Raw genomic sequence first — 72089 nt, forward strand, 5'->3', positions numbered from 1 at the left:
CCTCCTTCTTTCAGTGGAAAACAGCCTCATAACTGTGAAACAATTCTCTTGAACCAACCAGAAGCTGCGGTAAGAATGTTTCTTAACAGTGATTATACCCCTGCTCCATCATCCATGCGTCAGTTAAGGCTCACCCACACCTGCTTACCCCATGAAAACCCACACTTCACTTCTGAATCGGAGCAAACATCTACCAGGTTTTCTCTGGATTGCTGTTTTAAAGAGCAGGTTTTTTGGGGGAAAGTGGTGGAACAAAGGCAAAACTGCTTAGACTCATGCCTAGAAAACGTGGGACAAGCAGAAGGAAGTGTGGAAAAGATCTTACTCATAAATTGTAATCCAATTTGAAATGCTTGGTTGTTAATGTTTGTATTACAGTGTTGGCTTTTATTTTTTTACTGCTTTAATGAAGCATTTGTGTTGGAGGCTGGATAGTTACAATGCGCCTATGTTTCTCAGCAGGAACATTTAGCAAGCTATGATTCACTAACGTCTTTTAACTGAAGTCAGTGGGGCGTTGAGTACCTCCGGAAAAAGAACACACAGTGGATTTCCCCAAGAAATAAGGAAGAAGTAAGCCTAGAATAAACACAAGTCACTTCCACAGTGTTTTAATTTTTCTTTTTTTAGATTTATGGTTTTCAAAGGATGCATTGGGCAACCCTGGGGTTTATTTATTGTTATTGTTTGAGGTTTTTCTTAAATCCCATCCTCTCCAGGACAGTATGTAAAATATATAAATTCAAATCTCTCTCCATTCATCCATCCACAATCACAATAAAACCATCAAACTCAAACAGCCATCACAACATAAAATGGTAAATGGCAGCAACTAGTGGTCAAAGCAGTCCTCAGATTATGGACCAAAGGCTTGAATCTTACTGGCATTTTAAAAGGCAGGGAGACAACCAAATTTCCCCAAAGGTAAATTCCATGCACAAGGTGCCACCATAGAGAAGGCCCAACCACCACTGCCCCTTTCACCAGTGTCATCAGGTATTTGGGGCCCAAGTCATTTACAGTCCCAAACCTTTCTTGAAAACTTACCACATTTTTCAAGGGAAAGATCATTCTCGGTACACAAGCTTGTCTACGGTTCTTGATCTTTTCCTATATTACACAGCTGCAGCAGTGGATGTTCTCCAGGGAGAGTGCTCTTGCTTATGGGATGCGGCCCAAGAAGTCTGGTCAAGGTCTCTGAAAACTGACCAGGAGCCTCAGAATATGGCCTATAATCTCCCACAATGCACAGCAGCAGTAGAGCAGTTAGGGTGTAAGTCCCACAGCAGACGAGTCAAGGCAGAAAGGCTTTGCCCTTCATTAAGAGGGCTTGAAAACAACTTATTTAGAGCAATTCTGCCAACTTATGAAATCAGTAATCTTGTTCTTCTTTCACAAAGGTAGTTTTGACAGATGAGAGAACGTGTATAAAGATAGTAAAGCTCTGTGCACTTTCCCCATATTTTTTTTTAATATTTATGTATTTTTATAGATCCACAAAATACAGAAGTCTCCACTGAGATGCAGTGTAAAAGCAGTTTTTAGAACTTAAAAAAACAACAAGGGTGTCATGTAATACTTTCACTTGCCAGGCTTCCCCCTGACCCACCCACTCCAAACTTCAGTCTAGAGTCACGTAGCAGTGACATTTCAGAAATAGGAATCCCAACTTTTAGGGAAACACTGCAAGGTCTTTATACGGATGTTTATCAATTCAAAGATGTGGACCTGCAGGGAGCAGATATATTTGGATAAGGCTGAAGTCCCAGCTGTTTGTTGTCTTTCAGTTTTTGCACTATGACTCGAGCAACTTCCTCTCCTTGGCTGTCAGTGGTATCGAGCAGCTGCCTGACTTTTGAGGTCCTTGTAGGTTTTGTGCTGATAAGTTCATAATCCTCTTTCATGATTAAATCCCTTGAAAGGAGGGCATCCAAGGACTGGTTAAGGCAAGCCTCCGTCATCTGGTTGACAATGTCTTCTCTTCTGGTTTGGATCCATTGATGAGCCACAGTTTCATCTTGCTGCTCCTGCTGCTGCAGAGTCTGCAGCATAAAATCTAACAAAGGGCAGAGGGGAGAAAGATGTCAAAGGTGTGAACGCATACGAAGAGCATAAAAATGCAGCAGAACTATTTGAGAGAGAATTGCCTGCATTTCAAAATACCAGAATTATTTATCTGTGTCATTTCAACAGTGCCAAATCAACAAAAAACTCTAAGCAGCTTGCATAAAGCAATGCAAAATATTCATAATAAAAAAAACCCCCAATCTGAAAATCAAGTATAGTCGTACCTTGGAAGTCAAACGGAATCTGTTCCAGAAGTCCGTTCGGCTTCCAAAACATTTGGAAACCAAAGCACAGCTTCTGATTGGCTGCAGGAAGCTCCAGCAGCCAATCAGAAGCCGCAGAAGCCCCATCGGACGCTCGGCTTCCAAAAATAGTTCGCAAACTGGAACCGTCACTTCCAGGTTTGCAGCGTTCGGGAGCCAAAATGTTCGAGAACTAAGCTGTTTGAAAACCAAGGTACAACTGTAGACATAAAATTTATCAAAATATGAAAACCAAACCAAATATGATTAATAAAGCTGCATATCTGGGTAGGCCTGCCTAAATCTTAAGCAGGAACTGATAATAAGGAGTCTGCCTAATGTTTATAATTAGTATTATATTAATCAACTGAATCAATTTACAGCTTCATTCAAATAAATCAGATAAGACTCTTTTTGTTTAGATGACTAGGATTCCAATCTTGATAACTAACCATTGCTTATCAGTCAGATTCTCAAAAGAAATACACGCATTTACAAGTGCATTCAAACTCCTTCCTGCACTGCAATTCTTTCCCATCTGTAACAGTGTCTCTTTTTAACCTCTTTTTGTTTTATATTCACTTGAATTTGCAATGTATTTAGTGATGTGAATCAAGTTATCAGAACACTAATAATAATGGTTTAAATAGATGCACAAACCAGTTATTTTGCAGACATATGCTGCCCAGTCCTCCCTGCATTTATTCAGAAAGAGGTCCCATGGTGTTTAATGCAATTTACCCCCCAGTTTGCAGAAACAGCAGCCTCAAAGTAATAAACAGTCCACCCCCAACTTACAGTCTGAAGGACTTTATTTATATCGTTGCTCAGAATGTGGTTAAGTAGAAGTCATTTGTGGTACGTTCACAAGGAAGCTTTGAAAGGGAACAGTTGCAGAGTAACATTTTCTGGTCAGAAAAACTGTATAAACTCATCCTCAGAAACATAATCAAAGCGGCAAAAGAGGGAAATGCGGGTGAATTTGCATAAGCTGCATCAATGCTTCAGTGTTCAGAGACCTGATTTAGCTGTACTACACACTATGCTTCATGGCAATGTCTTGTTACTCAGTACTCCAAGTGATAAAGTGAGATGGAGACAAGGAAAACAAAGGTTCCACTTCTGTACCTGAGTTACTTCTTGGTGGCTGACGTGGGTATGGCGTGGAATTTGAGGAATCAGAACTATTTGTGGTGGACGAGCACGAGTTTTGCTGAGATGCGTAAGATGGAATAGTCGATGGCAGCGAGCGATTTTGATTCAAGCTAATCAACGAGTGAGGTTCATCCAAAGAGTCATATTTACCTGTAATGAAGACAGAGTCGTTTGTATGTTTTTTTAATTTTGAATTCGAATCATATCAAAAACAAAGCCAGAAGTCACTTTGCATGCTTAATCCTGCATCCAGTGTTCTGCAGCCTAGATAGGAGAGCTATTTCACATCCGGCAAGCAATGCAGATGTGTACATGGGTAGACGAGTCTAAAATGCCTGGGACCACACATTTTCATGGCCCTTCTAGCAGCTATGGTGGCTCATTTACCAGAATTTATATTTTGCTCTAGGAGGCTTACTTTGGTCAGAATCGAGTATACACCTCTAGAGTTAAAGCCAAATGTATTACTATCAGCCACCATAGCCACTAGAGGGCCATGAAAATTGGTGTCCTGGGCTTTTTAGACCCGTCTACCCTTGTACTAGGGATGCAGGTGGCACTGTGGGTTAAACCACAGAGCCTAGGGCCTGCCGGTCAGAAGGTTGGCAGTTCGAATCCCCGCAACGGAGTGAGCTCCTGTTGCTCGGTCCCTACTCCTGTCAACCTAGCAGTTCGAAAGCACATCAAAGTGCAAGTAGATAAATAGGTACCACTCTGGCTGGAAGGTAAACGGCGCTTCCGTGCGCTGCTCTGGTTCACCAGAAGTGGCTTAGTCATGCTGGCCACATGACCCAGAAGCTGTACGCTGGCTCCCTCGGCCAATAAAGCAAGATGAGTGCCGCAACCCCAGAGTCGGCCACGACTGGACCTAATGTTCAGGGGTCCCTTTACCTTTACTTTACCCTTGTACTATCTGAGTCATGGAATCACATCAGTGTAGATGCACCCCTTTGCTTTGACCACGGTCCACAAACGTGAGGCCGCAGCCCATAAATGGAGGAGCTTGCCAGGGCTGGCCCAAGGCATGGTGCTGCTCCAAGCTGCAGGGCTGAACAATTAGAGAGATGTGGCTCCGAATTCCTTTTATGTCTCGCAGGAGGCTGATTCTAGGATTGTTTCCTGTAGCTGTGCAAGATCTGGAATCTGCATCCCATGAGCCTTTGCAACACTGAGGGAGTTTGGGGAGGGACACATGCTATATCACTGGTACCTCAATAAATAGTGCAGGCGCGAGCAAGGTTTATCTTGCCTGGGCCTGATTGTTCCCGCAGAGATACCAATTAGTATTCTGCATATCCCTTAACGAAGCAGATGGAGGCTGCATTCAGGAAGCACTTTAGCTTTGCTTTTCTGACATTTCCTTTATCTGATAATCTCTGCATTATATGTAATCTGTCACATGACATTAATGCCACTTCTGGAAATTTTGCAAAAGTTTAGCAATTTGTTTCCATGTTGCTTTGAGAAAAAAATTGTCCGCAACCCTGTTAACATGGAAAATAATGGGATTTGGGGGGTAATGTTAATCCCCACAGTTTCATGCCACTGTTGTGGGTGAATCATGGGAAAGGGATGTTTGTCAAAAGCATGTATGGCCATGAAGGGTGAAAATCCCCATATGGGACAGCTGCATATCCCTGTACTGTTAGGGGTTGGACTAGATGGTCCTCAGGTTCCCTTCCAATTCTGTGACATGTCAAAAGATGTCCACTGTTGTGTCACGCCACACCCACTGGTGTAAATGAAACTCTGTACAGCATCGCAGTATATTGTCCAAAAGGTAACACAATATAAAATGAACATTAGAAACCAGAACAGTATTATAACCCAGAAAACTAACATGATAATCCTCATGTTTGATTGCACCCTTGTTTTCTGTTGTCCCAGAATGTCGGACAAGAAGCAATAGGTGGAAATTTCAGAGAAACATATTTTATATAAAGTTGGGCTAGGTCAAGAGGGCTTACCTTCCGAGAGGAGATTGCACTGTTTCGATGCATCCCGGACAGTGTTTCGTGAAAGGTAGCTATCACATTGCGATGAAGAGTCCTGCAATGATCACAACATATGGAGCAAACATTCGATAATGGTATTTACATTGCATTCCTCCCCTGCAAAATCTCCCACCTGAAGCCCTATGAAGGGATTATTACTATCCCATTTTAATACACAGAACATAAACACAACTTGATGTATACCTAGAGGGTGGTATTCAACTGCATTTTAATCAGAGCAGACCCACTGAAATTAATGAACCTGAGGTAGTCCTGTTCATTAACTTCAGTGGGTCTACCCTGAGTAGGACAATCAATGGATATAAACCATATTATTATTATTAAGTCCTGTCCATTAATTTCAAAGTGTAAAACTTCGTTGAATACTGCTCAGAGTTCCCTATTGTCTCCCAGGTAGATGCAGACCAGAGTTGGGCCTGCTTCGAGTTTAGCCACAATACTGTATGTATAATGTGCCTTCAAACCATGCCCTTGCAGGTGGGGGGGGGACTGGGTCTGGCTGGTTCCTTCCTTATCACCTCCCCCTACCCTGTGAGCTATGTTTCACAGGTAGGTGAATGACATTTTACCCCATGTGGGCAATCAGCTGGTTGTCAGAGCTTTGCATCAGCCAAATGCACAACCATATTTGGGCCAGATGTGTCTTTACATGTCCCACAGCTGATATGTCAGGTGTAGCACAGGTGGGCATGGCTTAGCCAAACAGCCTCACAGGCTAAATGGCTTCCTCATCAGAGACCCACTTGCTATAGATGTTTGCATCACACAGCCAGTCTACTTCAGGGGTCAGCAAGCTTACCAAACAATGGGCCGGTCCATGCTCCGTCCGTCGGAGGATGCACCCGGGTTGGAAGAGCGCCCGTGTGCATGTGCACAGGCGCCATCAACCTGGAAGTTGGTCCCCGCACTGACCTCCGGCGGTGAGCCGGCGGCAGGGGTCACCATGGGGTGGATAGACGAGCCCCATGGGCTACTACCAGCCCATAGGCCTTAGGTTGCAGACCCCTGGTGTACTTAGTGCAGCCATGCCCTTCACTCAACACAGGAGCAAAGAAGGCCCACAAAATAGAGCTAATGCACGAAAGGAAAATGATTTAACACATGCAAAGTGCTTTAGAGTATATTACATGGTCCCTTCCAATGCTACAATTCTCTGCGTTACAGAAATACTAAGGCAATAAGAAAAGAAAAGCTTGCTTTACCTCTTGTGTACTGGAATTTAAAGGTATATTTAGAGATATTGATTCACCATCGGGCTTCTTGCTAGGCATATGAACACATCGCCACTCATATTCAGCCTGAAAGAGACATTAGGAGGCTTGTATCAGTCACCTTTGGAACTGTGAAAAGAGGATACATTCTAGGTATACAATTTCAAGCTTCAGTAACACGGCCATCCTGTTTCTTTGCGTGGACAAATAACTTTCACTTTGTGTATTTTCACTTTGGGTTACAACGTAGACTTACTTTGGCTTTCTTTAACTGTATCACTGCTTGAAGCATAGGTATCTCATCAAAGGTTCTCAGCACGGGTTCAAGCTCTATTAAGCACCCTAAGCAAGAAAAGAGGAAAGAAACCATATTCAGTCCTATACTATTAGCTCTTACAACAGTAAATAACTGAACTTTTGAAATCACATTTATGGGGGTGAAAGCGACTTAAGGGCACACACCATAAAACACACTGTAAGGATGCCAACCCCAACCGCCTGCAGAAGCAAATTGCAGGCTTAAAAATCCCAGCGCACACACAGATCTGGGATATTCAACAGCCATGCATAGAGAAGGGTTACTAACAGATTTATTTATATAGGCAGGTCATCGGCATGTAAAAGTCGCAGCTTTCAGGTCTCCTGCAACTGGGGAGACCAGGATGTCAATGTTACCTTGGCTTTCTGTTTGCACTGCTCTTTGGGTCGGGAAATACCCAGATTTCTATGGATAAATTTATTTTTTCATATGGACTGGAATGAAATACCGTATTTTTCACTCTATAGGACACACCCGACCATAGGACACACCTTGTTTTAGAGGGGGAGAACAAGAAAAAAAAATCTCCCCCTCTCTGCTCAGTGCCCCTTCAGCGAAGCGGCAGGAGAAATGGAGCCCCTTCCATTTCTCCTCCTGCTTCGCTGAAGGGGCGCTGCGCAGCTCTCCCTCTCTGCTGAAGCCAGGAGAGTCTTGCTCTCCCGGCTTCAGCAAAAGGATCCCGAAGCCTTCGGAGCGCAGCGCAAGTTCCCGCTGCGCTCCAAAGGCTTCAGGCGGCTATCATTGAAGCCTGTAGAGCGAGAGGGGTCGGTGCACACCTTCCCCTCTAGCTCTCCAGGCTTCAGCGAAAGCAGCGCAAAGCCTCCGGAGCATGGAGGGAGCGCTCCCTCTGCGCTTCGGAGGCTTCGCGTTGCTATCACTGAAGCCAAGGAGCCTGCACTTGCTCCATAGGACGCACACACATTTCCCCATACTTTTTGGAGGGGAAAAAGTGCATCCTATAGAGCGAAAAATATGGTAAACAACAGACCCGAGAATATAGTCCTTCGAAATATTATTAGTTAACTAGGGGGGGGGGGGAATTCAAAGCAAGCAGGACTCTTTGCATCCAGCGATGCACTGCAAGCTATTTGCTTTCAACGTTGTGTCTACATTCAACACAAAATGCTTTCTGCTCTAACAACCTTTTATGATTTAGCATTAAAGAAGCACAAACTCAGCCATGATGATGTGCTTCCTTCCTCCTCGTGCAGCTAGCCAAGCCCTAGCAAATAGCAGGGAGGCTGGGAAACTAGCAAGCTCAATGCTAAAGTGGCCACACAAAGTTCAACAGGATTTCTGCCACTACAGCTGGAGTAAATCTACCTCACTGATTTCAAGGCACTGATTTCAAGATCCCTGATCTAGAAGGTGGCAGCTAGTAACTGGCCAGCCTCCTGTTATTTTTTACCAGGGCCTCATTCAAACCATACATTTAATGCACTCTTATACCACTTTAACCATCATGACTTCCTCCAAAGAATTATGGGAAGTGCAGTTTGTTAAGGGTGCTGAGAAACCTCCTTTCCCCTCCCACAACTACAGTTCCCAGAGTTCCCTGGGAAGAGGGATTGACCGAAGAGAAAGGTGGGAAAACAGTAGGCTCTCCATAAAGATAACTGGCAAAAAGGCACCCAAAAGGATCAAACAAACTCTGGAATTATGAAGTCAGAGCTTCATTTATGGTACAGCTGCATATCTGGAAAAACAAACTGTCAGAGAACAGTCTGCAAATGACTCAAGGCAAGACCACATTATTCACGAAATTTAACATTCTGACTTTTCCCCTGATTATTGCAAAATGAAGGGAAGTAGGAGAATCTGGTTATTTCAACATCTGACAAAGCTTTTGCTAGCAGCTGCAGATAAGTTTTTTTAAAAAAAAAATGGGGGAAAGCAAAAAAAATTAAAGATGGTTCTTGGCAAGATAAAAAATTGTATAGCCCAGTTAAATCTTACAGGCAGAAAACTAAAAAATAAAACAGAAGGGGCAGTCACCTGAAAGCTCCTACAGTGAGAAATCTGAAAGATTAGCTTATTCACTCTGGGCAGCTTACAACACATATAAAAACATAAGAAAACATCAAATATTAAAAACCTCCTGATACAGGTCTTCCTTCTGATGTCTTCTAAAAGTTGTATCATTATTTATCTCCCTGACATCTGATGGGAGGGCATTCCATAGGGATAAAAACAATTCTATCCTAGGCCTATAGATGTAGGGAATCTTACAGAATTCTTCTTCCTTCACCTTTCCTGTTTTTTATTTAACTGGTGTCTTTTCCACTTCACTTAGCAGTTGGCTAAATTTCCCATCAGAAACATGGGGATAACAGTAATATCTTCATTGAGGTGGTGGTAACAGCAACAACAACTTTATTAATTTAACTAGTGCTTAATGCCAAAATAGTCTTCTAAGTGATATGCAAAGAATCTGCAATAAATTAATCTGCCAAAAATAATAATAAATAAAATAAATTCTGACCTGCAATTCTAAGAAAGTAAATAAAAATAGGTTTACCTGGTAGTCAGGCATTCACATAACTCATGCAAATCATACACCATAATTGTAATACACCAAATTGTAAATTTGGGTGGCGGGGTCATAGACACTTGGCATGCTTCCAGAACTGTTCTTGCTGTATAAACACCATACATTTAGATAACCCAAAGAATCCCAGGAACTGTATATTTACTTTTTCCAGAGCTACAATTCCCAGCACCTTAACAAACTACAGTTCTCAGCAGTGTTAGAAATTCCCTGGGTGTCAGGTTCATTTTGCTTCTGGTGCAGGTCCAAGTGTGGAGATTTCTGGGTACCATGCTGGCATCAGACATCTCCACCCAGCCAGTTTTAAAACCTCTACCTTAGTCCACAGTTAAAACCATTTACATTTCCACTGTGTGTGTTTCTCCTTCTCGCATACTGGGATAAGTGAATGGTAAGAGCAAGCTACAGTCAAGCAAAGTGAGATCATAGAATCATAGAACTGTAAAAAGGTAAAGAACCCTTCGATGGTTAATTCCAGTCAAAGGCAAATATGGGGTTGCGGCGCTCATCTCTCTTTCAGGCCGAGGGAGCCGGTGTTTGTCCACAGACAGCATTCTGGGTCACATGGCCAGCATGACTAAACCACTTCTGGCGCACGGAGGACTGTGACAGAAGCCAGAGCGCACGGAAATGCTGTTTACCTTCCCGCCGCAACAGTACCTATTTATCTACTTGCACTGGTGTGCTTTTGAACTGCTAGGTTGGCATGAACTGGGACTGAGCAGCAGATTCTCACCCCGTCACAGGGATTCGGACCCCAAGTGTCATCTAATCCACCCCCATGGCAAATAGACATTCTGCTGTGCCGACCGTAACCAAGGTTTAAGCATTTGGTGCCAAGCTTATATGTCCAACTTTCTAACCATGGTTCTCTGGATTCTTTGAGGGAAGCCATGTGATTTAAATGCATGCTGAGTACACAGCCTAAATTGAGCAATCTCCTAATCACACAGCCAGCACACAGCTTCCACTCACTGCCAAGAAGGGCTTATGTGGAGGGCAATAGTTATGCTTCAATGAAATTAACAGAGATTATGCAGCAGCAGGAGAGTTTAGTGATGCCTGCCAAGCTCCCTACCCTGCTATGCAAAAGGTGAAGCTCACTTGAGAAAGAAGGCCTTTCGTCTGGATTTTGCCCCCAGCCGGATTCCATTAACGACAGCATCAAGGCCCGGTGAGGAATGTCTAGCGGAAGATACTCGTCCCCAGTGTCCGGACGTTTTCCTTGCGACACGCTATACATAATCTGCAAGGGGTTTATAACATCTGTCAAAAGTAGATATTGCGCACTTATTAGAAATATGTGTACTTCTCACGCCGTGGCAATACAACAACAACAACAACAACAACACACACATCCTGTGAACACAGAGAAAATGTTGACCCTCTTAAATTATAAGATATTGCTACCAATCCTCCCTTCCTTTCCACGTCTTCACAGTGTCATTTATTTAACCAAAGGGGAAAAACAGAGAAAGAATGGCCATTACAAATAGCAGTAATAATTAGGGTTGTATCTAACAGCATTCAGAGAGGACCCATTATATATGGCCCTATTCAGAGCAAACCCATCACAATGAATGAAGATGACTACATTAGGTTCAATGGGTCTCCGCTGAGTAGGGCTAGCACTGCGTTATTTCAAGGGGCAGGTTCCCTCCACCCCCGATTGCTGCATGTTAAACCCAATCTTGCTGATTCTAAACAGAAATTATGCAACAAAACTAAAGAAAGTAGTCTGACCTTCAAACGGCTGCTTTCTTGACAGCACTTCCCACATAATAATGGCATAGCTGTTCAAAGTAAAAAAAGAAAAAAAGTACAACATAAATGTAAATCAGTCCAGGACAAAATATACTCCACCCCCTGGTAGTTTTCCAAATGTAGTAACTGAGGGGAACAGGCTACAAGGGGTACAACCTGAAGGCAGTTGGAGAACACAAACATTATGTTGGAATAAGCACTCAGTGGCTGTTGCCCTTCACAGCTGCAACCTGAGGTGTGCCTTTCTGCATATATGTGCAACTCAAGGGTGAATAATCCTGTGCAAAAGTAAGTTCAAAAGAAAGTGGGAAGAGCTGATTCAGACATGCATGCTTGGTAGCCTCACTCACACAAGCCTACATGACTGGATGCTACAGCCATCTGCGAAGAAACATGCATGTGTGAACTTATCCTTCCAGGGACTCTGCAGCCATTCTAAACATTTGGTGCAGTCCTGCCACAGGAAAGCAATTGGTAACACTGCAGATTGAATGGGTGAGACGCAAAACTATTATTTATTAAATTTGTTGACACCCATTTATCTATAAAAATATTTGTATACCACTGTGTCATGCTGGCTTCAGAAATGAGTCTAATGTAATTTCAGATGCAATTGCAACCCTGAAGTAGTAGGAGGTTTCAAATTTCACCATGTCTTGGCTGTGAATTTTGTCAAATTTCTTCAATGTGAGGGTCATAAAAATATATTTTTTGGGTGTGAGGAATTCAAACCTGCTATTATTTTTGTGACTGGAAAACATTTCGCTTGGTAAATTTACAATTGATGAAGAAGCACATAAACTGCTTTCAGAAAGCCAAAGAATGTTAATTTTACCTTCTAACTAACCCCAAATAATAATAATAATAATAATAATAATAATAATAAATGAATAATAATATTAATATATAGTATAACTGCAAAGTACTTGGCAATCATTTCTATGCAATTTTACACACATTTTATTTACCAACCAAAACTGGATGATATTAATTTAACCAAAATATCTTTTGAATTCCAAAGTCATGTTACAACCTTTTAGCACCCCTCATTTTTTGAATTCAAAAGCTGAAAAATTCAACACACCCTATGATACACCCAATACGCCCAAACATGCAAGGGTTTTTAAAGAACATAAACAACAGTGTGCATCTTTTCTTAACTCTGTAATAAAATATAAATACCTGTATATATCATGCTTTATAGTTGCACGCGTTTTCTGACTGAAATCATAATCTTCAGGTGGCATGTAGATAATAGTCCCTCCCTCAGGCATTGATTTCTCACCGCGTGACAGTGACATAGATACCATGCGCCACTTTGACAAACCAAAATCTGCAATCTGGAAGGAGAGAAACAGGAACTCGGGACAATCCACAAATATAGAACCCAGTGCGCCTCTCAGATACACTGGGATGGATGCCAATCAGGTATGGGGAACCCCTGCCCCCCCAGGTGTTGCTGAACTACAACTGAACTACAACTATGGTGTTCCATTTACCGTAAACATTCTAAAAAACTCTTACTCAGCAAATGGTGCAACACCCTTGCATGACCACCCAAATCCTTACACAGCTTTATTACTTCACTTTTCAAGGATATATTTAGTGCACGAGTCGCAAGACTGAACTCCACCCACTAACGTCCAAACCAACACAATGGAAACTGTTCTTTTTTCCCCTTAATAAAACATAGTTGCATTATAGATTGCCGCTTAATGAATAGCCAGACCAAATAAGCCTCCCAAATTCTTAAGCCATTAAAGGCAAATGTTTCTTGTTCACTGAGGCAATTTTGTGACCACAGTTCATTTTTTTCAGTGACAAAACGCCTCCAAAAACCACGTTTCTAATCACGAGTGGCAAGTATTGGTTCATAAGCATGTAGGCACTGTCTGGTGAAGTCTCAAGCTTTCAGGGTTCAGCAATACCTTATAGTGATGAGAGAGAAAGAGTCATTCTTCATATCTTTGTGCCGCCTTAAATTTGTAATTTTGAGTAATCTCCTTCTCTACAAAATCCCACCCTCACCTGTTCAGCTGCTTTCTATATACTGTAGAGTAGGTGTGGCAAAAAGCAGATTACGATCTACAGGTAGATCTCTAAGTGATTTGTGGTACATCAAGAATTCCTGACGCCCAACCATTTCACAACACCAACAACAGACAACACACAGAGACACTACTGAAATGAAGAAAGCTAGGAGAACCAAGAATGGATTTGTGTGTGGAAGAACTGTGAGCTCAGTTCAGTTCTGGTATTCTTCACAAATCTCTGTGCTCAGCAGCTGTTCAGAGGGATCCTGCTCTTTAATTCTAAGGCTGTGTACCGTACACTGAAAGCACACAACTCCCCCAAAGAATCCTGGGAATTGTAGCTGCTAAGGGTGCTATGAATTGTAGTCCTGGGAGAGGTAAACTACAGCTCCCAGAATTCTCTGGGAGAAGCCATATGCTTTAAGTGTATGGTGTGAATTCAGCCTCAGTGTCTTCTGCACAGGGCTCCATTTGACAGATCTCGTGAAACACAAAATAGAGCCCCAAAATCCAAAATGTGCCCTCCCTTGCACAGGTCCTAGAGAGAGAAACACGCTCATACCTTAACATGAAAGTCACTGTCAAGCAAAATATTATGCGTCTTCAAATCATGATGCAAGAGAGGAGGACTCATGTTGTGAAGATAATTTACTCCCAAGGCAATTTCATAAAGAATGCGAAACCTCAATGACCAAGCAATGTCAGGATATACATTTTTCTATTTGAGAGAGAGAAAGAGAATGATGAAACACAAATTTAGGAGTAAGGCCACAAGGTTAAAATGATTCCGTATCACAAAACTAAAATGACACTGAAAGGGGAAATAACTCATAACTTAAAAAGTGATAAAAGGAACAGAAGAACCAGAAAAATATTATGCAATGTGGTGGCCATTCTTCAATATGCAAATGAACTGGTCGTAAGGAAAAACTTTCTGAAGCATCTTTGCTGATATGGCTATCCTGAACAGTACGGCTTGAGCTATATTCTATCTGTGATGGTTGTCCTGGGACATTAAATACTGGATAATATGTATGCATTAATCAACATTATTCATGTCAATATGCAATCCTGATATCTGGTATAGGAGGATGCTATGTTATGTATCTGTTATTATGAATTTTAATAAACCTCAATAAAAATTATGTAAAAACTTACTTCAAACTACAAAAGGCTCCTTTAAACCACAGATTCAATAGCCCTTTGGAGCAGGGCTGGGGAACCTGTTAACCTTCACATTTAGCTTGGCTCCAGCTCACCCCTGACCAGTGGCCAGGTTGACTGGGACTGATAAGAGTTGGTTTCCTGCAACACCTGGAGGGTGATAGGTTAGCCCACATTTTCAAGGGGGGAATGGGACCTCCTGCCCACAACAAGTTTCATCTGAGAGCAGGCCCTCCTTTCAGACTAATGCTATATGTGTTTGACCAGCAGAAAGGGTCTTATGCCCTACTCAGGTGTTCAGAGAGTTGGGTTCAACTGAAGAGCACTGTCTCTTTAATTCCCCCACTCCCTCAGGGGGAAAAAAAGCCGTGGGCTCAATATACTTACGCTGTGTAAAAGTTGGTTCAGTGACCCACTTGGCATATATTCCGTCACGATGCCCAGAAATTCAGGTTCGTTGCAAATCCCCAGAATTGGCAGAATGTAACTGAACCTCGCCTGGTGTAAAATTTCAGCTTCTTTCAGGAGATTGTCTCTCTCGCTGCAGGGACAGGAAGAGAAGGACAAACCAGTTTTACCGCATTTGAAGCTTCAAATATGCAGCTGTAGGTTAAAGCTCCAGAAGAAGTTCATTCAAGCAGTGTGCTGAAAACCACACACTGTGAGAGGGAAGTAATGGCTAGGGGAAAACAGTAAATTAATACCAATGAAAATGCATTAACGGCCTTTCTGTACGAAATCACATTCAAGGTGGTCTGCAATCAATGAAGTTGAGCAAATATCAAGGGCTCCTCCAGCAACCCAGTTATTGAGTATGTGTCCTAATCTGCTTGCACAAAACTCACACGGGTTAGATTATATACAGACTTAACAGCGCACCAATGGCGTGTGGTGAAATTTTTCATAGGGCTTTGAGAAGGAGGCACCAGGCCTTAGACAAAACGGTCAAGCATTCTAGCAGAGGTTTGGCTTAGTGCTAGATGCAAACCACCTCTCTAGTTGCAGAGACTAGAAGTGGGTTGCACAGAAGTGGGTAGGACTTGTCTTGCTACTGGACTGGCATTTTAGGGATTTGAAATACAGCAAATGAAAGCAATTTATCTTGTTAAATCACTTTTGAGACTTTTTCTTTTGTATAAAGTGTCTGACAAACAGAAGAAGAAGAAGAGGGAAAGGATCGCCCACAGATACAGCGAGATCTAGTCTTCTTCTTCTTCACCTTTTGGCATCCTTGAGAGGTTTGCATTGAGCAGAGTTAAGGGTTAAAGGGAAAAGGGAAAAGAAAACAGAAAACACAGCACTGAGTAATTCTTTCCAGCACTGCCCAGTCCTGCAAGAATGAGGTAGTGAAAATCCCCTAAACCACCCATTAACCAAAAGCCACATTGCAGATTCACATAACTAAAAGCACACTTTTCAATTGCATCTCCCCGGTATCAATGAATGGTAGCTAAAACTACAAATTTATATTTAGCTAAATTAACAAAGCTAGCTAAATTTCAGATTTCCTTCACAGAATTTAAGGCAGAGTAAGTGTGGTGACCCTCAGGAGGGCAGTCTCCTGTCCAGCCACTATCCAGCCCCAGACCTCCTTCAGCAAGACAGTGACCTCATGTGCCTTCAAGAAGTACTATTTTAAAGAAAAGCCAGGCAGAACATTTTCATGAACAAGTTGTGGTACATTCCCCACCACTATTGAATATTTGCTGTTCAAGATCCAGCCAGTCAGCCAAGCTCCCCTTCAGAATACTATAAGGGCCTCAAGCAGGAAATTCCTCTCTTCCACTGCCCACTCCCCAATTTCTGTTTTACTTTCCAATTCAACACTCATTATTTCACAGCTTCTGGAGCCCACAAAATGTGCCTTTTGGGGTGGGACATTGTTCTCTTTTGATTTAAATAATGGGGTTTTTTGGTTTTTGTTTACTTTTCCACACCTGAGGATGCAGCCGGGCATTCAGATGCTTCCCTCTTTATTTATCAGTTGCCCCCTTGGGCTCCAATCCTATTGCCACAGGGGCACTGAACTGGCTATTATTAGAGAGAGATGACCACTTCCTCTTCTGATTTAGGTTGGTCTAAAAAATTAATTACGCTCAGTGCTTCTCATAAGTCAGTGTTTCTTGAGCTTGGGTCCCCAGCTGTCGTTGGACTCATTTTTGAGAAACAATGTCATTAAGTGCATGAAATTATTTCTAGGAATTACCTCATTCTTACAACAATGCTGTAATGCAGGCTATGATTGTCATCATACTGCACATAGTACATTCAGTAGAAATAAATGACTTATTCAAAGCTGCCCATTGTGTTTGTGGGGAGCTGAGCTTTCAAGTGAGCCCTTAGCAACATCTCCCATGTTGGAATGGCTTCTCTATGTGCCGCATTAGTTGCATTGTTTCCAATTAATAGATTTTTTTAAAAAATTCCAGCGGGACTGCAGTGTGTGTGTGTGTGTGTGTGTGGTGGGTAGTTTAACCATTTCCTTACCATTTATAATCCCTCTACAATTGCTAACTGTGTGGGGTGATGGTGGGTGGGGGGAGGGAGGCAATTTCTATTGCTATAATTCCTGGAGGGGAAAGGGTTAAACGTCACACATTGCACTCTTGATAGAAACTGTCCTGCTCCTAAGATGAAAAAAATAAAAATAAATAAACCTTCTGATGTGGTTGCAAGGCACACAATTACTATGATATGTAATTAGACCCATTAGTAATTATAATGTACTTTCTGCTTACTAGGATGCTGCAGATAGACATGTACTGGTAATTGACTTGCACATCCACTGTTCACATTTCAACACCATGTCTGAAGAAGGATTGGTGCTTCTCCCTTGAGGGACAGTCAATTAGCTGTACCCATATCAAGTGGAACTGAAAGACTACTCACACATCACACTGAAATGGCAGTGTGCCTTTATGGCAAAAGAGCCAGTGTGGTGTAGTGGTTAAGAGCGGTAGACTCGTAATCTGGTGAACTGGGTTCACTTCCCCACTCCTCCACATGCAGCTGCCGGGTGACTTTGGGCTAGTCACACTTCTCTGAGGTCTCTCAGCTTCACTCACCTCACAGAGTGTTTGTTGTGGGGGAGGAAGGGAAAGGAAATTGTGAGCCGTTTTGAGACTCCTTAGGGTAGTGATAAAGTGGGATATCAAATCCAAACTCTCTCTCTCTCTCTCTCTCTCACTGAAAGGGAAATGTCCCAAGGTCCCCTCCAACACGTTACAGAAGTTCCCCATACCTTATAGAGCAAATTTATGGGATGTGTAGGCAAAAGAGAGGACACGAAAGTGCCACTGTGCAGCTAAAACCCCTTGCACTTGCAGACTTGTTCAGTAGGATACTGCCGGGGTGGACTTCAGTACTATGAACAAGCCCAAAATTTGGCACCCCCAAATGGATTTTCTCAGTTGTTAAGCTTCTCAATTTTGCGCCCCCCTCGGTTCAGCACCCTATACACTGCCCTAAATCCAGTGCTGGATACTGCCCTTAGTTTTTCAGGAATTTCTTCAGACTTGACCTAACTTTCACAGTTGCCACTTTCACTGTGTTGTTGGTTTTTATATTGTTTTTTCAAAGCATTCATTACTTGAGAAGCTCAACTTACACTGCCTACAGCACCCTCCCCTGCAGCTGTGGTAAAGTGATCCATAAATGCTGAAAATTCAGAAACCAGACGGACCTAATATTCTGATTTGTGCTATACCATTCTTCCTTCACTGAGCTACCTTAAAGCACAAACAGCCACTCCTCCATCACACACACCTGCAAATCTTCCCTGCTTTCCTTCCACTGCTTGGCAACCACTAGGAAGTACATTTTTGTAGAATTTGGCTCGGTTCCCATTCAAAGAAAAAGAAGAATATAACATCCTTGATGGCAAAAGGCCACAACAGAGTAGTCAGGCTAAACAATCAGCCTATCATCCTCTGGGTGAATTATTTACTCAGGGTGAATTTAGATGGAAAAGATTTGATTTAGATCAAGTTTCTCCCTGGTTAGCAGAGGCGGGTCCACTGGGGCAATTAAAAATAAATAATTCCCACCAAAATCTCAAAGCCACACACTCTTTCCTGTCCCACATACATTTTATACTTTTATCTGAACTCAAGACAACCTCTGCAAACATTTCTTGGATAATTATATTTGCTTACTGAGATTTTAAAAAATTGACCTGAAAGAAAACAATATACACAGATGTTTAAATGCAATAGGTACAAAAAACCCCCAAAATGGGCATACAATATCCAAAATCTATACAGGTTGAATCTTGCCCCTTTTAAATACCTGAAGCACCTTTTGGCAAACAAATCCCCTCCGTATAATTGGATCTGATTGGATGGAGGAGGTTATGCATTTCCATCTTTATTCACATAGATTAAAAAAGGAGTCCAAATATGTCTATTTTTTCCTTGTTAGAAATTCTTCCAATCCTCCAGTTTTGATAAGCTAAATGTTCCACAGACCTACAGCCCAAATTTTGGCCAACCAACCTTTCATAGAGAATCCTGTGGTTTCCCAATGACCTGCTAATACAAGACGCATGGCTGCTGATAAGAAAGCTACCCATTTTAAGTGAGATCCAGCAGAATTTCGCACTGTCAATAGTGCTAAGGACAGGTCAGGAGGGAGAATTTGGCCTGTGGTGTTATCTCATATATACTAAAGAACAATGCATATATTCCATTAAGATCAATGAGTTCTACCTAGTTTGTCTAACTACACAGAACATTCATGCTGTATGGGAGTGGATAATTCTTTCTAAAGTTCCTGCCTGGTAAATTTCTGCTCCTCTTCCTTTATGGAAGGGCTGGAGATGCTGGACTCCAGCGCCCACTATTCCCAGCCAGTATGGCTAATGTGAAGGATCACAGTTTCCTCATCCCTACTCAGTGGCGTAGCGTGGGTTGTCAGCACCCGGGGCAAGGCAAGTAATTTGCGCCCCCTAACCCGTGGATTTTAACAGGGGGCAGAGAGTTGCGAGTGCGAGCGCCCCTCCCCAGATGTTGCGCCCGGTGCGGCCAGCCCCCCCTGCACCCCCACGCTACGCCACTGTCCCTACTGTATTGCGGACCTGTCCCAACTTCTCCAGTTTTGCATGCTGCAACCCAGAAACACAGGCTCACTAGCAATCCAAAACCTTAGCTCACTCTCTTGGCTGGCCTAGAGACAGATGTCTTTACCTGCTGGATTGCCAGACTGTGGCCATGTTCTCAAGTCTGTAACAAGAACCATAAAGCACATTGTGCAGATAAAATACAATGGAGAGAATTCTACAGGATGTGTTGCTAGTGTGTGCAAGGTCCAAGGATCCCCAGGCATGCACCTTCAGATGGTTGAGACGTCAGGAGACATCCTGGTGCCCAGGCATCTTCACTTGGTCACAAGTGGCCAATATACACCTGGCGCCCAGTAAATTTTGAACGCTGCACAGTCACACTATACTTTAACATCAATTTTATATCACTTCAACAGAACAATGGTTTCGCACCAAGGATCCCGGGAACGATAACTTGCTAAGAGTTCTGGGAATTCTTGGGAGACTTTTATCCCCCTTGTAGAAATACAATTCCCAGAATTTCTTGGGAAGAGGGATTGATTTTTAAACCAGTTTAAATCTGCAGTGTGGGTGTGTTCTTGGTTATATACAATATAGACCCATCCATGCAATGGGCTGAACTCCTGTTGCTCTGTCCCAGTTTCTGACAACCCAGCAGTTCGAAAGCACACCAGTGCAAGTAAATAAATAGGTACCACTGCAGTTGGGAGGTAAATGGCATTTCCCTGTGCTCTGGCACTCGTCATGGTGTTCCGATGCGCCAGAAGTGGTTTAGTCATGCTGGCCACATGACCTGGAAAGCTGTCTGTGGACAAACGCCAGCTCCCTCGGCCTGAAAGCGAGATGAGCGCCGCAACCCCATAGGCGCCTTTGACTGGACTTAACCGTCCAGGGGTCCTTTCCCTTTCCCTTTTTTTAGACCCAGTGAAATGAGTGGTCCTTAGTTAGTCATGCCCCTTAATTTCAATGGACCTACTCTGTGTAGGAGTCACTTTGGATGCAACCTTTTGCATCAGTTTCAGTGTTGAGGTAAACAGCGCCTAATGCCAGTCATTCCCCATTATCCATGCTGCCACCTCAGCGAAAGTGCAGTCTTGAAAGGCATGTGCACATTTGCCACACCCAGTTGTGCTATAAGTTATGTTGCCAGTTCACACTTCAGGACAGTCCCCTGCCACTCATAGGACCTAACTAGGCCCCTGAGATGGTACAAGGGATCTATACATTTGTTAAATCTATATACCGCCCTTCAACCAAAGATCACAAGGTGGGTTACAACATTTGCTATCTCCTCAAGAGCTTAATAGCAACTCTCAAGCAAATACCAATAAGCCATGCTCAACAGAGTTGTATCACAGCAAGGAGTGGCAGCCAACTGACTAGAAAGAGTTACCAAACGCTGTTCTTTGCCAGTGGCTAGAGGGGACCAGGCCCCACTACTGGCATTTGTGAATCACTAGTGCTGGAACCATATTGCCCAACATAATTTGTGTTCTTTATATTGGGCCACCTATGTACACCAGGGTTCAAATCTCTGCTCAGCTGTGAGGATAAAATGGGGAGGAGCAGAACCAGGCATGCCACTACGAGCTCCTAGGGGGAAAGGGTGGGAGATAAATGTAATGAACAAATAAAATAAAACTTGCAGACCCCTGCATGGAGGTCATTTGAGAGGCAGTTCTGGACATCAGGAGAAAAGGTGATGTCTTTAATGGAGCAGGAGAGATTTGGATGGCATATTCTGACAGTCATACAGAAATCTGGGCCATAACTATGGTGTCCGAGAGAAGGACAGGGCAACCTCTTCTCATTATTGCATAAGAAGAATTCCTTCCTCCTTGCAGTTAAGGAAGGTGCAGGAGTTCCGCCTCAGCATCTGGTCATACAAGCCAGAAGTGAATTTACAAATGCAGTCAAATTAGACACTTCCCCAAAGTAGAGTTTTAATTTCACCATGTGTTTTGCAGAAGTCCTAAAGGCCCTGGTCTGCGGTTTCTAAGGAGTATGCACAACACAGTATATGATAACAATTTAAGAAATACTCCATCTAGATGGGGACCGGATGTCTTGCAATAGGGAGGCTACAATTTTTTGCACCCTGATATTAATAGAGCTACAACACTGAACTGATTACCAAAGAAAATGTACTAAAAATATGCCCAGGATTATTCAGTATATATCCTCTCCAGAAATATTACCCCTACATGCAAATTCAAAAACTATGTTTATCATATCATAGCTCAATCAAAATGTCTTTAATCAGACTGTAGTTTGCTTAGATCTAAAAAGGCAAGCGCCTGATAATTCAGAGTATTCATTTCATCCTCATATGACTCCAGCTACCCATAATCTAGATTAATTTAAAAAGAATATTAAATACTCTGCACCTCAAAAGCATAAATACAGTAGGTACATATTTGATTTATTGTCACATACTGTATTTATTTTTTATTACATTGATGTCCCATCTTTCCTCCAAGGAGCTCAACGTGGCATATGTTGTTTTTCCCCATCCCCATTTTATCTTCACTACAACCCTATAATGTAGGTTAGGTCAAGAGACAGTGAATGACCAAAGGTCACCACAGCGAGATTTATGGCTCAGTGGGGATCTGAACCCTGGTCTCCAAAGATCTAGGCTAAGAAGAAGAGAAGAGTTTGGATTTGATATCCCGCTTTTTCACTGCAAGAAAGAAGAAGAAGAAGAGGAGGAGGAGGAGGAGGAGGAGTTTGGATTTGATATCCCGCCTTTCACTCCCCTTCAGGAGTCTCAAAGCGGCTAACATTCTCCTTTCCCTTCCTCCCCCACAACAAACACTCTGTGAGGTGAGTGGGGCTGAGAGACTTCAAAGAAGTGTGACTAGCCCAAGGTCACCCAGCAGCTGCATGTGGAGGAGCGGAGACGCGAACCCGGTTCCCCAGATTACAAATCTACCGCTCTTAACCACTACACCACACTGGCTCTCACATTCGCATGATGCATTCAACACACATGGCTTCCCCCATAGAATCCTGGGTAGTTTCATTTACCTCTCAAACAGCTACCATTATCTGCATCCTTAAACTACAGTTCCCAGAATTCTATGGGGAAGCCATGTGGCTTAAATGTATGGTGGAGATATGATCAAACACTCTAATCACTACATCACAGTGAAATGTGTGTGACTGACTAGGCATATTAAGCTGAACTGACTCATCAGAGGTGAGTCAGGTAGGAACCATTTAATTAGATGAGTGTTGTTCTGCGGTTTCTCACAGTCATCAAGGAGGGTCAATTAATATACAGCGTACTTTTGTACATACCTTCTCCGCAAAAAGCTACAAGATAGCTTCTATTAAATTACTCTCCCATCCAGGATCAGCTATTTAGATCCCCCCTAGTTTATTAATAGTCATTAAATGTATGAGTTGCCCCATGCCAAAGTCTCCAGGTGACTTACAATAAAATTTATTTAAAACGTCCAGTATAAGCAGTGCAGAGAATGCAATAACTTTAGCAAAGCAACCATAGCAAAAGAACCAGATAAACAATAATATTCCCACCTCAAGCCCAAACAGACTTAACAACTACAGTGGTACCTCGGTTTATGAACTTAATCCATTCCGGAAATCCGCTCTTAAACCGAAACCATTCTTAAACCAAGGCACACTTTCCCTAATGAGGCCTCCCGCTTCTGGTGCCCTTCTACCATTCAGATTACATTCCTAGACTGTGGTAAAGTTCGCAAACCGGGACACTACTTCCAGTTTTGTGGAGTTCATAAACCGAATCATTTGTAAACAGGACTGTTCGTAAACTGAGATACCACTGTACTTGCTTCATGTTTTTTTTCAGAAACGGCTTATGGGTAATCCAAACAATGTTAATAGTCTACAAAAAATAAAGAATTACTAGATTGCTGGGGGCTGGCAGAGGAGGAATTGCAATTGCTGCATTTCTATGCTGGGTATTCAGAAGGGATGGGAAAAACCCCACTCACTTGAGGGCATGCAATTCTCTGCCACCTGTGGACCCTAGGCTAGTGCTTCAAGCTCCTGGCAGTGGCCACGCAGTCAGGAATCATGTCCACAACCCTTGCGCCAGGGCTGCTGGTGGCGTGCATGTGGAGAAGAAGGAGGGTGGGGAAACAAGTCTTTGAGGAACCAGCAGACTGGCATATCAGAGAGGATCAGGTCAGCAAGGGAATCCCAGAGTTGCTTAACCACCCAGTCCCACACAATAGGGAATAAGCTGGTTTTGAGTGCCTTAGCAATGGCAGTGCTAGTCATAAAGCCTTTGATGAATTTTGTTCAATCTGACTGCAGTTAAACAGCATCTCGCTGGGATCACCTAGGGCATTTTTTCTGAGATTCATATGCAGGGAACATTCCTCCAGAACCACGCCTCTCTTTCTGGTGAAATGGGGGGCGGAAAGGGGCATGAGAGCTGATGTAGGAAGCCGCCTACTGTATAAAGGTAAAATTCACATATTACCCTGCCCACTCTTTGCTGCTGGTCCCTCTCACCATTTGCATGTGGCCCTTTGAGGGTGGCCCAAAAGGGAATATGACCTTCAGTCTGAAAAATGTTTACCACCCCTGGCCTAGACTAATCAGTCCCTTGAGGGATGATTTTGTACGCAGGGTTACCAAGCTGTAAAAAACAGCTATCATCAGAATAGATTCAAAGGTAAAGAGTTCCAAATGCATGAGTTCTAGAGCGCTAAATGCAGGATTTGTGTTTTGAACTAAGGAAGCAAGACAACTCCCCGGTCAAATTAAGAAGATAAAGCTTAGAAGTTCCAAAATGCCCAAAGCAACGCTAATACAGCTTCAATTCAAGTAGGCACCAGTGGACTCAGTGAGACTTACTTCTAAGCAGACATGGATAAGAAGGTTGAGTACTCAGAATAGAGTGCCTGCTTAAGCATGCATTGTAGGCCCGCCTTAAGTAGGTCTGCTCAGAAATAGGCCCATTGAGTTCAGTGGGATCCATCTTCAGAAGTGTTTGAAACTCCCATTGTTCTAGGCGCATTTTGCGACAGGGGATTTCATTAGTGCAAGCAGTTACTGAGTTCTGGGCACAGAACTGCACCTAAGATTTCAGATTAAAACTGCAGAATGTAAGGAAAGGAGGACCTTTTTCTGTCTCCCCACTTCCAGCTACTCTCTGAAGACTGGAGAAGAGACTCTCTTAAGAATATCAGGGGGTGAGTGGTTGAGCAGGAGAAGGACTAGACCAGGGATGTCCAACAGGTAGATTGTGATCTACTAGTAGATTGCGGGGTGTCCGTGGTAGATCGCTGGACCCTCCCCCCACCCAAAAATAGCTAAACAACTTAACAACTTTGGCTCCCTTAACAAAGCTCAACAACTTTGGTAGATTACTGCCAGTTTTTTTATAGCGGGAATAGATCTCAGTCTCTTGAAAGTTGGACATGCCTGGACTAGACCATGTGAAAAATGAACATGACATTTTAGCTGCACTTCATTCATTTTCAGCTTTATATGCTTGTTATAAAAAAGTGTGCCTAGACATTCCGTTGTTGCTCCCATAACTTAGGTTTAAGGTGTTATTTGGCTCCTAGCTTTCATATCTCAATTTCTAACACTCATGCAAATCTTGCATAAGTGTGTTTAGCTTTAGAGTCCAATCCTCTATGTATTCCCAGAATGAAGTTTTACTGGCTTCAGTAGGACACCCGTTCAAGTTGCAAACATATAGGTGTAGACTTGGGTGAAGAACAAGGATGTCTGAGTAAACACAGAGTGGGTGTAGACTTCTAATCTCTTCTAAATAAAGAGCTTTTGGGAGAAGGGGCAGAGAGGAATCCAGTCAAATCTAAAATAAAAACAAGAAGACTAACCACAGGAAGCTGCCTTTATACTGTCAGGCACATGGGTCCATTCAGCTCAATATTGTCCAGATTGACTGGCCGGTTCCCCCCCTCAGTGTTTCAGCCAAGGGTCTTTCCCAGCCCTGCCTAGTGATTAAAACTGGGACCTTCTGCATGCTATAGCTCTTCCAAACAGAGGAAGCTCTGCAGATCTTTTCATCCTGGGCAGAAACAATACTGTATTGACAAGGCTTGCAGCAGGAAGAGGGGGTGTGGTTCTTTAAATCAAAGGAGTGAGGCAAGGGCTAAGGGCAAAATAGTTGACTATACTCTGGTCCCAGCAGAGAATGCCAATTCTGAGTAATGGCTTACACTCAGTATTGACTTGGACTGGAGAATCTTGGGGCCAAATCCCAGTGTAGCCATTATTTCAAACCATTGTCCTGAGAATAAAAGGGAGAGGGGAGGACCATGTTTTCCATCCTTTGAAGAAAGGAGATGTTAGGAACACATGAACCTGCCTTATCCAAAGGCAGACCAAAATCCCATCTAGGTCAGTATAGCCCACACTGACAGGCAGTGGCTCTCTTGCAGGAAATGCCAGGGTTTGAACCAGGGACCTTTTACATTGGATAAAAAAATATTAAAGTTTCTCGATTTCACAGCTGCAAATGGGGTTGAGGCAACCAAACCACCCCACCCACCCGCAACCGTTACCTCTCTAGCAGGGGTCCCTGCAGGCACTTGACAGCCACTGGGATCCGCCAGTCTGCGTGGCGCGCAGAGGACACCGTGCCATACGCGCCGCGGCTGATGAAGCGCAAGTCCGGGAGCTTGTTGGAGGAGATCGTGGGGAGCGTGTAGCTGATGTCGCAGGACGCGCAGCTGCCGTCGCTCCCGCCGCCGCCGTACGTCCTCATGCCGGCGTCAGCAGCCATCAAGTCAGGCCGGCTCTGGCCTGTGCCAAGTGCGCGCTCGCCAATCCCCGGGGCCGCACAGGAGCCGCGGAGCCTCTTCCACTACAGTAGCCAAAGGGGTTCAAACGCGCGCCGCGTCTCCAAGAAAGCAGAAGGTCCTCTCTGGAACCCAGAGCCTCTAACATCCACCGAGATTTCTACAAGTTCTTCTGCGCCGGGCTGCACAATTTCTCCGCCTCACATCCTGCTGTCCAAGCGGCCCTGACTCACCCGCTTCTCTCTAGAGAGAGCGCCGGTATCTCCACGTACCCGCGGCGAGCCTGCCAAATTCTACAGCTCGCACCCGTCCCTGCGCTTTAACGCCCAGTTGTCACCCTTGCCAAATTCTCTCGCCATCGCACCCAAACTCCGCTCACCTTTGCTCTTTGCCCCACATTCACAACCATCAGCCTGGCCTCTTCAAACCCCACCTCCCGATGCAAACAAAGTTTCCGCAGGACGCGTCTCTCCTGCGCTTCCCTTCCCCTCGAACAAAAGTTCAGACAGTCGTAAAAAGTTCCAGATCCCTTCCTTTCCCGATCTTTCGTCTCCAAGGGCTTAAGATCCAAAGCAACGTTGCAACTTTTTGGGGTGTGTGTGTATAAACCTTTTTTTTTCAGATCTCCAGATGCACTGACGATAATCCCCTGGTACAAGGAAGCCACATCAGATGTGTTGCTGCTTCTCCCTTCTTGGGAATCCTCCAATCTGCCTATGAGGGCGGAGGAATTCAAGACGATGAGCGGAGCAAAAATAAAACACGAGTGGGACCTCGGTCCGTTCTCCGGCTGCACCAACCACGCGTCAATGGCGACTGGAGAGCCCCGCCTCGACGCGCGCAACAACAACCTCCTCGCCCAGCCTTTCCAGAAGAGAGCAAGGGAGGAGGCGAAAGCTCCGGGCCAGAAGACTCCGCCCACCCAAACTGGGAAAACAACAGCCTCGCCATCCGGAAAGTCTGGCTCGTCCTGTGATGTGAGTTCAACGTTGCGTGTGGCCACGCGGGGAGAAGGTGAGCATCCCACTCGTCTTGTCTCCCTTGGCTCTGTTTGAAACCGAGAGCCGGGCGCCCCCACGGCGCAGCGCCAGGACGCACTGCTGCTCCCCCTTACCTCGTTCAAAATAACTCCTATTTTGCTCTGTTGTCGAGCACCGATTCTGGGGAGAACTCACGAGCGCGCTTCCAATCCACTCACTTTTTGGCCACTCCTTGCAGGCTGCGATCCCATCCCACGCGCGCTTTCAAAGAGTAAGCGTAACACAGTCGGTGTGGTTGAAGCAGCTTAGATGGAAGATCGTTCAGCTGGAAGATTCAAAGGTCCCTCGTTCCATCCCGGGTTTCGGCAACAATAACTTTCATTTCGGGGTTGGGCTAGACGACTCTCGGGTATATTTTCCAGGTCTAGAGTTCTATTATTCCTCCGAGTCGCTCCACCTGCAAGTTACGGTAGTTCCCTGAGGATGGTAAGAGTTTCCACAGGGCAATCCTACGCGTGTTTACTCGGAAGTAAGAGTCACGTTTGATGCCAATGGGGCGTGTCCCCAACGAGGTACTTGTGTTTTAGGACTGCGGCAGTCAAGTGTATTCCATGCTTACTGGGCAGTAAGCCCCATGGAACAAACCTAAGTAAACATGCGGCTTCTGGCAATCTTGGGCAAGTCTATTCAGAAGTAAGCACTACTGAAGTCAATAGGACTTTTGGCAAGGTAAATTGCATAGGATTGCTTTCTAACTTTTAGTTAAGGGAAAGTGTCTGTCCGTCCCGCCCCCCCTTTTTTTTGGATCAGCGTTTGTTTTTAAATCTTGTTCTTTTCAGTATTTTTGATAAAGCAGACACTTCATTCCTGCTGAGACTGCTCAATATTTTTATCCCAAATTAGAAACAATCAGCGGAACATCTTGGAAGCAGATGAATGAAGTTCTTGTTCCCTCTCTGGGCCTGGTTTTGATCACATGCACATACCAAGCTTGGAAGGAGGAGGGCAGCATCAGGTTCCGGAAAACATACTTGGTTTAGACCTAGCATTCAGTGGGAAGTCGCAATGTGCTTTGTCTTCTAAAGAAGGTTGAGAGAGTAGACTTTAAAATAAAAATGAAATCAACCTGCCTCTAGCCAATAAGCAAGTATTTTTTTTAAAGTTTCCAATAAGCAATACTTGTTGTTGTTTAGTCGTTTAGTCATGTCTGACTATTCGTGACCCCATGGACCAGAGCACGCCAGGCACTTCTGTCTTCCACTGCCTCTGCAGTTTGGTCAAACTCATGCTGGTAGCTTTGAGAACACTGTCCAACCATCTCACCCTCTGTCGTCCCCTTCTCCATGTGCCCTCCATCTTTCCCAACATCAGGGTCTTTGTCAGGGAGTCTTCTCTTCTCATGAGGTGGCCAAAGTATTGGAGCCTCAGCTTCATGATCTGTCCTTCCAGTGAGCACTCAGGGCTGATTTCCTTAAGAATGGATCGGTTTGATCTTCTTGAAGTCCATGGGACTCTCAAGAGTCTCCTCCAGCACCATAATTCAAAAGCATCAATTCTTCGGCAATCAGCCTTCTTTATGGTCCAGCTCTCACTTCCATACATCATTACTGGGAAAACCATAGATTTAACTATACGGACCTTTGTTGGCAAGGTGATGTCTCTACTAAGTAATACTAGTAAGACTTAATTATGTCCTGTCATGTCTGAGCCCACATTCCAAAATTATAATGGGGAAAAATTGGCACCCATCTGGCTTTTTGCAGTAGCAGTGTTTATCTGGGCAAACATCCTCTGTTAGGTTGACTTTCTGCTTCACCACAGCAAACCTGCTTTTAATTTTTTAATATCTGTGTGAGTGCTAATCTATTCACTAATCTTAATCCTCTCTCTTTATGACTTTTGATGTAACTGCATATTGATCCCAGTGAAACTTATTTCTCAGTAAAATGCTGCAAGCAGTGCTATTTTTCTAGAAAAAGAGATGCTGAAACTCACCTGGTTCTCTTATAATAGTGATGGAGCCCACCTGAGAGGTGCTGGCTTGGGAGAGCGCATCTTTGTTTGAGACTCTGCCCTGCCATGTAGGCCCAAAACCTTCCTGATTGCAGCACATGTGAAAAGCATTGAGGTGTTTCTCTGGCTTTTGTAAGTTGCCCACGACTCACTTCCTTAAAGCAGCATGCTCAGCACGCAAGCCTGGAACCATGCTGATTGTAATCAGTGCTGCCTGTGAGCAATGCAATGCAATACACAATTATAAAAACAATAAAGCTGTCACAATAAAAAAACAAGTGGTTATGCTTTGTGTGAAGCATCCCATAAACGTGTGTGTGTGTGTGTATAAGAGAGAGACAACACTATGCATTTCTATGTTCAGCTATAAAATGGGGCAGAGATTGACTTTTCTATAAACTTCATCATTGCCTTGCTATGGACAGATGCTTCTAAAGCCTGGTATCTTACTTAATTATTTATTAAATTTGTATTGTCTCCCATCCAAGTACTAACCAGGCCTGACTCTGCTTAGCTTCCGAAATCAGACGAGATCGGGCATGTTCAGGGTAGTATGGCCGTAGAGATTACATTTGTATTGTCAACCTTTTCAGACCCAGGACCCTCTTTCTGCATTTCTTAACTTTTTACCATCTATTTGCATGGTGGTTGTGCTGCTCTTACAGTCCCCCTTGGGTCAGGCCATGCTCCCCACTTGTGGGTCCCAACCCACCAGCTGAAGACCACTGCTCTAAGCCACTTCCCCCAGCTCATCACCAACACTGGAGGTGAGCCAGGCTGGAGGGCAACGGCTTGATGCAACTACATGTGGCAAGGTGAGGGGCATCGGAGGTTTCACTTCCTCTTTTCCCACATGATCATTTCCATAAGAAATGTTCACTCCCTGCTTTATAGTGAAACAAGCAGATATAGGGCCTTTGCTTCATAGCAGAGCCTCTGCTCTTGCATGCAGAAGGCCCCAGATTCAATTCCTGGCAACTCCAGGTAGGGTCGGGAGAGAACTGTACTTGAAAGGGTTGGGGGAGCATGTCTTTAAGAAACGGTTTATTTTACACCTGGGTGTAGATGGAAGAACTGCAGGGTTCGCATCTCAAGAGGGTCTTGTTTGCAACAGCAGTGCAGCATCACATTCCAAGACATCTCTATGCCTCGGTCTCAGCCTGCCTTCAGCCAGCTCACTAAGATGGTTCTGCCCTTCAGCCCTTGCAGGGAGTTTTGCCAGCTTCCTTTCCTGTTCGCAGAAGCAGCCCAAGCAACTCCTCCCCTTCTGTCTCCTATTCCAAGCCTAGTTTTATACCGGCACATTTTTTCTGTGTGACATCACACCTTCCCCTATCCTATCCTTGGCAACCCTTGTTTTGCACAGACCCAAGGTTCCTTTTTTTATGTGTCTGGCCATTGTTTCATAATGCCTTGCATTCAACCAGCCCCGCCAGGCTAGTTTGCATAGGCTGAACCCAGAAATTTCTATGTTTGATGCAGAATGGCAATCAAAAACATGGTAACTTTTCCATTTAGTTAAAACAAGTGGGACTTGCAACAAAGTGCTGAAGTGTGTGGAGTGATCCTGTTCAGAGTGTCAGCCATCCATCAATGCCTTCTTCCTGAATGGTCCGTTTCATTTTGCTTCTCCCCTGGTTTTCTGTTTCCACTGCCTGCCCCCCGTTCAAAAAGTGATTTATGACAACAGAGTACAGGTCTTCATTTAGCTGTTCGGGGTTTCCCTACCATCAGTAGGGTTTCCCCTCCTTTCTAAAAACAGTTCTATACTTCTGCAAAGCTTGGATCCACACTAGAATAGTTGAATTTGCTATTCGTATACTGTATATGATATTTTTTAAAAATGCAATTTTACAGCATGGCCCAGTGTTGACGGATATGTATATCCTATTCAGGGGGTTTTCTCCCAGATATGGGGGTTAGGACTGCAAGCTTACCTAATTTCTGTCATTTATATCTCTGGGTACTTTGATGTAACAGACAAACACACTGCTGAAAATGGGGGGGGGGATAGAAAAAAGTGGAAATTCCCAGCAAACTAGTATAATTTGCACAGGGTAACCTTTGAGCAATTCCAAAGATAACTTGGGAAAGTCCCCACTGTGGTTACTTTGTGGCTTGGAATCTTAAGTAATTTGGAAGGCAGCCTGGATACTGCTGACCTTGGTTATGAGCTGTTGGCATAAACAGCTGTCTAAAAAAAAATTATGCAATTTTTGTCAGTATGTCCACACATGGAAAGGAACTGGAAAGTGAAAGCAAAGTCCTCTGCCACCCACTTCTCATTTCATTCTCATTTCATTGATTTGTCGAATGGGACTTACCATCTTCCTCCTGACAGTGTGGGGTTGGACCTTAGTTTCTCATCTGTGACCCTCATCTCCCAGCCGTATATGGTGATGGGGAGCTAAAATGTGTCTGGTGGGTAGGAAGCAGGAGTTCGCAATGATGATGCTCCAGTTCCAGTGGTATTGGGCAGGGGAAGGTACAGTTGGAATGGAGTGGCAGACCACTATCTTGGGTGGAGGCCTAGATGTTTGGTGTCTGTTCTTTGCTTCAGCTGTCTCATTCCTCTAGAAGGTAGCTTACTGCTTGGGTATGCTGGTGCCCCAAAGCTCCATTTATCCATAACACTGGACTCAGGAGGGACTGTGTAGGTAAGGTAAAGGACCCCTGGATGGTTAAGTCCAGTCAAAGGTGACAATGGGGCTGCAGCACTCATCTCACCTTCAGGCCAAGGGAGCCAGCATTTCTCCACAGACAGCTTTCCGGGTCATGTGTCCAGCATGACTAAACCGCTTCTGGTGCAACAGAACACTGTGATGGAAATCAGAATGCATGGAAACACTGTTTACCTTCCCACCAGAGTGATACCTATTTATCTACTTGCACTGGCATGCTTTCAAACTGCTAGGTTGGCAGGAGCTGGGACAGAGCAATGGGAGCTCACTCTGTTGCAGGGATTTGAACCATTGATCTTCTGATCGGCAAGCCCAAGAGGCTCAGTGGTTTAGTCCACAACACCACCCACATCACTTGGACTGGTGCCGTGGACTGGTGCTTGAACGCAGCAGTGTGGTGGATGAAGAAAAACCAGCTGAGCTTGAGCCCTGGTGACCTTGGGCTAGTCACACTTCTTTGAAGTCTCTCAGCCCCACTCACCTCACAGAGTGTTTGCTGTGGGGGAGGAAGGGAAAGGAGAATGTTAGCCGCTTTGAGACTCCTGAAGGGGAGTGAAAGGCGGGATATCAAATCCAAACTCCTCCTCCTCCTCCTCCTCCTCCTCCTCCTCCTCCTCCTCCTCCTCCTCCTCTTCTTCTTCTTTCTTGCAACTTGAAGCCATTGGTTCAAGTCCTACCCCCCAGAGGAGGAGAAAACAAGCTTGCTTCATCTTCACCCTTAAGATATTTGAAGATAGCTATCATATCTTCTCTCAAACTCCTCTTTTCCAGGGTAAACATACCCAGCTCCTTCAACCATTCCTCACAAGGCTTGGTTTCCAGAGCCTTGATCATCTTGGTCACCCTCCTCTGCACACATTCCAGCTTGTAAATATCCTGTGGTGCCCAGAACTGGGCACAATACTGGGCACAGTAACTGGGACATGGGTGGCGCTGTAGTCTAAACCACTGAGCCTCTTGGGCTTGCCGATCAGAAGGTTGGTGGTTCAAATCCCTGCAACAGGGTGAGCTCCCATTGCTCGGTCCCTGCTCCTGCCAACCTAGCAGTTCGAAAGTACACCAGTGCAAGTAGATAAATAGGTACCGCTGCGGTGGGAAGGTAAAAGGTGTTTCTGTGAGCTTTGGCTTCTGTCATGGTGTTCCATTGTGCCAGAAGCGATTTAGTCATGCTGGCCACATGACCCGGAAAGCTGTCTGCGGACAAACACCGGCCTGAAAGCGAGATGAGCGCTGCACCCCATTGTCGCCTTTGACTGGGCTTAACCATCCAGGGGTCCTTTACCTTTACCCCCCTTTTTTTACAATATTCCAGGTGTGGTCTGACCAAAGTAGAATAAAGTCAGATTAGAATCTGAGAGACCGGGGTTCAAATTCCCATGCACTGGGTGACTTTTGCCCAGCCACTGTTTCTCAGCTTCACCTCACACTCCAGCAGGCTTGTCTTAGGTTCTGGTGCAGAGCAGCATATCAACAGCAAGCAGCAACTGAAGGGGGCTTCCAGACTTTTGCTGCTGGGGGGTGAGATTCCACACCACATACTGGCAAATTCAGGTTACCCACTTACAGTTCAGTAGGAGGTCATGTGCAACAAACCACTTCCCCAAAAGATTGGTGTTTTTGCAATAAGGGGAACAAAGGGGGAAATGTACTGGAAAGTGTAGGAGACAAAACACTTGCTTTGAAACAGTGTCATCCAACGCTTTCTTGCAAACAAAGCAGAATGTGTGTTCCACAGATTGTCTGGAAAAGCCCTGAGTGAGAGGAACAAAGAATACCATGTATAGCAAGAGGAGCAATGGCTCCTTCTTAACGTGCTGCTGTTTGAGGCCTATAAGCTGAATGAAGTTTCCATGGTTAGAGGATTCTGTGACCATGCACATATTTCAAACTGGGCAGAAGTCTTGGGAAATCCCCTCGCTTCCCCTGCCCTCCAGCAGAGCAGGTTTTCAAGGGGAAGGAGGAAATAGTTCTGTAACCATTGGAACTTTTAAGGAAACACTGCATGAATAATCTGAGATTCTACAAACTTAACAGCTTTGGAATGGGGGGGGGGAGAAGCACCCCTTGCATGATGGAGCCACTTACAGTCCAAAAGCAACCATGGGGTTGCGGTGCTCATCTCACTTTCAGGCCGAGGGAGCCGGCGTTAGTCCACAGACAGCTTTCCGGGTCATGTGGCATAAACCGCTTCTGGCGCAACAGGACACTGGGACAGAAGCCAGAGTGCACGGAAATGCTGTTTACCTTCGCACCACGGCAGTACCTATTTATCTATTTGCACTGGTGTTCTTTCGAACTGCTAGGTTGGCAGGAGCTGGGACAGAGCAACGGGAACTCATCCCGTTACATGGATTCAAACAGCCAACCTTCTGATCAGCAAGTCCAAGAGGCTTGGTGGTTTAGACCACAGCACCACCCGCACCCCAAGTTTCAGTTATACACTGTGTAAGCAGAAGTGATTTACACTCTGCAATGCTGCACCTTGTTTGTCCTCCAGTGAAGACATATACCCTAGACCAGTGGTTCCCAATTGGTAGTCTGCAGACCCATACCCAGGGGATCCATGGCACCATTCACATAACAAAATATACCATAGAGATATCAACATTTTCAAAATTGGGGGCCCATGGCTTGGCTGCTGAAAACCAGGAGTTCCCCATTCTTAGCTAATTGGGAACCACTGCCCCAGTTGGTATATGCCAATAGCAAGTTGATTCTCTGTGTGATTCTCCAAGTTTGGTCCATTTGTTGCCCAAACAGCTCCATCCACACACATGGGAGGGTATCTGTATTCCTTGGGGATCCCCAAGGTTAGGCTAACTAAAGTGCCAGTTCTCCAGATCAAAATGGTCTAGTGGATATATATTGGGTAAGGTGATCTCACAAATAAAATGGTCCCAAGCTGTGACTAGATGTTCTCTGGCCTGCCCTTAGTGGATATTCACTTGGTGGGTACCTGAGATAGGGCCTTGTCTGTGGTGGCACCACAGCTATGGAATCCCCTTCCCAGTGAGATCTGAGAAGCCGCAGGGCAGAGGTTACAGGAGTTTACAGTCTTTGAGAAAGGGGAAGATGGAGGCCCAGGGTAATAAAGGAAGAATGCATGGTGTTAGACTTCCTTAGCAAAAATGTCATAAACGTGACAAGCAGAACCATTGCCAAACTGGATTTCATAATTTCACAAAAGACTATTTCTAATGCAAGTATTAGATCTTGCTTTTTAGGATGTTTCCTTTTTCCTGCTAAGCTCTTATCTGTGATGCTGACATTACTGCTCCTTGGATGAAGAATGTGAGCTAATTGCAAGAGTCATCTGCTTAGTTCTTGAGGGCCACAGTGTGAGCTCTAATGTTGCTTGTTTTCCTGTAATAATAATAATAATAATAATAATAATAATAATAATAATAATAATAATAATAATAATAATTTATCATTTATACCCCACCCATCTAGCTGGGTTTCCCCAGCCACTCTGTGTGGGTTCCAACAAAATATTAAAATACAGTAGTCCTTCAGATATTAAAAGCTTCCCTAAACAGGGCTGCCTTCAGGTGTCTTCTAAAAGTCTGGTAGTTGTTTTTTCCTTTGACATCTGGTGGGAGGGCGTTCCACAGGGCGGATGCCACTACAGAGAAGACCCTCTGCCTGGTTTCCTGTAACTTCTCTTCTCGCAGTGAGGGAATCGCCAGAAGGCCCTCGATGCTGGACCTCAGTGTATGGGCAGAACGATGGGGGTGGAGATGCTCCTTCAGGTATACTGGACTGAGGCCATTTAGGGCTTTAAAGGTCAGCACCAACACTTTGAATTGTGCTCGGAAACGTACTGGGAGCCAGTGTAGGTTTTTCAAGACCAGTATGTGGTCTCAGCGGCCGTTCCCAGTCACCAGTCTAGCTGCCGCATTCTGGATTAGTTGTAGTTTCCGGGTCACCTTCAAAGGTAGCCCCACATAGAGAGCTTCGCAGTAGTCCGAGCGAGATAACTAGAGCATGCACCACTCTGGCGAGATAGTCTGCGGGCAGGTAGGGTCTCAGTCTGCATGGTAAACAGTTGCCCTGGACACAGAATTGATCTGTGCCTCCATCGACAGCTGCGAGTCCAAAATGACTCCTAGGCTGCACACCTGGTCCTTCAGGGGCACAGTTACCTCCTTCAGGAGCAGGGAGTCTTCTATACCTGCCTGCCTCCTGTCTCCCCAAAACAGTACAGTACTTCTGTCTTGTCAGGATTCAACTTCAATTTGTTAGCTGCCATCCATCCTCCAACTGCCTCCAGACACTGTTTTACTTCTGATAAGACAAATGGACTTCCTTAACTTGGGTCATGTTTTCAAGCAAACCTTCTGGAGTGAAAATGGTGCTGGAGAGGGGGCAAAATGGGTGTCATGAACACATCTGCCCCAAGTAGATAAACACAGCATGAGTCAGTAAGTCTTCTACCCCTCTCTCTGACACAGAGTGGAATGTTGATAAGGAGTCGGCAGAGAATGGGAGGGTGAGAAGTCAGCTCGTGCAAGAAGCACAGGCAGACTTAGAAAGCAGGCGAAATAGCATTTCCTCATTGGAAGAGGAGGCAATTAATCATCTGAGCCCAAGGAGTTGTCGTATGGGAAAGGTATTAGACAAGAAACAAACCCAGAAATGTAAGGGTCATAGGTTCAGGATATTCTGCAAAACCAGAAAGCATTCTTCAGAAGGGTCAACTGATTCATAAGCCACTGACGTTCGGTTAGACATCCGAGGCTAATTATATTGCAATATATCTTCAAGCTAATTACGACTTGCGTGCTGTGTTATCAAGATGACAGCCTGGGCTCCTTACAACGGGCTTCAATTCCCCAATTATCTATACCCTCTGACATTTCTTGGATGAAAATAGGGACGTCCTATTCCATACGCGGGTGGTACTGTGGGTTAAACCACAGGGCCTAGGACTTGCTGATCAGAAGTTTGGCGGTTCAAATCCCCGCGATGGGGTGAGCTCCCGTTGCTCGGTGCCTCCTCCTGCCAACCTAGCAGTTCGAAAGCACATCAAAGTGCAAGTAGATAAATAGGTACTACTCTGGCGGGAAGGTAAACGGCGTTTCTGTGTGCTGCTCTGGTTCGCCAGAAGCGGCTTAGTCATGCTGGCCACATGACCCGGAAGCTGTACGCTGGCTCCCTCGGCCAATAAAGCAAGATTAGCACCGCAACCCCAGAGTTGGCCACAACTAGACCTAATGGTCAGGGGTCCCTTTACCTTTTATTCCATACTAATAATACCAATAATTTCATTATTTATACTCTGCCCATCTGATTGGGTTGCCCCAGCCACTCTGGGCGGCTTCCAACATATATAAAAACATAATAAAACATTAAACATTTAAAAAAACTTCCCAATGCAGGGCTGCCTTCAGATGTCTTCTAAAGGTTGTATCGTTCCTTATCTCCTTGGCTTGGAGGTTGCATAACTCCATACCATCCAACATTTCTCTGATGAAAATAGGGATGTCCTGGGGGAAAAATGGGACATTCCAGGATCAAATCAGAAACTAGGATAGCTTCTATAAATCCAGGACTGTCCCTGGAAAATAGGGACATTTGGAGCATCTGCTATTCTCCTTATCACTTGGTTACAAGGAAATCTTTTATAAAGGAGGGTTCCATGATGTAAGACCAGTGTGAGGAAATTGTACCAGCTGAAGAGTCACATTCTTTTGTGGAGAACTTTCTGAAGGCCACATGCCAGGTGGTGGGTGAGACCTGAGTCAAAAGTGGGTGGAGTAGTGGACATGACTCTCATCTTCATAACAGTAGGCAGCATTTTGGGTGCATGTCAGAGATTTCCACATAAAAACATGAAAACACACTTCATCCTCAACCCAGACAAGAACATGGCATTATCCAAGTCCAGAGACACATTTCAGCCGGGAAAAAGCACTTGAGAAGGGAGCACAGGAAAGCTGGTGTGGGGAGTGGCCTGGGGAGAGTCTTGAGGGCCTGGTAGAGAGGATTGGAGGGCCAATCCCCACCCTTGGTGCAAAAGGACTGCATCTATGCACAGAGAGATTGAGCTCTACAGTGGTTAAATAAGGGTTCAGGTTAAATCGGAAGTGTGTCTTTGTAAGCCAAATAGAAGTGGCTCAGGAGGATTTCCGAACGGAGACAAGTGGCATTATTTAGTCAAAGAATCAGGATGCAAACAGCAGGCAGGCAGACGTTCACTGCAGGGAATCAGTGGTTCTCCCCCATTTTGGTAAACAGCCTCCTGCAGCAGACTTCCAATTTCCTTTCTATCTATATCTGCAAATGATAATAGTGAAGGAGAGAGAAGAAAGCCATTTTAAAATCTGCTTGTAACATTTGTTTGTGTGTGTGTGTACAGGAAATGTAAAAAAAAATTCTGTTGTGTGCAAGATTCTGCCTTTAACCCAGGAGCACAGTTGTCAGAAAAGTATATATCAATGAGGAGGAGGTTTGTGTTCCTCACAATAGATTTTTGTATGCTTTGGTTGCCACCTTGTGGTAAAATGCCAGCATGACTTTCATTTCTTTTGAAAAAGTGTAAGGTTGGCCATCCCAGTCCAGCTAACCAAAGAAATGGGAATCAGGATTTTTTTTTTTTTTTTTTTGGGGGGGGAGAATGCTTAAACATGTTGCATGTTTTAAAAGTTTGCATTAGAAGTTGCTTAGCCCTGTGGTTAGAGCTTACGGCAAGTTCCGATGAAGTAGCTGTTCTGGCAACGAGCGAGGTAAGTGTAAAATGATTTGGGGATGGGGAGAACAAACAAGTTGGCATATATTTATTTTTAAAGTTCCCATAACAACTAGTAATGAGAACTTTGAAGAAACATTATAGTCAAGAAAGAGAGCATATTTCAGCCTAGGGACCAAATTTGCTTATGGGGAACTTTCGGAAGCTGCATGCCAGAGGTGGAGCAGATGCACAGGTGGACAGAGTAATTGATATAACTCTTAAACTCAAACGGTAGAGCATGAGACTCTTAATCTTAGGGCTGTGGGTTTGAGTTCCATGTTGAGTGAAGGATTCCATCATCGCAGGGGGTTACACTATATTATTCTCATGGTCCCTTCCAACTTTATGATTCCATGATTCTCTGGTACAGTGAGTGATGAGCCCCTTTAGACTGGTGTTTTGTCGCAGATGCATTCTGAAACATGCTCCTGACACATGTGGTAGATTTATTCTGCTTTATTAGTTATTCTGTGCTTCCCTAGTACCACCACATTATTGCTATCTAAAGCACTATAGTGCAATTATAGTGGGACAACCCCCCCTCCAACTCCTTGATCACCTGCGGTATGCAAAGTTACAAGTTTGAGCAGGAAATTCCAGAATATGTTTGATGTGCTGGTTCTGGTGTACAAAGTCCTATACAGCTATACCCAAAAGATAATCTGAACCCCTATATTCTCAGTTGATCACCTTGTTCTCCAAGAAAGGGCATTCTTCAGATCCCCATCTTTTCAGGAGGTCCATCCCGCATGATGTCCAAATCAGGGCTTTAGAATGTGGCACCTACTTTTTAGCTACCGGTAGTTTTTCAAAAGATCTGCCCTTCTTTTCATAACTGCACATCTCACCTAATGTTTTAAAGATCTGGGTGTTCATATGTCTCAACCCCCTCCCACCCCCCACTCAAATTCCATGTCAGGGATCATGAGGAAAGAGACTGAAAGCAAGACTGCCAATAAAAAGGTAAAGGTAAAGGACCCCTGGACAGTTAAGTCCAATCAAAGGTGACTATGGGGTTGCAGCGCTCATCTCACTTTTAGGTCAAGGGAGCCAGCGTTTGTCCACAGACAGCTTTCTGGATCATGTGGCCAGCATGACTAAACCGCTTCTGGTGCAACGGGACACCGTGACTGAAGCCAGAGAGCATGGAAACGCTGTTTACTTTTCCACCGCAGTGGTACCTATTTATCTACTTGCACTGGCATGCTTTTGAACTGCTAGGTTGGCAGGAGCTGGGACAGAGCAACAGGAGCTCACTCCGTCACGGGGATTCAAACCACTGACCTTCTGATCAACAAGCCCAAGAGGCTCAGTGGTTTAGACCACAGTGCCACCTGTGTCCCTAAGACTACTAATAATGCTATCATATAAATATCTGGTGCAAGCACTCTTGGAATTCTGTGTACCATTCTGCGTGCCTCACCTTAAAAAAGATTGATGGAAAAGGATCAGAAAAGGGCAACCTGAACTATCAGGGTGATGAAGCAACTTCCCCTCTAAGGTTATAGGTCTTTTGAGCTTAGAGATATGAAATAGTAAGTTGATGTATGATAGAGACGTGGTAGGGCATTGGTGTACAGAAAGTGGATAGAAGTTTTTCTTCTCTCATAATGCTGGAACCCAGAGCCATCCAGCGAAACTGAATGTTGGGAGATTATCTATAGATAAAAGGAGGTCCGTCTTCACATGCTGCACAGTTAAACCATGGAATTTGCTCCTACAACTTGATGGTCGCCAACTTTGATGGCTGTTAAAAGGGATTAGACAAATTCATGGAGGATAAGGCTACCAGCAGCTACGCCTCCTCATGACAACTATGTGATACTTCCAGGACTACCGGTACTTGCCTCTGGCTATCAGTTGCTGAGAATCACAAGTGAAAGAGAGGGCTGTTACACTCAGATATCTGGTTGGCTGAATCCTGAACTTGATGGGTCTTTGGTCTGATGCATCATGGCTATCCTTACTTTTTTATGTCCTCGCGACAAAGTGATTACCCCCCTCACACTGTTGCTGCATTTTGTGTAGAATGAATGTTATGTTGTTGTCTTTGAAATATAATTTGAAGAGCACTCCTGCAGAGGCTCAGATGATGCATGTGTTACTGGGTGCCTGGGCAAACTTTTGAGGATCAACGGAGAACTGTTGTCGGCACTCCATCTAGCCACATGGTGTCACTGTAGTCACAAATTCTCTGATCCTGTTTTAAACCAGATTTATCTCTCATTTATGATGACACTGTATTAATAGGAACTTGAATGCAACATCTTCAGTTAGTCTTATCTCTCTTCGTAACCGTTTTAAGAATAAATTGGCCCCGTTTAAAGCAATGCTCAACGCATCTTTACTTGAAAATGGTTCAAGTGCTTGTCGAACCTCAGACTTCTCTGTTGCTGTTTTTAATTCATTGATCTTCCTTAACTGTTTTTTTCAATCAGCAATTATTGTGGCGGCTCTTAAAGTGCTCAGTCTTGGAGTTGTTCAGAAGTTTCTTTTTACAGTTAGCGCTGCAAGATTTGTGCTAATCCAAGTTAATGCCACTTTGGAATGGATAGGTGATGCATGTATCAATTTCATATTGGCTTAATGTGAGGATTAAAGATGAAATTAAATGGACATACCACCAATCAGTCAAATGCAACATTGAGATGGATGTTGAGACCCAGGCGGGGGGAGCTTTTTCTAGTCTTTTCTAGGCAATCCTCCAGGGGTAGAAGAACTTCCATCACTGCTTACCATTGGCCATGCTGGTAGGGCTGATGGGAGTTAGAGTGTCAGTGCAAATGGCAGCTGGCTTAGGATTTCACCACTGCCTTTTTGTTGCTCTGGTACAGCCTTCACCAGCCTGACACCCTCCAGATGTTTTTGGACTACCATGAGATGTAGCCAGCACTGTGGTCTAAACCACTGAGCTGCTTAGGATTGTTGATCAGAAGGTCGGTGGTTTGAATCCCCGTGACAGAGTGAGCTCCTGTTGCTCTGTCCCAGCTCCTGCCAACCTAGCAGTTCGAAAGCACACCAGTGCAAGTAGATAAATAGGTACTGCTGTGGCGGGAAGGTAAATGGCGTTTCCATGTGCTCTTGTTTCCATCATGGTGTTCTGTTGTGCCACAAGCGGTTTAGTCATGCTGGCCACATGACCCGGAAAGCTGTCTGTGGACAAACGGCGGCTCCCTCAGCCTGAAAGCCAGATGAGCGCCACAACCTCATAGTCACTTAACTGTCCAGGGGTCCTATATGGAGAGTACCAGGTTGATGAAGCCTGTTTTAGAATCCCATGCACAAAACTCTACACCTTCTCGGCAGGTGAGCATCAGCTTACTTACAGCCATAATTCTCATGCAACCAACTTTGTGCAAGTCAGATTCCCTGTATGATTTATTACAGCATTACATTTGTGACTGTGAGATAGATATTTTATGTAAGTTTTAAAATTCATTTTAAATTATATAACAGGATCACTCTCTGAGCACCAGAATCTCTCTGCTTAGAAGCCATATTTTAGTCAAGATTTGTGGGATTTTTCCTCCCTTCTTTATCCAAGCTCTCAGTAGAACGGGAAAACCTCTGACACATTGCTGCGTTTGCTCTTACTGTTCTAAATTTATAATTGGCGGCACGTTTCCTTTTCTTAATGAAATCAATCACACCAAATAGAGCTGCTATGTTTGAAAGAAAGAAAAAAGCATCTGAGAACAGCATTTCCTAAGCTGATATGTTTTCTGACTGTGGCTATTATTATAATATTAATTACTATTATTAATCACTTTCCATGAGGCATCCTGAAGTGATTAATGCCTGGATGGCCCAGTTGGCTAGAGTGTGGTCCTGGTAACAATCCCTGTATGGGACAGCTGCATATTCCTGCCTTGCAGGGGGTTGGACTAGATGATCCTCAGGGTCCCTTCCAACTCTATAATTCTATGATACTGATTTTATGATTTGCAATATAGTAAATATATATATAAAACAGACAAGGTGGTTTTCTATACTATCTTCCTTACTTCTTCTTCAACCACTCCATTCCATTCCCCATAGTTTCCATAGCCACCAAGCACACTCAGTATTTGACTGGACTATTTGCGGGGGCTGGGGGAGGGACTTAGGCATTCTTCTAGTTTTTTTAAAAAAACTTTTTTTGCTGTGATATTATCCTGAGCCTGCCTCTGATGCATAGCTGTTGGCGTTTTGTCTAGCTATGCAACAGCACTCAAAGGATTGAGTTGAAATTAGAATATATTATGCTGGTTCTGTTACCAAATTCATAATGTGGTGAATTCATCATATCAATGTATATTATAGCTGAGGAATTCTCTGTATAACATAGGAAGCCTGTAGCACACAATCATAGCTCTACATTAGGGCCACTTTATTCCTTTGAGAAACAAGACTGTTTGGAGAAAACAGGACTCATTGAGTCTTTTGTCAGATTTTCATTGTACTTTTCAAAAATTACATTTCCTTGCTCTGTGATTTACAATACTAACACCCTCTGTATTGACATAAAATATTGACTAAGGTTGGCAATGCACATATTGTTCCAGAGTTTGAGATGAAGTATTTTGTATCCCACTTTCAATGTCTTCGCCTCCAGCTTTATTGATTGTAATTAATTTGAGCTTTGGACAGTGGCAGAGGAAGAGGAGTGCAGGGGAAGCGTACCGCCCCTGGCAGCTTGATCCCGGTGGGGTGCCATCGCAGCTCCCCCCCGCCTGTGCTGGGTGCCACGCCTCCATGCGGCGTGCCACACCCCTATGGGTGGAGCACCACACCCCCAGGACATGTGCCAGCCCCGCCCCTTCCTGCTTTCCGCCCCCTAGTACCGGAACACGAAGCTCCGCCTCTGGCTTTGCATAGTATGCATATGTACAGTGGTACCTTGGGTTACATACACTTCAGGTTACAGACTCCACTAACCCAGAAATAGTACCTTGGTTTAAGAACTTTCCTTCAGGATGAGAACAGAAATCACGCAGCAGCGGCACGGCAGCAGCAGGAGGCCCCATTAGCTAAAGTGATGCTTCAGGTTAAGAACAATTTCAGGTTAAGAACAGACCTCCAGAACGAATTAAGTTCTTAACCCAAGGTACCACTGTACTTCATACATACATACACAATTTTATTTGTATGATGACTTTCCACAGTTTGAACCATGCTCAAGGTGGCTTACAACATGAGAGAAATACATAAGTAGCATAGCATAAACAATAAATAAAACATTTAAAAATTACATAACCAAACTGAATCATTTCCACATAAATCACAAGTTTTTTTAAAAAACAAACAGCAACAACCACATCCCCCAACAAACCCCCCCCCCAAATAACACCCCAGCCCAATATTATGTTCAGCAGCCTCAGCTTTTGCAGCTGGAGTCAGTCCGGGCCAGGAGGGAAAAGATTTTCAAGGCAGGGAGCAGGTCTTTCAGGACTCACAGCCAAGAGGGCCTGCACCATTGCTGCATTAGCCCTTGTAGATCCACTTTAGCTCTGGAAGTGCTACAATGTATTAGAGGTATAAAAAAGATATTATGGCACTATAAAGCACCTCTGATTTATGACCAGTGGATGTAGCTTTGTCTTATTACTTTGGACTTGCCTCTTGCCATTGTTTCTTGGAAGTCTAGCAAAATTTATGGGAGGAAGTCCCCCTCGCTTTCATAATTTCTGTGCCCCTTTCACATTTTTGTGCTTGCGTTTTAAATCCGTTAGTTCCTTATTCTGTCAAAGGTGCAGTTTTCATTTGCAGCTACAACATTTCATCGGACATGGGTCAGCTCCAGCGATGTGCATTGACCCTCCTGTTTCAGGTGTATGTTCAGCTCGCTCGCATCTGAAGTGAAGCAGCAATGTGGCTAAGAGAGGGAAGGTGCCAGGATGAGGTTGCTTGGATGCTCTGAAGGGGCAAAGCCTAGTTAACCCTGAGGGAGATATGGACTAACTCATAAATAATGACAAGGCCCACAGCTCTATTTCTGGAATACCGGGAGGCTGAATTGCCCAATTTGCAAAAGGGGCTAGTGGAGCAGGGTCCTTCTTGCTCTCTGGAATGTATCAAAGGCTCAACTCCAATGGTAAATAAGGCCCCCCTTCCAAGCTCAATTTATTATGATTGCAATGGTCTCGGTCCTTGGATTTAGGCACTGGCAGTGGTCCCAGCTGTAATGCCAATGGAGGTACAGTGGTACCTCAGGTTACATACGCTTCAGCTTACATAAGCTTCAGGTTACAGACTTCGCTAACCCAGAAATAGTACCTCAGCTTAAGAACTTTGCTTCAGGATGAGAACAGAAATCGTGCACCGGTGGCGTGGCGACAGCAGTGGGAGGCCCCATTAGCTAAAGTGGTGCTTCAGGTCAAGAACAGTTTCAGGTTAAGAACGGACCTCCGGAACGAATTACGGTAAGTACTTAACCCGAGGTACCACTGTAGACGTATCATTCGTATTTGCAGTATTGCACCAGTGTGAGGCATAGGAGCCAACTCCTAGGGGCGAGGGGGTTTCGGCCTCCACAATAAAATATTTGACAGCTCCCACAAAGTTGATGGGTGTTGCCATTCAAATGGTATGTGTGCACTGGGTCACGTAATCAGTTAAGTGGGGTGGGGCTTGCCTGCCCCCCAATATTTTATTCAACTTGGTACCCTTGGTGTGAAGAGATGCAAGTTTGGATTTGTTTTAAAAAAACTGGAGAATATATCCACTTCAGAGGGATGATGTTTTGGGGATGTGGTCAAATGGCACAGTGCAAAATGCTTAACCTTCCTCCTGCTTGTCTATCCGCACATCCCATGACTGTTTGCAACAGTACAAAATCCTAGTTCTGCCTACAGGAGGCTCCTCCTTTATTCAGCACTCGTCCTCATTTGCACAAAGGTGAGAAGGTGGTCTTTATGTTTGGCCTTTATTGAGCATTCATTTTGGTTTGTTTACAGGGAAGTTATACGACAGTGAGCATTCATCTTGCATTCATCCTAATTGCTTGCAGGATGTTTACACGTCTTCCCATGAATCATTTGCTCACCCCACACGTTTCAGTCCATTTTCCTTTCACTTTCCTAATTCCAAAAGTTTTTTTTGCTTTTGTTAAAAAAATCGCTTTTTTAACAAAACACAGCAGCAAAGCACAATAATCCGCTTTAATTGTGCAAAACCTAAAGTTCTGATATGTCACTTCTATAACTTTTCTACAGCCATTCACCCATTATTTCTGCATTGTTTTTTACTGTTCTCTTTTGTGCCTCCTCACAAATATTTGCCCCTTTTTCATTATCTCCCTTCCCAGTATTTGCTGGACTTTACTGGCTGTTGTTTGCTCAGCTGCTCTTGCTCAGAACCATTTCTCATTTCTCTTTGTATTTAATGTCAACATTTGTGACACTTCTTTGTGCATTGCTATGACTCATGCCTCATTTGGCTCTTCGTTCATCTGCAAATGACTGCAGGATCTGTCCCTGCAGAGTTTTGCTAGGTTCGGGAAGAGAACACATGGTCATCAAACGAATGCATGCTGTCTTATTTTAACTGGTAAGCACAAGGAAGCAAATTTGTTCAGTGCATTATGCAGTACCGTTCTCTGGTTCAGGCTAATTTTGCTTCATTGGATGGAGGATGCTGCTTGATCAGTGTCATGGGAAACTCCTTATACTGAGTCAGATCACCATTTGACTGTCTACACTGATTGGCAGCAGCTCTCTGGGATTTCAGACATCCAGGGAATGTTGTTGCCAGGGAATGAATCTGGGATCTTCTGCATGCAAAGCCGATGCTCCACTACTGAGCTCCCTTTAATAAGTAGAGAGAAAGCAAACAGCAAGTTATGCACTTACTCTGAGCCTGATGCCTGGCACAGACACTGCAAATATTAATATTGTGCAGTTTGAAGTGACTGGAAACGTGAAAACTGAGTCCTTTTTGGAAGTAAAACATTGCCAAGGCCCATAAGTTTAATTAAAACTTTACTTGCATGATTTTCTTCAGAAACAGAACAAAAACATCAAATGATACATCCAAACAGTTCCATAAGACATATGCCAGTCCAAGGAATAGGCTCAGCATCTTACAAAATATGAAATAATCCAAATAGATCTATAAGCAAAGGCCTCTCTCCTTACAGTAGCCATTTTGCTTGGAGCTATTTTCCTAGAGAGCTTCATTTACATCCTCACTCTCAAAGAGCCAGGGAACAAAGTCTAAAGGTAACTCCCTTCAAAATGGCAATTTGCAATTTAATAGCCTCCCATGTGATCTAAGGTTAAACACTCACGTTAGCTGGCAGAAAACAACAAAAGTTAATTATCAACCTATTTAGAAGCTCAGAGACAACTTCTTGCTTTTAATTTAGCTTCAGTGGACTCATCCAGCATAATTTAAATTGGTATAATTTACACCAGTGAAAATCCCCCAAAGGGGGCATTGCAGGGGTAGGACAGGGCAAAGAAAGACTTACACCTATTCCAACCCTTTATATTGATCACATGCCCTAGCAACCCAGAAGAAAAAGGCTGGCAAAAGGGCAATCAAAGTTCTTCCAAGTTTCTCCTGAATGGAGTCTGGAACAGGGGTAATTTATGCCAGGATATGTTCCGAGCTTTCTATAGTTACGATTGCTCTGTCAACCAGGTGTACATCATTATTGGTTTGCCAATAGTTTTCCTTTTTAGATTAGGGGATGGGGAACTTGTGGCTGGACTCAGGTTCCTCAGGTTCTAAATCCATGTCCTCATGGGATGCATTAGGATTCCTTGCTACAGGTGCCGATTTTTAGGTGTACTTCTGTCTGTGTGCCTGGGTGAATGAGGGAAAGGGAGAAGGAGCCATGCATCTTGCTACGATGGTACAGAATTAATCCTGCAGATGCAACCTGCGATTTCTCCACCCCTCCTCCTGTGCCCTGGGGCTCACCTCCAAAAACATCCCTTGCTGTCGTGCTTCTCATAGCAGCCGCCAAGGCTTTGAGACATCAGCACATTCAGTTCTGATTTTACTAATGCTTCATACACCATTAACCTGCAATGTCTGTGCAGTGGTCTGTTCAGAGACTTCATTTTGATAAACCTTGCTAATTGTACATTTTGCCAAGCAAGCTGTACAAAGCTAAAAGCTGACTAAAAGTTTTGCTTCTGGTGCAGAATAAAAAAGAAGGAAACAAACTGGAGTCCTGATATAAGATTTTTGTCATCTCATCTAGGCCAATGTCAAATCACTGTTGGTTCAAGCTCTGTTAAGAAGCAGAGACCATCTTTCGGTATTTCATCTCTATTAAAAAGGGGTTGCTAGCGTAATGTTATCCCCATAGTTTACTCTCAGGGTCAAACTAGAGATTATACAAGGGCGTATGAAACATTACCCTGACAGCTTCTTTTAAACAGAATCCATCAGTTCTGGAGTATCATTGGGGATTTGAGAAGCACAAAGTGATATGATTATTTAACTGCTTTCGTGTCCACCCCCCACTCCAAATCACACCTCAGATAGCTTTTCCTCTTGTGATCACCTGTTCGGAAGAGGTTTCTGTTGTTTCAGAAAGGTTGTATGTGTCAGGAGTGGGTCAGCAATAGATTACACAGAGTAAGTGAAGTTAACTCTTTATTAGAAGAAACAAGGCTGCTCAGTAGTGCTAGGCCTAATTGAGCACAGTAATTCTTCCCAGTAGATCTTGCCCCTATGATGCAGTTGTGTGGATTGAAGGTCCCTGCTTTCCTACAACAGCCTAAGTCTCCTCCTCCTCTGGCTCCTTCCCAAGCAATCTGAGACTCTGCCGGCATGCCTGACTCTACTCCTCCCTCTTCATACCTCTTCTGGTTCTGAGAGACCGGGGGGAGTGAAACTTGTCACAGCAGGAGGGGGAGACACTCTAGCTTCTTCACTGACTTGACTTATCTCTTCCTCTTCGTCTTCCTCCTCTCCTGCTTCTGCTTCTGGGATTCTCTCTGTCACAGACTCCTCCTGCTCACTAAACCCTGTTACCTCTTCAGCTTCCAATACCTCCTCCCAATCTTCTCTGTCTTCTCCTTCTGACCACTTGTTATTGTCCCACCACCAATCCCCAGGCTTTGAGCCTTTGTCCTTTAGGGGTTCCCCAGGGGGTACCTTCCACCACTCCTCTCTGCCCAGCCAGCCCATGACAATAGGATAATGTTGCATGCATTGGCATTATGGAACTGACACATTAAAACTGACACACCCATTAAAAAGTCATGTTGACCCAGATCTTAAGGAGCCAGTGTTAAGTAGACATCCAAATTAGCCCTAAGTGTGCTAAGAATATATACACTGAATCCTGGCTCCATTCTATTCTGGAAATTGCATTGGTTGCTATTGCTGCTGTGGTTCAGATATCAATCCAATTGGGCACTCATGAGTCCTCAGCATAGTATGCATCTTTTTTGTGCTGTTTCCTAAAATCTGCCTGGCAGCAGTAGATGTCACTGTAGTCAACAAGAAACACGCAAGAGAAGAAAACAGAGTAGTGTGGTTAAAATCAAAGGTGGTATTCAACTAGCTGGGTTAGGTCCATTTCAATTTCAATGGGCTTGCTTTGAGTAAAACTTAGCTGAGCACCACACCAACAATTTAACATGATTACCCAGGGACCCATGGAATTTTTTTCTTTCTCCACACCAGTCACCCTCAGATAGAAGAAGTTGTCTCTTGAGGATTCAGAATCTGTCACTGAAGGCAAGATGCCTTTGAAATATATTGACAGTTTGTGGAAAGGTGGCATTTAGGGAAGAAGGATCATGTTACTAATGCACATGTCTTGTTGTTGTATGGTTTAGGTGTCTTGTCATTTCCCCGCCTCCACACACATTTCCCATGTGAAACAAGGCAAATCTAAGTCTCTAATTTGGTTTCCAACTCTGTTTTTTTTTAAAAGATATTGATTTATTTAATAACTGCAAGAAAGTAATAAAGTGGGACACTATCTAACAAATAACTTTTGCTGAAATCATCTCATCTCATATAATTATCAAAATGAACTGGGCTGAATATCCCCCTAAACAATCCAAATATGCTTGTTAAAATTAGATTCAAAACCTTCAACCAGTTGAAAATGGTATTAATGATTAGAAATAAGACTCACTACATCAGTGCTAAAACATGCTGGGCTGCCCCCATTTCCATGCATTAGAAATCCTCAGATCAGGGCAGGAGGGTTTTCAGAGGCCATGAGGAATATGTTTGTTAGTTTTGTGCTGCAAATATCAATACTGTATCTACAATACTGACATTGTTACATGCATTGTTTAGGGCTGCATATAGTTTTATGATTAGAGGCTGCTTTCCTTAGTTCAATGCATATAGGCACAACCCCACAAAGCAACAAATCCCCGACTAAAGTGTATTATGTCTCAAAACAAAATAAGTGACATTTATACCGATGCTCGGGAAAGAGAGAGCCTAGAGTTTATAATACAGAGGGGTGAGTCAGAACGCAGGCAACAAGCATTCCTATTAGGGTCAGTGCATCTCGGAGACAAATGTCTTCCAGCACTTAGCTCCAGCTTCCAGTGTTGATGGCCTGGAGCAGGAAGGGGGGAAGGTCCATGACCCACTTCAAGAAGAGTGCACTTGGATTCAATCTGCAGTGGCTTTTATCATGTTTGCAGGAGCATGACAACCCCTAGGCTCACAAGGTCAACTTAGGGTGAACACAAGTCAGATCACTGGGGAACTTATCCCAGTGCTACCAATTCTGAATGGCAGCAGATTTCCAGGTAGGTCTCAAACAGGACTTATCCATCACCTGAACCTGGCAGAATGACAGAGAGGAGAAAGAGGATCCCGGTGAAGGGTGTAGCTGAGACTGGGACACACTGGGGCAAACTAGGGATGGAGAAGGAAGCACTCACAGGGTGATGGAGGATGGCAAAGGGGTGGAGGTCAATACACAGGAATCAAAGCAGCAGAGCCCATCACCAGAGTGGCCCCTGTCCCCGCAAATATGGTGGGCTCTGAGGTGTAGGGAGCAGAGATAGGGCTGCTCTAGGAGGTTGAGGCAGGCAAGAGCCCACAGCCTAGCTGGCCAGGTGAGGCTTGCTAGCTCTGGGAGAAGCTGTGTGATTCCTCAGCTGCAGCAGGCTTGGAACAGGTGAGGGTCACATGCCTTGTCAAGCCCTGTTGCTGCAATCAGCATGGGAGTTGCCGTCCAGCAACATCAGGTTGGGCATGGTTGCACTACAGGGGGTTGGGCTAGATGACCCTTGGGGTTCCTTCCAACTCTACGATTCTATAGGAAACTACTGCCATAGGAGGCACATGGGGAAGGTTAGCCAACGTGGTGGCAAAAAGATTCAGGCAGCTGCTCATTCAGCTTTGAATATGGGCAACTGGTTGATCATCTGGGGTGCCAGTATCCTTTTCTGCACCGCTTAACACGCTGGAGTCTTGTTTCAAACAACAGACTGCAAGGAGGTCTTTAAAGTCGAAACTCCGGTTGCAGCGCTCATTATATTCTGCTTTTGTTCCTCTGTAGATTGCATGCTCAGATGACAGAGGGAATAGGAGCTATGGACACGCGAGGTACATGCGAAGTTCAGTAGACTCAGCTGGCTTCCTTCTGTAACCTTCCCTAATAGGAACATAAAAGAATCGTTGGCATGTCTGGCAGAGAGAGAGAGAGAGAGAGAGCGCTAAAAAAGCATCCCCCAAAGCTGAAATGGTTTTCATTCTTTTTCAAATTACTTCTGACATTAAACTTTGCCCTTGTTCAAGCTCAGGCTAACAACACATCCATCTTCCTGAAGTCTAATAGTATAGTTTGGAAGGAATTCTGTAGCTCAAAAACGCACACACCAAGGATCACAATTTAGATATGGTAAAGCTGTTGTGAGTGTGCATACGCACACACATACAAACATATTGTTCATTCTAAGAATAAGACAGTGGTTCTGATCCAAGGTTGACTCATGTGGCAGTTGGGTCCATGGTAGCTTGCAGAGCATCCCTTGTTCAAAGCCAGACAGCCGTTCTTGGCTACTGCAATTATTAGGATTTAGCTTTTGGACTGCCACGGCAAATGCAAGTTGCTGAGTTTGTGTGTGTGTGTGTTTGTAGTGGCATGCAAAAAAGCTTAAGTTTCCAAGTGACAGCAACTGCACTCAACCAGCAGGGAGCCAGAAGGTGCAGACTTTCAAGTAATTATCTATACACTGCTATAAGCCCAGTGCCCATGAGTTTGGCCTTGAAGCCATTACGGATGAAAAGCCATCAAACAAGCTGCAGTAAGTAACCTTTACAATACACTGCCCAAAGTCAGAGTGCAATAAGCTTTACTTAGGCAGACATGATTATGAATGCCACTGGAATCAGACTATTGAGATTAAACAGCCTTGAAACCTCAATTAGTCCCTTTGGATTGATGGCATCTAGGTGGGGAGAGAGGTGAAGAGGAACAGTTTTCATATCGTTTAGTCTGATTTTTATAAATAGTTATTTCCCCTTTTAATTTATGCACAACCTTTTTTCAAAGACTGAGGGGGGTAATAATAATGGTCTAGTATAGGTATAACTGGATGCACTTGTCTCTTTTTAACAAAAGCTTCCTCCTGTAAAATTAGCTTTTAAAATAATTCATTTTTTTTCAAACTGTTTAACTTGTCACCTCACTAAGACTGCAATCTTAACCATGTCTACTCAGAAGTAATTTTATTTGTGCTTGAGTGGGGTTACATTTGCAGTCTACATTCTTAAACAAAAGCATAATTTCTTTGGGGAAGAACTGGTCTGTGGCCTTATAGTCACATTATGTCTAATTGTCATACCGCCCTACCTAGTATTTGGAGTAAGTTGGGCCAAAGTCCAAAAGGTGAAAAGGCTGCTTAGTGTGCTGTCAGAGAAAAATAAATATCCACTTGGAGACAGTGGTTACTCTAAGAAAGTGGAGGGGCTAGTCTGACTGGTTTGCTTGCTTTCTTGCAATTGCAGGTTTTTACCTGTGCCATCACAATTATATTCACACCACCCAGTAAACTGGGTTGTCAGGAAGGATTACATTGCCTGAGCTGAACATCCCCCCCCCCAATTATATGTAGTATCTAACTTGTGTCTTATTTGTGGTGTTTTATTGTGACTTGGAGGTTATGCAGCCAAGAGGAACTGGTGGCAGCTACAGTATGACATCACTGGCATGAATCCAAAATCCTCCATAAACACAAAATGGATATAAAATATGTTGTTGATGCAAGTGGGATCCCTGACCAGAACCTTGTGTAGAGTAGAAATGAATTTGCTCTCCACTGCAATAACATTAATTTTTTACTGGAAACAGTATTAAAATAGTTACATATAAATGCTACAAAATACAAAGTAACACATTGCTCTTTAACAGCAATCAATGTGGTCTGGTTTTTTTTAAAAACAACTTTCCTCTCTCTGCTCCCAGAGAGAGATCCTATGCAAGCATTTTGCTTGTTCAGGATTGCTGAGCTGAGCTTCTACTGTTGTTGACAGCAATGATTGACGGCCTGAAACCCTGAGTTCTCAGGTTTCATCTTCCTACTGAGAGAGAAATCTCTTCTTGGGTGTCCGGGATGAGTCATCTTGCCTTATTGGCTAGAAACAAACCCCTCTTGCCTAATGTGTGGTGTGAATGTGGACCTCACCCAGTTAGGGGTGCTGTAAGAATTCCAGCAGGGTTTCAAGTGCTTGTCGGCAGAATTCAGGTGCTTTGAGTGAGACTTCCTGGCTTGATTCAGTTCATTCACCCTTGACTTTCTCTTAACCTAAAGCAGGAGAGGCACTCTTTGGGGTCGTGGTTGGGCAGCAGTGCCACTGCGCTTTATTCGTGAGTGGAGATTTGAAACCAGATTCTAACTACAACACCTCCCTGACTTTCAACAACTCCAGGGCATGTTTCAATATTCAGGGCCATTTTGCTATCAGACTCAAGGAGAAGGCAACATTGGGCAGTTCCTCAACTCCCCCAAATGATGTACAATCTTGTCCCCTTCCAAGATTGCTGGCATACATTCATACACCTGAACCGTTACACAGACTTGGGTAGGGCAGTAGCAAAATGGTTGAGCATCTTCTTTGAATGCAGAAGTTCCTAGGCTCAATTCTTGGCACAGCCAAGCAAGGCTGGGAGAGACCCCTGTCTGACATCCCAGAGGGCTGCTTGCAGACAATATTGAGCTAGATCGACCAGTGGTCTGAGTCTGACTCAATATAAGGCAGCTTCCTATGTTCCTGTGAACAAGTACATACGTTTCCTGAACATCCTTCTCCTAACAGCTCATGTTTGCAGGAGAACTGGCCTCTTGAAAACCTCCTTAACCCTTTCTTTCCACCTTGCTCATTCCCTGCCCCTAGAGCTACTCCTGTAGAAGTGGTGGTTTCAGGAATGAGAGCTTGTTCCACGTACTCCTTTTCTTACTGTCAAGAGCCTCCCATTTCCCCCACCTAAGTGATCTCAGCAGCTGCGGTAGCACTGCAGTGGAGTTGAGTATTTTCCATTCTGTCTCCTGTTGAAACATTTCAAATTGACAACTTGTTAAGCTGCTTCTGTGCTTGTTGAGAAACAATTCCTCTGTGTAAATTGGTTCACCCGATAGCACTCTTTCACTTTCTGTAGTCTAATGTAACAAGACCACAGGAAAGAGGCCTCTTCTGAAACAAGGAACATCTATCTAAGTAGCAGTTGTTTCATAGGAAATAGGAGAGAGCTAGTAAAAAACTCTGGCTTTTATGGTGGGGTGGGGGAGGGCAGAAGAAGTTTAGTAGTTGATTCCGGATGTGTAAAGCAGATCACCTTGATAGATGAACATTTAGTAAATTGTCGAGAGTCCTTTCAGTGCAGCTGTTCTTTTTCTGTTGTGAAGCATCCTCAGTGATTGGTGGGCAACAAGAGCACCTCACCTGAACAGAGAATTCCCGTCATGACCAGGGAGATTAGGGCATGGGGAAAACACACTGGTCTCCCTGCAATGTCCTGGTGCATGCCAGCCCTGCCCATCCCACTCCTGACCTTTTCACATTGAGCAGCAAGGACTGAGTGGGGATTGGGAATGAATGCCTGAAAAGAAGGCACCTTTCATCATATGTGGTGGTTGTGTAAAGTAATAAAAGCATTCTGTGAAAATATATATCATGAAATGAAAAAATAAATGTTTAAAATAACTTTTATTTAAAAACCAGAAGCTTTTTTATTAGGATTTGTAGGTACCGATATTCCAAAGGATCAGAAAAGACTTTTTATGTATGCAACAACAGCTGCGCGGATGTTACTCGCCCAGAGATGGAAAGAAGATAAAGTACCGCCCAGAGAGGAATGGCAAACCAAGCTGATGGACTACGCTGAAATGGCAAAACTGACTAGAAAGCTCAGGAACTAAGAAGACAAAAACTATAAGAAAGAATGGGAGGGGAGTGTCATAATTTATTTAGGAGACCACTGTAAGCAGATGAAAACATTAGCAGGGTTTTAATAACACTTGTAATGTAACAAGTACTATGGACAATATGGACAGATTTAAAATATGGATTATGAAATAATATGCAGTTGAAAATGTTGACAATAATACCCAAGGAAGGGATGGATTCCTTTGGTATTGTTATAATTCTACACAGGTGCCCACGAGAAACCCATCAGTGAGAATTCCTCGTAATATACACATATTTGCATGCAATTTTTTGCCCTATACACATGTTTAGTGAACAATTTCCCCATATGTAATTAATTTTTGTATGTTATTTTCACTCATATATATGCATGTTAGGCATGCTTTAGGTGTGTTATCCTGTGGTCTATTATTGTTTTTGCCTGTCTTCCACTTTAGTTTAGATAATTTCTAAAATTAACTTCACAATTTGGCACAGTGTGTTCAGTGTGCCATACATGTCTTCCCTCCCCACTCAATAGGTTACTGTAGCACGTCATGGGCACAACTGATTTAAAACACACTACGCAAAAAGGAATCATACCAGGATTCCTTTTGGTGCTGTATTTTTATCAACTCACATGATAGTCCCAGGAAACGACATTTCAAAATTTCCCTTTGCATGGTGTTTTCATCCATGTGTGTGTGTATGCTTCTGTACACCCATAATCTGTAAGGATGAAAGAGAGAAAGATGTGAAGAGAAAACTGAACAAACAGCAGATTCTGATCCAAGTTCGTACATCAGAACTGAAGCATGGAAAACCTGAGCTCTGCAAACCAGAGTAATAATTTGGAATATCCAAATCTTGAGAGAACTTCAGATGGACATAATTTTATAAGCTTCCCTAGTCCTGAGCTGAGCTGCTTAGGGCGGTGTAGGTGAGGCCATAAATTCATAAATACAAATAAATATCTCCCATAATGTTATAATTATCACCAAAGGTCAGCTGTATCTGCTGAACTATCTCCTGCAGTTATCTCAGCTAGCTCTTCAATGGAATGCCCTATTGCTTTGCTCCTCTTGTATTGATACAAGGTTGATGCAGTTTGATTCACCCTTTTGTATTATTCTTGCTAGTGTAGCAGTTTTCTATTGTGTTCTTCAGTTTTTCCTTTTGCAGCCTCCTTGAAAGCCAGGCTTCAATAGATTGAAAAAGTCTTGGTTCAATTCCATGAGCAAAAGGTAACTGCAAAACCCTGTCCCCCCCCTCAAATACGTTCTTTCCCCCAGCCCTGATTTAATATTATTTTCATTACAATATTGATCCTATCCATTGTGTCGTCTGTAACACTAACAAGGGCACCAAGCCTGGCAAGGTTTCTTGCCATCGTAAAATGCTGACTTCAACTGATGCTGTGCTGAAAGCCCCACATTCTGCCAGCAGAAGATGCAAACTATACAATGAGGAATTTATGGACACTTCTTAGGATTTTCACATAGTTGGTGCATGGCGTGTGTGTCCCACAATAAATGCACAATTGTTGTATGTGGTGTTTGCTCCAGATTGCACTGTTTTCCAGGATGCTATTGTCACTGAAAGGGATGTGGGTGGCGCTGTGGGTAAAACCTCAGTGCCTAGGACTTGCCGATCGTATGGTCAGCGGTTCGAATCCCTGCGGCAGGGTGAGCTCCCGTCTTTCGGTCCCAGCTCCTGCCCACCTAGCAGTTCGAAAGCACCCCTAAGTGCAAGTAGGTACCGCTTTATAGCGGGAAGGTAAATGGCATTTCTGTGTGCTGTGCTGGTACCGGCTCGTCAGAGCAGCTTCGTCACGCTGGCCACGTGACCCGGAAGTGTCTTCGGACAGCGCTGGCTCCCGGCCTCTTAAGTGAAATGAGTGCACAACCCTAGAGTCGGACACGACTGGCCAGTACGGGCAGGGGTACCTTACCTATTGTCACTGAGATATTGCATTTATTACCCGCAATTCCAAGTACAGTATTTCATAGTTTGGGAAGTGTGTGTGTGTCTAAAGGTAAAGGTAAAGGGACCCCTGACCATCAGGTCCAGTCGTGACCGACTCTGGGGTTGCGGTGCTCATCTCGCTTTATTGGCAGAGAGAGCCAGCGTACAGCTTCCAGGTCATGTGACTAAGCTGCTTCTGGCAAACCAGAGCAGCGCATGGAAAGGCCGATAAAACCTATTTATCTACTTGCACTTTGACGTGCTTTCAAACTGTTAGGTTGGCAGGAGCAGGGACTAAGCAACGGGAGCTCACCCCATTGTGGGGATTCGAACCGCTGACCTTCTGATTGGCAAGTCCTAGGCTCTGTGGTTTAACCCACAGCACCACCCTGCATATTTTTAACCAACTTGTTCCTTTTGTGATTCCGGTGTGGATTGTGGTTGTTCAAGGGTTATAGACAGTGTACTGGATACTTCCTCTGATATCTTCTTTCTAAGCTGCTCAACCTTTTATTTTGTTACGGTCTAGTGTTTTAATTACATTTAAATGTATTATTTCTCCCTACTGCTGGGAAAAGCAGTGCTGTCGTGGTCGTCTAGCTGGCAAAGACCAATTTGCCCTTACTTGCTCTTGCCACTTCATTGATGTGCCCTTTTTGAACCTCTTGTGAGCATGTTGGCTGGAGGCTGTGTACTCCTCCTCTCCTGCTGGGCTGGCCTGCATCTCTCTCTGTGTTCTTCTTTTTATAGGACAAACTGCAGCACAGTGATTCCTGCACTATAAGGTCCCATGGACTGCAAGAAGATCAAACCTCACCATTCTTAGGGAAATCAACCCTGAGTGCTCACTGGAAGGACAGATCCTGAAGCTGAGGCTCCAATACTTTGGCCACCTCATGAGAAGAGAAGGCTCCCTGGAAAAGACCTTGATGCTGGGAAAGATTGAGGGCACAAGGAGAAGGGGACGACAGAGGACAAGATGGTTGGACAGTGTCCTCAAAGCTACCAACATGAGTTTGACCAAGCTGCGGGAAGCAGTGGAAGACAGGAGTGCCTGGTGTGCTCTGGTCCATGGGGTCACGAAGAGTCAGACACGACTAAATGACTAAACAACAACAAGATCCCACATATTATGCCTCAGTCTGTACACATGTGATTTAGCAGATATGGGCACCAGATTGGGGCTTGGGGAAGTTGCTGCTCAAAAGGTGGCGAATAAGCCATATCCACACTTGGCATTCAAAGCACTATGATACCACTTTAGCAATAGCTCCCCCCCCCCCGAATTCTGGGAGCTTCAGTTTGTTAAGGGTGCTGAGAGCTGTTAGGAGACCACTGTTTCCCTCCCAGACAGCTACAATTCTCAAAGTGGTTTAAAAATAAATTTCTCTTCACAGGGAACTCTAGCTCTACAGCTCCCAGAATTTGTTTGGGGAAGCCATGACTGCTTAAACTGGTATTATAGTTCTTTTAATGTATAGTGTGAATGTGGCCACAGTCTGAACATGAGTTTTTTGAATAGTGGATTAGGCCAAGAATCGTTAAAAAAAAAAAGGTCACCGATTCTTCATCTGGTCATAATCTCAGTCAAGATGGTCTGTGACCACATTCAGATTCCATGGCTTCAACATTAGCCAAGTCCTCCGTGCTCAGTTTATGATCTAGCCTGATGAAGAGTTCTGGGGAGCTCAAACATTTACAGACTATTTATTAGACTTGTTAGTCAGTTGTTACTCAGAGGTCTCCAAGCGACTTGCAACATATTTAAAAACATAAACATGAATACATTATACCATTAACATAATTCATCCGGAACACCTACAATTCATTATATGTGTTTATGTGTTTGATCTTTTGTAATATTTTAGTTGGCCATAATATGGATTTTACTATTATTCTGATGGGTCAACAAGGCTGCCTTTACTTTTTTGTAATTTGGATAAATATTTGATCACTGGAAATCTTACCCAGATGCTTTCGAATGATGTATACATGGGGTGTTAGTATGAGCTCAGAGCAGGAAGGGTGTGTTTAATTGTACATGTTGCCATTTACTATGCTTTCGGAAGCAGAGAACCCAATGTTCTGAACTCTGTTTTTGAATTATTGTAAGATTTCCCCCTGCTGTTTGTAAATGAAGCTCAAAATGAGGTTTTCAAAGACATGAGGTTTTCAAAGACAAAAATTAGAGTAAATTCAAATGATGAGAACACATATACACAAACACACTTTTGCTAACAACTGTTTCTGTGGTTGGAAGCTGCTATTTCCTAACAGTGATAAATTACTCTATCTGGTTGCTAGGTGCCCATCAACCTTCAGAAAAACTATACTCACTTCAATCACGGAGTGAGTTTAAATTTAGAAAATACCAGCATGTGGGGGGGGGGGGGGAGAGATGTACTCGTCTTCTGCTACAGCATTTTTATTAAGATGGCAGGCTTGGCGTCAGCTTCTCTAACCAAAATAATGATAGATTGGGTTGGTCTGGGTGCCACTCCCTTTGAGCTGTCACAGTCCTTTGGTTGCAGGAGAAACAAACATTTTTCCATGGCTGGTACTGATGGGACCTTTCACATTTCAGAAGTGAGGGGCATTCCACAGCACTGCTGCCACCATTGAAAAAGCCCCTCTCTGTGTTAACACAAACGGCTAATCATCAGGCCATGGCAAAAACAACCAAGTTCCATTTGCCAGTCTTAATGCCCTTGCTGGCAGTGGAGGAAAATACACTTTTTCAGCTTACCTGAAGTATGGTGAAGATGGGACCATGTTGCAATCACTTCTGCAAAAGGATTTTTTACACACTTTGTGCATATACCGTACTTTTCCGTGTATAAGACTATGTTTTTTTTTATTCCAAAATCATGTTCAAAATTAGGGGTCGTCTTATACATGGGTAGTGCACTGTGGGACCATGGGATTGGTTGTTGCTGCGAGTTGGAGACTGTTATTGGTGGCTGCTGCAAGGGCTGTTGTTGATTGGCTGTCGCTGTGGCAATTAGGCGGGCGATTTGCTGCTTTTTCCAGCAATGGGACAGAGGATAGGTTGCTTTGTCGATGTGCGTGAGTGGCAGTGTCGGTCTGGTGGGTGAGCATTTCCCCCTAAAAAAAGCTTAACTATTGCCCCCCCCCAAACTCAACAACTGTGGGCAATCCTCTCCCCAAAAAAGGTCCCCCCCTAATTTCTAAATTTTCAGTCCCCCAAAATAGGGGGCGTGTTATACACGGAAAAGTACGGTATGTGTTTAACAAGGGCAAAGCCAACACATAGAGAGAATCACAGAGTTGGAATGGACCTCTGCAATATGCTCTTTGCTTAAATACCTCTGGCCACTGGCAGTCCACCACCCAGGGGGATCCCAAGACATTTTGGCACCTAAGGCAGACCTGTGCCAGGGAAGAAGTGGTGAGGGAAGATCTACACCAGGAACAAGAAAGATTGATATCAGGTTTCTGCTGCCCTGGCGAATCCTTCCACCTGAGGCAGTCATCTCTCCTTGCCTCTTGGGTGTGCCAGGCCTGCTGCCACCTCCAGATTGTTCCATTGGCAAACAACTTGTATCGTTAGGACATTTCTCCGAATGTTTAGCAGAAATCTGTTTCTCTACAGTTTCCATACTTTGGTTCCAATCCTGCACCCTGGAACAAATCTAATCCATCTTCTGTGCGACAGCTCAGAATTCAACATTGGGAATTAAATATGTTGTTCATTACAAATGTTCATGTTTTATACTAGTCAGCACTTTTTTTAAAAAAAGATCACATTTTTACACTTACGCTACAGCTATCCATCCATACTTCACTGAAGAATTTCTAAAAAGCCATTTATGATTAGCAGACTAATAAAGTATTTACTGTAAAGTTACATTCCACCTCCTCCCCTGGAGATTCCAAATCTTTACATTTGGTTTGGGTCACTAGCAGGGAAATCATTCAACAGTAATTAAATGATAGATACAGGAAGTCTGGCTTTCTATATATCTGATGAGAGGTTGTGTGGTTTGTTGTGACTCACCAGAAGTCCTTGATTACGATTAGCAGGAACAATTCATTGCTAAGCCTTTTATTGAAAAAAATGTTTATTTGCTTTTATTGAACTGGTTTTGAACTGTCTCTGGTCTTTGAATAAATTTAATGCTGTTGCATTATGTTATTTCCTGTGGTTGATTCACGATGTCTTCAGGTATTCCGAGACAATATGCTGCAAGGCCATCATGCAAGAGGGGAGACATTGTGAGACCAAGGTTGGATCTACATTGATCTGGAAAAAATGCTTAAAAACCCACGTAATATAGCTCTCAATGAAATTTCCCATTGATGACCGATTGCTGCTCTACTGTGCCCTCTGGTGTCACATTTTTATAACACATTTTAAACATATTAACTGACCAGTGCAGATTAGTCCCAAGTGTGCTAACTTTGCTCACATTGTTCTCATCGCTTTGCATGAGTTTTGGGGTGACTGTATGAAGCAATAAATCTCCTCCACTCATGGGGGAACCTCTGATTTTAGAACTTGACTTTCAAGGGCTCAGAAATTTGCACAGGGAGGCTCCTTGCTTCAAACTTGACAGTTGCACAATCATTGATTTGTTGTCATTTAAATTGTGATATATCTAATATTTTTCCTAGATTAACATAATTTTTTGATGTAGAAAATAAAATTTCCCTGAGATTGCAATCAGGTACCCAATTACCTGGGAGCAAGCCTCACAAAACTCCATGCGACTTGCTTATGAGTAGACATGGATTGCACTGTAAGTTTTATCTTTGAATCCCTTGCACGTTTTCTGCATTTAGCATCTGCACAAGGTGATGGAAAGAAAGGAATGGCTTTTCTTGTGGTCCTTTTATAGTATGAATAATACAAAAGATCTATCTGATATGTAGTCTCAGTGAAGCTAACAAGGTAAACACTGGCTGTGCTTTCAGATATATTGAATCCGCCTATTTTCTTAGAATGAAGGTGACAAGTTTTGCCAGTGCTGCCCCCATAATTATTCCTATATCAGACCTACTGAAAAAGCTAACAAATTCTCAGTTGCTCTGTTAGCATAATGAATCTCCAGCTCTGCCTTTCACCAGGATGCTGGTTAACTTTAATCATGGAATGTAGTACTGAATGCCAAGCAATCTATCAGACACAGTTGCTTGGGTGATGAGAATCTGTACAATGTTTTAAACTTAAGGGGGTGGGGGGATGACAAGCTAACCTGGAGAATATCAGAAAGCATTTGCTGGTCATTCCTTTACCTTTGACTCTTAGTCCAGATCCCACACTTCCACATCTGTAGAAAGCAGGCTTCCTCAACCTCGGCCCCTCCAGATGTTTTTGGCCTACAACTCCCATGATCCCTAGCTAGTAGAACCAGTGGTCAGGGATGACAGGTCCAAAACATCTGGAGGGCTGAGGTTGAGGAAGCCTGGTATACAGCCATGTCTTGTGTCCTTACCAAAATATCTAATGGTTGCTTGTCAACTGGTGTTTGTCCATTGCGATTTTTCCAAAATAGAGATTAGGAGTGCTCTTGATTAATTGTTGTTGACTGACTATAGTAGTCCACCTAAAGCAGCCTTTCCCAGCCAGGTGCCATGCAGTTCCCATCATCTCTGGTCATTGCATGTTGAAAAACAGGGGGCAAATGACAGTGCTGTTGTTAGTATGGTACTGTGTTGCCCTATGGAGACGGTTGAACGAGCTGCCTGTAAATTATGCTTAATACTGCCTCCTCTTTTTTCTTTGAAGACCAGAACTTCCTTTGGAACATACAGTTGGCTGAGGATTAGCTGTGTGGTGGGTGCAGTTGGTGGGGTTGATTGAAAGTGAGGTTTGCATCGGGAAGATTGGTAAGAATATTCTTGGGAGATGTTACCAATGTCGGACAGGGATTATGGGTACAGTGTCTATCTCATCACCATCATAAACAATAACCTCAGCATACCTATGTATAGTTTCATGAAGGAGCTAAGTGGGCACAAACAATTTCAATGTTTCCCAGAGGTGCCAACTTGAATAAAATATGGGGGCCAGGTAAGCCCCCATTTGAAATGCAATGCCCATCAACTTTTGGGGGGCAGGCCTCTCAAATATTCTATTGGGGAATTGACTAGGAGTTGGATCCTGTGATGTTTCCCAAGACATGCCTTTCCCAGTAAAGGCATCAGGCCGCTTGGAGCTTCTCAGGAGGGAAGAATTCTTCCCCAAAACCTAATAACAAAATGGCTCTGTTGAAGCATTTATCTTCCCAGCTCCTTTACAACAGTGGTGAGTTATCTTTTTAATGGGTGTGAAGATAAATGTCACGGAGTAAGCATCTATCACACTTCTCTTTCTATATATACAGAATGGAAGTAGAGATATATTGTGTAGATTTCGCTGACGTAAGAGCACTTGGAGATGCAGGGCTTGTCGATACCCATTTCATTTTGAAACCTATCAGCAAAAGTAACAATGGCAAATCATGGCTGGAGACCAAAATAAGTAGAGACCAAATCCATATCAGGGTGGGGAACAAAGAGGGAGTGTCTCACTCATCTGAACTATATAGAACTACAAAATCGTTATATGAATTTAGGTGAATAGGACTGGCTGGGGGGTAGAGTGTGGTGAACTGGTAGATATACAGTGGTACCTCTGGTTGCAAACAGGATCCGTTCTGGAGGCCCGTTCTCAACATGAAAAGCCCGCAACCTGAAGCGCCATATCTGCGCAGGTATGTGGCGCAAATTGGCACTTTTGCAAATGCGCAAAGCGTGATTTAGAGCTTCTGCGCATGCGCAATTGCCGTAACCCGGAAGTAACCCTTTCCAGTACTTCCGGGTCACCATGGGACGCAACCTGAAAAAACATAACATGAAGCAAACGTAACATGAGGTATGACTGTACAGCCAGTTCCCAAGTTCTGCTGCTCCAGCCAGGATGGGAGGTGAGCAGACTTATCCAGTATTCCCCATTCCTAGGGCTGTTTTTTTTAAAAAATCCCCATTGGTTTGAGCCAATGTGCAATCTACATGTGTATCCCAGACACTGAGTTTTCAGGGCCCTAATTTGAGAACTAGGGCTGGTCTCCTGGTGGGTGGGGCGGCCCCTGAGAGTCTATGCAATACTTTGCAGAGATGGTGGTTAATTGTGAGAGGATGAGAGCTTGCAAGCTGCATGCCCATTCATCATCATCATCATCATCATCATTTTAGGCTGCTTTTGCCCGCCTGGGGATTCTAGCCCTCTCCTTGCCACCCACTTGAGGAAAGGCAGGCATATCTGGAGGCTTCAGGTCAGCCCTAGGGGGCTGGCAACCCTGTAGACCTGTCTACTCAGATGTAATCTGCAATCCTTCCATCTTAACTAGATGTAGTATTGAAGTCTATGTTAATTTAAATTCCTTTGTCTTGGTGATAAAGTTTGTTGACAAAGAAGAAAAATATAATGTATTTATTATTATTCATTTTATTTCACATACCTATATAATTTTATTTGTATGCTGCCTTTCCACAGTTCAAAACATGCTCAAGGTGGCTTACAACATAAAAAAATACATATCTACAAAAGTAGTCGTAAACAATAAATTAAACACAAATAATACATAACCTAACTAAACAATTTCTACATAAATCACAAGATCTAAAAAAAAGATACAACCCTCCTGCAACAACTCTCCTAACAAAACATATGATCCCAAGAGTCTGTTCAGCAGCCTCAGCTTTTGTAGCTGGAGTCAGTCAGGGTCCTGCCCTCCTAGGCCAGGTAGAAAAAGGCCTGCAATGCAGGGATCAGGTTTCCTGGACTCCCAGCCAAGATGTTCACTTGCTTGCTTGCTTATTTATTTATTTATACACACACATACACATTGCCCTATACCCAGGGGTCTGAGGGCAGTTCACAGAACCAGCTTTTGCAGCTGGAGTCTGTCAGGGCCCCACCCCCTCAGGCCAGGGAGCAGATCTTCCAGGACTCACAGCCAATATAGTCTCATGATTTCTTACCCTGGCTTATTAATTAACAACTTGGCAGATACACTATAGAAACATATAAATCAGTCATAATGATAGCAAGCAAAACCATTCAAACCTAAACAGCTCTGTATTTTCCTTTGCTACCTGTTCCAACTGCAGGATGCCTATGAGCAAATTAACTACTTCATGTTATCAGACTGAAGTACCGTACTTATTGCCTGTTAAATGAGTCAGAAGTATTCTATCCAAAAGTATTGCCAATTAATTATACTTTGTATTCTAGGTAAGAATTATTTTGTTAAAAAATCCAGCCCCCAAGAAAAAAAAATTAAACCCAAAGTTTGCTACTAGTATTCTCGCCCTTCAAGTCACAAAAGAGCAATTCAATTAAGTCAGTAGATTGCTTTGTAATTGCCTGCAGTCAAGCTATCCTAAGGCTTATTTCAAACATTGGCCCCATTGGTGCAATAGTCCTGTTGAAGCCTATTTGTTTGAGGATTTTCATCTATGTCTTGAAAAGAATTGTTGAAGCAAGTAAAGCAGTGTGGGCCAAAAGTCTTCATTTACTCCGAGAACATTTTCTCTGTTTAGGTAAAATAATAAGTGTGGGGATGGAGGACATGGTGAGATCTGATGGATTGTTGGAGGCCTGAATGTTGGTACCAGTGCTCACAAGTGGCCAATATTGTCAAACCAACCCTGGTGCCAGCAGTCAGCCAGGCCAAGTACTGTCAGGAATGTGCCCCCCCCCAAAGCGTAGGGGATGAGTCAGACTCAGAAATGGAACTAGTTGTACAAGGGACTGACTCAGCAGATGAGAACTGGCTGGCAGAATCAGGAAAGGGCAGTTCGACTCCCCTTTGCGGAGAAGACTCTATTAGCTCTCAAGGAGAGGAAGAGTTGGAAGGTGGCCAGAGAGCTGCTAGGCAATCAGCAGATAAGCAGAGGTCTGAGTCTGGGTCGAGTGAGAGTGGGGAGGAGAGGGGAGTTCAGCCTCTCATTCTCCGATCTACACATCACAATGAAATCAGAAGGCAACGGAAGGGCAAGAGGGGAAAGGCAGGAGTCTGGCGTCCTTCCTGCTGTGGGAAGGGCGAAACTTCAGACTGACCAACAACCATAAATGTGAGCAGGTGAGAAGCCGGGCTCTGGATGTGTCTTTTTCTAAATAAACATACATAAAATTGCTGGAGAGTCTTTATTCCTTATCGAGGCTTGCTTGTCTGCCAGAGATCATTACAGGTACTGCCAAGTGTCCCAGGACTCAGAAGGACGAATAACAACAACAACAACAACAACAACAATAATAATTTTATTATTTATACCCCACCCATCTGACTGGGCTTCCCCAGCCACTCTGGGCAGCTTCCAACAGAATATTAAAATACAATAGTCTATTAAACATTAAAAGCTTCCCTAAACAGGGCTGCCTTCAGATGTTGTTGGACTACAACTCCCAGCATCTCTGCCAGCTGAGATGGACGGGGCTGGAGTGCCACAAGTTCCCTGTGCTTTCTGTAATCAAAGTAATATCAAAAGACAGGCAGGGGATCAAAAGTAGCAGAATGCGGCAGCAGAATGTGGCAAGGAAAGAGGAATGTTGGCCAGACGGAAGAGTGGGGGTCATATGTAAGGCAGGTGAACAGCACTGGGTTGTCCCACCAGTGTAATGTACAGTATTCACCTCCTAGGTATGCTTGAGATTTGCCATACTCTGCTGCCTGCACTGGCTCAAGATATAGCTGGGATGCGCCACTGTAGCATAAAACCTGTGAAGATGCTGCCTTGAATGTTCCTGGCTCAGTTGCTTGTCCTTAACTTGCCCAGTAATTGTAAGCAACTGCAGATGTCCCTGGAAACGATACACGATGCAATGACGGGGGTTAATGATGTGCTTTATGGATGATATTCAGCATTAACTTTGGATTTCCTGGCTTTTGTTGATTTTGTCACAACCTTAACATTCTTTTGACTGCAGAATCATTAAGTTAGGAAAAAACCCTGCTGCATTCTAAACAAGATTTATTATTCTATGGTGAGATAAATCTTGGTTTTAGATTTGAGTAATAGCATGATTAATTTTCGCAGCAGCTGAAGGGTCAAAAAAGAGATAGATCTGGATGAAAAATAATACTGGTTAATGCAAATATGCAGAGTTTTTCCAACGACTTAAGGAAAACCACATTCAGTACCAAGAATGAATAAATCAAGTTCCCAGCTTGGATTTTGGATCTTTTACTTTGCTTAATATAACATAAAAGGAAAACTCCAGTGAAAGAACATTCTAAAGGCTGATACACTCACTTCTTTATTTATTTTGGTCCATGTGATCAGTTCTGACCATTGCTGGATGTGTACTAATATGGCTGAGAAAGTCAATAACAGTTCCCATGGTTATATTCTTACTTCTACTATGTATCTGTTTGTACTTGTGTTGGCACTATCTTGTTGTGTTGATAAAAACAGATGACTGGCTTAAAGCAGCCCCCACCTCAACCTTTTGGCACCTGGACATATTTGGAAATCGAAAGAAATGCACTGAGCATCACAAAATATCCATTTCACAGAAGGAAAAATCTAGTCATGCTCAGAATCACCACTGCTCCTCAAACAGGCAAAACACCTACACATACCCACAAACAAATAAAATACAGGTAAGAATTGGGCAACAGCCCTGGACAGGCAGTCTTTCCCAGCAAACAACCTTCCCACCCCAAATCAAATACACACAGCTCGTTGTTTTGTTTTGTTTTTTTAAAGAAAAGGACAGCAAGAGAAGCTGAAAATGCAATGGTGTTCATGGATATAATGTTTCGGACCTCAGGTCTTAACAATACAACATTAATAAACAAAGGAGCCCTCAGTAGCATGGTAGGATGATTCTAGATCCAGTAACAATAGAACTGCCAGGCCTCCTAAGGCTCAAATCCCCACAAGCTTATGAATTAAACTAGGGTTGTGTCTGCAGAGTAGGAGAATCGAGTCTTACAGTGCATTGTCAAAGCCCTGTTGCGTTTGATGGATGCAGATGACACCTGGGGGTTGAGGGAGACCATGGTAGTGCCTAGTACCTGATGAAGGAAGTATTGTAGACTTCATTTGTCCCTTATCCTTGGGTGGTGGAGTAAAATGGACAGGAGACGTTCTTAAGAAAAGCAGAACATAGTTCCATCCCCCTTGATTCTGGCCTGCCACCATGAGATTTTACTCTTTCAATGACGACTGAAAGAATTAGACTGAAACTTCAGGCGAAGTCCTAACACCTGGCAAGTGTGAGAATAATTGTGCTGTGTGGACAGATAAGAGGAAAGGATGGGATTTCCCCCTTGATCTGTGTCATTGTTGGAAGGCCTTGTGAGTAGCCACTTCAGATTAGGGTATTTTCATTAAACAAGATGTCAACTCCCTCAGATGGTTTGCTTAAGGGTCAAGGCTTTATTTTACCTGTACATCATCTTAAGCAACTAGGTATCTTTTGTACTGTGGTTTATCTCTAGACTTGCAAAAAATATATATGCTGGGTTCTACTACTCCTAACTCTACGTCTGAGCTCTGTACCCCAAAGCAAGGCAAATTCCACACTGTTTACAGAGAAGAAGAAAAAGAGTTTGGATTTGATATCCTGCTTTATCACTACCCGAAGGAGTCTCAAAGCGGCTCACAATCTCCTTTCCCTTCCTCCCCCACAACAAACACTCTGTGAGGTGAGTGGGGCTGAGAGACTTCAAAGAAGTGTGACTGGCCCAAGGTCACCAAGCAGCTGCATGTGGAGGAGCAGAGACGCGAACCTGGTTCACCAGATTACAAGTCTACTGCTCTTAACCACTACAACACACAGACTCTCAGTTACTTAGCTAGTCTGCCTGCCTGCCTGCCTTTCATGTATATACTTCATATCCTTTCAAAACGAACATGTTCCTCTTATTTTAGCTTCACAACTCCCCTGCACCTGTAAGTTATTGAGAGAGTTAATGATTGGCTGAAATTCCTTCATGAAGCTTCATAGCTGATAAGGGATTCAGGTCTTCTTTAATCCAATACTCCAACTCACTACACATTGAATCCAAATCCTGGTGTATGTACGCACGCTTGAAACCTTTCCTCAGTTTCTCTCCAACCTATCCCTTTTCTGACTCACTATTATTTGAAATTCTTTGACTGCCAAGTACTTCTAACAAAACAGCCTCTATTCTCTTTGCAGACTTTCCCATTCACAAAGTATCTCCCTTATATTGCCTCTCTCTTTCCATTGCTGTTCCCTCCTTGAAGTGTATCAGAAGCAAGAAGGCAGACTGAGAGTCACTGAGGCTACTGGATTATCAGTTGAAAGAACATTCATGTCAGGAAAGGGCCATGAGAAGAAAACTACATGAATTCCCGGAAGAGCAAATACCCACTCATGAAAGAGACCCTAGTGTCTCTGCAGGTAGTTCTCTGAAATCATCAGCTCAACGTCTACTGCTGTGGTTTAAGGCAATCTGAAAGCTACAGACAGCTAAAATGTTTCAGAAAGCCCCAGACAAACTTCCTGAAGACTTATTCCTTTACCTGCTGACTACCAGACAGTATCATTTTCCTCACCCCATGTCTATAAATTTAACCAACTGTAATAATTAATCAAAATCCTAGAAGTGGAATTACTTTTTCTCTTCTTTCCAGATCCCAAATTAAAGACATGCCTACTGACATCCCCAGTCCATGGAATGGTCTCAAGGCTTATATGACTAAAGTGAAACAGTATGTCCATTCATGTTGGACTAAGACCTCAAATTCTATAAGAGCCACTCATTCTTCATCTTAAGTAGATGGCACTATGGTGTGTGCAGGATGATACTGAATGGGAAAAGTCCTTTAGTTCCAGAATTCCTATTAACAATTACTAATGATCAGGAAGCAAGGTAGGGTGTGGATCATAAACAAAGGGGTCAGCAATGACTAGGGGATTGTAGTTGAAGGTGTGGCTGGAAGTCACATGAATTTAGCACCTTGCTGCTAAGCAAGTCTGGGTCTGGACAGTGCCTGGTCAAGCTGCATGATTCCTGCCATTGGTTCCATCTAGGGATGGACAAATCTGTCAGTTTTGGTTTCCCTCAGTTTCTCCCCTTTTTCCAATATTGAATTCAGGTCTCTGAATCTTTGCAGCAATTTGCATTTTAAAAAATTTCTCGTGAAAATTGTTCAGAATTTTAGTTTGCATCTCTCCTTATCTGCATATTTCCCTAATGTAATGCTTCCTGGTATGTTCTTTTGATGAACGTGTGCATTTTTGTCCACCCTTTCCCCTAATATAGATTTTTTTTTTTGGTACACATTGTATTCTTGGAAATCTGAATTGCAAAATTCAGATAATTGCAGACTTTTAATGATACTTGTGTTTTGCTTCATTTGAGAAGTGCAAATTAGGTAGTTTCTCAATAAAATGCAAATAAAAACTAATTTTACTCCCATCCCTGGTTCCATGATGCTATTTGATGTTGTTTAATGTTGTATTTTTTTTAAAAAATGTTGTTCAGATCTGCCTAATGGACAACTAAGTTGCAAACAAGCAGGCAATGGACATGATCCAAACAGAATCAAGCACTTCAAACTCTTTATTTACAGTGAGACTTGCAGAATTCAGTTCTATTTGTTTCAGTAAGATATACCTGCAAGATAAGCATGCTTAAAATGACAGTCTTTTATTTTGGTTGGAACATGCACAGGTAGTTTTGCCCTGTTTGGTGTCTTCCATTTTCTGGACCAGGGATAGCAATCATCAGGTTGGGAGCCTAATTTGACCCTCCAGTTCTTTCCATCTGGCCCTCTGGACTTTCCCCAGGCTGCATCTCACCTCCGCGGCCACATCCTTCACTGGTCCTGCTTTGGAGATTTCTTGAGTCTTTTGACTGGCTAGAATGAGTCTTTGAATTCTGGTAATCCTGCTTGTTTGCTTGCTTGCCTGGATGGAGGATAGCAATGGGTGTGTGTACAAGCAAGCCTGCCTTTACTTCTGTCCTTGCTTACCACTGGCATGTGACCCAGAAGAAGACAGTGCCCTTGAACAACACAGATACCAATAAGGATATTCTAAAAACAAGATTGCCTGGTAGCCATGAACACAAATGCCTATCCATATGACATGGGCATTCCTAATCTTTTTTTGAGTTCTTTTATTCTGTTTGCCACCATGATTTCCCATGACGACAAGCTTTTTAAAGGTTAATGATAAGGAAAAGGTGGGAGGGAGGACAACTGTCTGGTTTTTATGAAGTTGTTGTCTTCTAATGACCTTTGCTTTCTGAGATGTTGGGGAGAACAACAGGGGGTGGATGGATTGTTTTCTAATTGGCCTGCTTTGTGTACACTTCAGTGGAATTTTTCTGGCATTGACATACTATACTACAAGTGGACAGGATCAGAGCTAGAATAATGTCTGGTTTGTCCTGCTATGGTCATTTTCATGATCTTGATTAATTAGTTACAGGGAACCAGGTGGAGGGCCTTCTCGGTAGTAGTGCCCGCCCTGTGGAATGCCCTCCCACCAGATGTCAAGGAAATAAATGACTGTCTGACTTTTAGAAGACATCTGAAGACAGCCCTGTTTAGGGAAGTTTTAAACGCTTCATATTTTATTATGTTTTTAATATTCTGTTGGAAGTCACCCAGAGTGGCTGGGGAGGCTTGGCCAGATGAGATGGGTGGGGTATAAATAATGATGATGATGATGATGATGATGATAATAATAATAATAATAATAATAATAATAATAATAATAATAATAATAAAATTTAGCTCACCTAGCCAGACTTTAGTTGCTGTCCTGAGATTGAAACCAGGTGATATTCTCCCGCCCACTAAACTCCCATAACGACACAAAAATGGCACTATAAACTTAGTAATGGCTGTGGGTGAAATGTTTGGGTGTATCTCTGCTCAACCCCAAAGTCTGTGACCTCCCTGCTAACCACTGCCATTCCGATAGCATAACAGCCATGAAATAATGATTCGCTTTGAATTTTGTTAATGCCATGCCATATTAATCTTGGCATGTTGAACAGGCCAGATAAATAAATAAGCCTAATTGCCTGTGAGCTCACTTAGAACCACTTGCG

At 43.7% G+C, this 72089-nt stretch overlaps 1 protein-coding gene across 1 annotated transcript; it reads right to left on the bottom strand.

Annotated features, from left to right (window-relative positions):
- Positions 1–595: 595 nt before the first annotated feature.
- On the bottom strand, positions 596–27162 carry RIPK2 (receptor interacting serine/threonine kinase 2). The gene is made up of 11 exons (XM_081919768.1): positions 26111–27162; positions 14906–15059; positions 13917–14072; positions 12504–12661; positions 11301–11350; positions 10662–10823; positions 6947–7032; positions 6682–6777; positions 5432–5513; positions 3438–3614; positions 596–2056 (listed from the first exon to the last, which is right to left on the bottom strand). Exons 1-11 carry the CDS (start codon positions 26329–26331, stop codon positions 1710–1712), a joined length of 1689 nt encoding a protein of 562 aa, XP_081775894.1. The 5' UTR covers positions 26332–27162; the 3' UTR covers positions 596–1709.
- Between the last annotated feature and the right edge of the window lie 44927 nt (positions 27163–72089).

Source organism: Podarcis melisellensis (genome assembly GCF_964234715.1).
Source record: "Podarcis melisellensis genome assembly, chromosome: 7".
Lineage (NCBI taxonomy): Eukaryota > Metazoa > Chordata > Lepidosauria > Squamata > Lacertidae > Podarcis > Podarcis melisellensis.

What these genes read in the sequence shown, in the direction of transcription:
- RIPK2 (XM_081919768.1), bottom strand. Translation starts at nt 26,331, where the DNA reads ATGGCTGCTGACGCCGGCATGAGGACGTACGGCGGCGGCGGGAGCGAC. An exon ending in TACAGTTAAAGAAAGCCAAA is followed by an intron (nt 6,778 to 6,946) that starts GTAAGTCTACGT and finishes TGTCTCTTTCAG; the next exon opens with GCTGAATATGAGTGGCGATG. An exon ending in GCCACCAAGAAGTAACTCAG is followed by an intron (nt 2,057 to 3,437) that starts GTACAGAAGTGG and finishes GCCCTTTGTTAG; the next exon opens with ATTTTATGCTGCAGACTCTG.